The sequence below is a fragment of the Ambystoma mexicanum genome, chromosome 8 (genome assembly GCF_040938575.1).
Source record: "Ambystoma mexicanum isolate Mex_15411 chromosome 8, UKY_AmexF1_1, whole genome shotgun sequence".
NCBI lineage: Eukaryota > Metazoa > Chordata > Amphibia > Caudata > Ambystomatidae > Ambystoma > Ambystoma mexicanum.
This window is the reverse complement of record NC_090929.1, coordinates 554,447,181-554,519,269: the sequence shown is the minus strand read 5'-3', so window position 1 is coordinate 554,519,269 and position 72,089 is coordinate 554,447,181.

The following is a 72,089-nucleotide window of genomic DNA, read 5'->3' as shown; positions in this document are numbered from 1 at the left end:
AAGTTGGATGTATTAGATTGGCTCGCTATGCTTGAATATAATCATGGGCTCCAATATATAACAGTTGATCCCCTGGTTATTCTCTAGGCCCCCCCGTTGCATCTGATGTGGTAATGGAGTCGGGAGAGGTGGATAGGATGGACTATGAATGTGTAAAGCTAGCTCTGATAGCTAGATTTGGGAAGACTCCTTCTCAATACCTTAAGAGGTTTAGGACCCTCAAAAAGCATGATAGTACCCCTCGGGAAACTTCAGTGAATGAATGTTTGAAGAATTTAGAGGGATGGATTAAGGGTTATAGAGTTCACACTTATGAAGGAATGAGAAATCTTGTTATGATGGAGTCTTTCTATGATGCCTGCTCTCATGAGCTCAGACAGCACTTGACTGATTCAAAGGAATTAGATTCTAAGACACTAGCTAAGGCTGCTGACTTGTGGGTTGCCAACAGGGCTACTCACAAGGATTCAGGGGTAACTCAGAAAAAGGATGAGGGAAAGCAGCCAAAGAAAGACAACAAAGAGATTTCAAATAATTTCAATTCCAAAGAGGGCCACAAACAAAATTCCAAGGCTAAGCCACAAGGGAAACCTAATCAGGCTAGTGTACCTTGTGGTCCCAGACCTGAAGGAGGTCAGAACAAGCCACCATTCATAAAGACATTTGGAAAATGTTATGTTTGTGGCTCAACTGATCATGTGAAAGGGGATCCCAGATGTAAGAGTAAAGCTTCAAACAAAGATTTAGTTGGTAGCTGTGGCTGAGCAGTCAGACTTATCTCAAGAGGGAGATGAGCAGTATTCAGGGTTTACACAATAGGTATCACAGTACTATGGAACAAGGAAACACTGACCAAAGATTTGTATCAAAAAGAGAATATTTATTCTATACACATCTAGTTCAACACATAAATCACAGTTGATAAAGTAAGTCAAGTTTAGTCAAGGAAAAGTATATACAACTCCCTATTCAATTGCAGACAAGTTTGCGGTAGAGTGAAAACTGAGCAAAACGGCACAGTGAAAACCAACTACCGAAAGGGAGGGAAAGCACAAGTTAAACCGAAATATCTTCAGACATCCCCTAGCAACACTTCCCTGAAGTTTTGTGAACAAGTAATGCACAGAGACCCTTTAGCAGAAAGATAAGTGAATGAAAACTGAGCAAACTATCACTCCACAAGTTAAAACAGTAGGAAGGAAGAGGGGTTTAGAAGATTTAGGTGCATCAACACATTTCTCATTGAAAACCAATCTAGTGAGAGCAGATCTAACAAATCAGCCAGAGTCAATAGGCCTGAGCCAGAGTCAGTGGTATAGGACCAAGAGCTTAGGAGCAAAAATGTTCTTGTAGCTGCAATCAAGTATTTAGTAGAAAAATATTGAAGAGGTGGATGCGAGGTGAAAGACAATGTTAAGAGAGAGGGCGGCCAACCCAACAAGTAGATAAAGGATTTAAAACACCTTTAGGGCTACCACGGGAAAAACGAAGCCTGGCAGAACAATGTACCTTAAACGTGAAGAAGTGGCTCCTGCGGTGGCGGTTGTTCCTAGTAGTTCCTGCAGTTCGAGTGGTCCAGAAGAGGAAGAGAGGCTCTCGTCGTGTAGGAAGGTTCGAGTCACTGCACTACCCACAGATGAAACCAGTCGTGGTGCTGCCCAACGAAGTTTAAGAGGTAAGCTCCCTTTAATCGCGGTCCGGGTCGATAGCTGCCTGGCTATCCAGTCTCCAAGTGTGGGGCACAGTCAATTCGACCAAGGCAGGTCCGGAGAAGCGATGGGTGAACTGGTTGTTCCCACCAGCTCAAGGGAAGAAGGCTCTTTCGATGAACATTGCCTCTCGTCGTGTGGAAGAGAAGTGGTGAGACGATCCGGCAGGGCTTCACCGGTGGTGTAGATGCTGAAGATGTCTGTGGCTTCTCTCCCCTTCGATTCCGTAGTTGCAGTGGCGACATCCTGCTCTTCCAGTCCTCAGGACCCTGCTTCTATGCAGAAAAAGACCCATTCATAACAGCCTAGCTGTCACTCACACAGTGGAGTGGTCTTCTTGGCGGGAGACCCTCCAGCCTATCAGGTTAGAGTGCGACCTGAGTTGCTGTGGCAAATCTGTCCAGGGGTTCTACTCCCCCTCCCAAACAACAGACCCACTCCAGACTCCAAGGCGCGGAAAGGAGGGCTTCTTGGCAGAAGCCCGCCAAAAGAGCGAACAAAGGATCCCCGACCTGGATTAGGAGTATGGAGTAAGACTTGAGAAAGAAATTATATTAAAGTTCTGGCAAATAAAGTTAATAATAAAATAAACCGGCGGTATGTTAGTGGCTGTCAGTAAAAGTATTAGCCTCGAACAATGGGAAAATCCCATGGGAACATTTTCGTGGTTGAATATTTTTGCTAGTAACCACTGCCACCAGCCAGAAACTTTAGAGAGCAGGACTTTAAGGTACCCCCTCGAAAATGAACCTAAGGGAAAAACTATTAACCCTTTCCAGTACCTCCATAGTAAGATGGGTTGTACTGGTTAAGTTCGTAAAATTTGACTAGTAAAGTCAATGGAGACTTTACATGCTCTGGGAGACAGCGGTCAGTCCCAGGGTATGGAGTCTATGTTTGGGGGTCGCTACGACACCCCTGTGTCACTGCACGGAGGGTGCTGTGTAACACATGTGCATAAAGATGGTTCCTATGGGTGAGAGAAAATCCCATAGGCATTAAACACAAAAAATAGCCTAGAACACACATAGCAAAAATGCCTAAGAGTGGGAAAAAGAGTCTCACTCTTAGCAGGTAAAAAGAAACAAACCCTTCAAATCCAGCAAAGCTGCTGGGGGACTCTATAGGTAAGGGAAATTAGCCATAAAATAAGAATTCTCCCTAACAAGGTGGTAGAGGAGGAACGGGAGCCATGCCCCTAGATAGCACCAGTGGAGGACGTGGTGTGCAGCCCATGAGAATCCACTTTTGCTACAGTCCATCTGGGGCATGAATCAGTATGTGTCCAACTCCAATGATACCAGTAGCTCTGGTGGTGAACTGGATGTCCATTCCTCTATGCTGTCGGAGGTGAGTGCATCAAATGATGGTGCTGATACAGCCTGTGCATCTGCAAGGGGTCACGTCCCCTCACAGTGCCAGTCAGTGTTGCCATGTCCGTCTGTGGTGGTTACGGCTGCTAGGCCACACTCCACTCTATTGGATTCTGGTCCTGGGAGGGATGACGAAGGGAGGGATACAGACCTGCAGCCACAGACAGCAGCTTCACATCAAGGACCATGCTTCCTTGGGTCCAACAGACATGGGGCACGCACACCTGGTGGATGTGTCGCGGTTGGGGAGACAGGATGGGAGCGATCCATGTATAGTGTTGCACAGCAACAGGGTGCTTCCTATGAGATGTTGGCTCAGGGCATGGATAGGGTGGCCAAATCCATGTTCTCCATACAAACACAGGTAGAGCAACAGCTGCAGGCATTGTGGTCCACATGCCACTCAAACAGCTGCACATGCAAGTCAGCAACAGGAGCCAACGGTCCAAACTGAGGTCTCTGCAGGCATCCCTGCTTGCAGAGGGTCGGGCCCACAGGGAAGCCCTGAAGCAAGAGTTTCTGGCCCTCAGAGCTTCAATGGAAGTGCTAGAGGCAGCCCGCAGTACACAGTATGAACAGCAGATGCAACTAGTGACTCATACCATCTTGGAGGAACTCGGTGCATCCCGTGAGTTTATGCATGGGGACCTCTGAGGCTTCATGTTGCAGATGCATTCATCTGGGTCCCGCCTGGCTGCTGCCATGGAGAACCAGGCCAGGGCCATATGTAGGCAACCTCCCTTACCACTACCACCTTTGCATTTTACACAGGAAGATGGTGACAGCAGCGACAGCCCTCCCAATCCATGATAGACGTGCAGTCCATGTACCCATGGAGGGGATAGTTTTTTTCAACATTCACACATGTGGGTGTTTTGACGTGCACCCTGCACCTCCACCTTCCTGGATGGACCCCACCCCCCCTGCTCTAAGATGGACATTTTGTTTCCACCCCCTGGCCAAATGTTGGCATGTCATATTTTGTTTTGCCCTTTCCTGGTTGTGGTCTTTGTTATTTTATGCAATGATTGCCCTTGCGGTATGCCATTAACTCCTCATGGACCATATATGTACAGTGGTGTATGTGCAGGCATTCCTAGTGAAGTCATCTAGCATTTTTGAATGGGGGTGCACCGAATGGCATGTGCAGGTAATCATAGCTTTGTTTTTCCATGGCACGTGTGTGCTGTGTCAATTATACTGCACAATGGGTGTTTTAATGTGTTCGCCCACGTTGTTCCAGTAATCCTTGATGTGGCGATGACTGCACAATTTGAAGTCCACACTCCTCATGACCTGCACCAGACAATGTTGTTCCTTTAACAAATTAGTAAACACATTTACTGGTGAAGGTCATCTGGGATTTACAAACATTCAGACACAGTTATTTGGTAAGCATTTGCACTGTCTTGCATGTTGGGCATGCTTCATTGTTGGTCATCTTTGCTGCATGTGGCGGTTCTCTTATATGTCCTTTGCACAGCGCTGTGGTAATTTGATTGGAGCTCATGTCACTGTGTCAGCTACCTATGTGGATACCTCAATGGGCGCACTGACTGTGCTGTGCAGCATGTCATTGTATATCGGTAAACCAGGCCATGTACTTCTTGATCTGTCATTTCCTTGTTATTCATTCTGTGTGCCACTCTCTCTCTCCCTCTCTCTGGTTTGGTACGCTGTACTCCTGTACATGTCAATGTCAATGGCCATTCACCCTGTGTCACCCTGTATTGTATGCATATTCTGTTTCTGGTATCAACTGTGATCATGTATGTGCATGTATTTGTGCTGTCTCTGCATTGCATTCCATGTAAGTAGAGCGTCTCCTGATGGTGTGCATTGTATGCAAGGCCGGTGAGTTCCACGGACAGGTGAGTCCCTGACATTTGCTGACACTTCGGTGGTGTCTGCATGGGAACGGGGCACTGTGTGTGTTCACTCTGGCTTTACTAACCTTTACCTCTGTCAATATTGCTTCAGGGTTGTTATACACACCAATGGGTGATGCCAATGATGGTTATGGTCTTGTTGATCTGATGGATTGTTGGGGACACTGTTTACTGATTGTGATAACTGTGCTTTCTGACTCTGTGTCCACCTATCATGCTTGGTTGTGAGTGTGTAGCATGGTCAACTGTTTGTCCTCCTTTGCTCCAGTGTGTTTCCCCCACCCCGCTCGCCCCCCCTTGATGGCTGTGTGTGTGCTCCGCCACCGCCTTGCCCCCATGATGGCTGTGTGTGTGTCCCTCACCACTCTTGCCCCCTGTGATGGCTGTGTGTGTGCCCCTCACCCCCTTCCCCCTGTGATGGTTATTTGCACCTCCACACTCCTCTGGCCTCCCTTGATGGTGTGTTTTCAACCCCTTTTCTCCCCCTATCTGTTCTCTAGCACTTTGCAATTCATACCTGCCTCCTGACTTGAATGACATTTGCCTGTCCGTGTCCCCCCTCCTTTGTTCTTCTCCTACCCCTCCCCTCCTGCACTACTCTGAAATTTCGTCTGGACTAGTACATTGGTCGCTTGTTTTGTCCTCCTCCTCCTCCCTCACCCCTTATCCCTCCATCCCTCCCCTCTTCTGTTAATTTCTGGAACTACCTCAGTTGCCGCCAGGCATAGTAATTGTAGCCGCCTGTCTTTCTCATCCACCTGCCCCCCATTTGTTCCCACAGCACTACATCAATTGTCGTCAGGCAGAGTATTGTAACCACTTATTTTGTCCCATTTGTCCTCCCACCCCCCTCCCCACCTCCCTTATGGTTCCTTGCACCTGCATTATCTGAAATGTTGCCAGGCTGATTATGATAGTTATTTTTCACATTCTGAAATGTTTCAAGGACTTGTAAGAATGCAAGATTCTCCCATGTTCCCTCCCTCCTTGAATGTGCTTTGAAACACGTTGTGTATAGGTGTTATGCACTTAAACAATCAATAAAATTCAATTCTCTCCCTCTTCCTTGCTAAGAAATCCCCCTGCTCTCTCCCTCTCTACATTCCCTTTTATCCTGGCTGCTTGTTGACCGGCATGCTTGATGTGCTTCAAGGTCTCACTCGCCCCTGTCAACCCCAGCAATTTGGGGCAGTTGCCTGCATGACGTGGACTAGTATCATCATCACTGCACTTGGGGAATGACAAGAGAGAGTTGCATCTCTCTGTACTTACCCAATCATCCACTGACTAGATGCACTTGAACCACCCCTGAACTTGTTACCACCCTCGAATACCACACCCATCTGAACATCTGTGCACTTGTTCCTTCTGATTGCACCATGCATGTATGGTGTCTGTTCCACCCTGTCCTCGGTCCCTGCATGTTGGCATATTGATGCACTTGTGAAAATATGATGAATAACTGTCTGACAGATTCACTGTTACACGCACTGTTGATAGTGTAGTATTGTTTAGTTTGGAATTACTGTTCCTGTCCAGAATATTGTGGATCTCTATGAGCGGGTGTTATTTTTGTACTTGTTCCATGCATTGTTGAGCGCATTGAGATACCTGTATTATGTATTGGCCATTTATCTGTCTCCTTTGACATTACATACCATAGCACAGACTGGTGATTATTTAACATGAAATATGGGGCGGTTTATGTGACACACAGGTGATTGGATGTCTAGTTTGGCATGGTGGTAGTGGCATAGTCCCTCTTCTATCTGTAAACACAAAATGAAATTAGTTTTAGTTCTAAGGGATGCACACAATGTTGCACTTCCAAGGACACATTCTCAGGCTGGTTTGGTGGGCACAGATTATTGGCCCTTTGTTATCACTGAATGGCACCTGGAATGTGCTAGGGCTGTGTGCACTCCACAGGGGTTGGATTTTAGGTGAAAAATGTAGCCACAAGCTGTGTACGGCCAGCCTCGCCACTTGCCCTTTGACCTGCCATGCGGAAGCGGCATGCATGTGGTTGTGGGTGTGGGGGCACCACCATGTCCACTGGTACGCCACACCATATTGCAACATTGGGCAGACAACATGCTGCCACAATTAACCTGTACACTAGTGGTGGTGCATATAGCAACTTATCACCAGAGTGGTCAAGGGAGCTAAAACATGACTTGAGCACTCTGAATGTGCGCTCCACTATGCCCCGAGTTGCAATAAAGTCTGTGTTTTATCTTACCTGGGGTGGTGTGGCAGGGTTCCATATTGGTGTCATCATGTAGGTGCTCAGAGGGTAGGCACTGTCCCCTGTACAGGCAAAAGGTTTGTCATTGGTGTGTATTTGAGCATGTGTGACATGCATGCATGTGCACAGGCATTTATACTCACAAATGAGTCATGTGTTGCCATGCCTCCCAGCTTCCAGGACACAGTGTAGGTGTGACTTTCCGAATATGAAACTGTCATGGGTAGACCCAGGATAGTTTGCATACACAGAAGTAATGATACCCTTGTCATCACATACAACCTACACGTTGATAGCATGCCAGTGCTTATGATTGCGATATATGTTCTCTGTCGCCCTAGGTGGACGTAGAGCCACATGGGTGCAATCGATGGCACCAAGCACTCTAGGGAAATGTGCCACCCCATAAGCATCCTGGATCATGGCCTGCCTTTCTGCAGGTGCTGTAGGCATGTAGATGTACCTGCGGACTGAGGAGCGTGCAATCATTATTGCCACCACCTGGTGTAGGCAGTATGACTGTGTGGGCTTTGAAATGCCCCAAACTATGGCAGTTGTCCACTGAAATGACCCAGTGGCCATAAAATGCAGAACATTGAGAACCTTTTCCAAGGGGCCTCGGCGCTTGGGAACACAGGGTGGGTAATGTAAAGTCATCCTCCCACTCCGTGACCAGGTCTAATTTGATTTGAGGTGGGAACCTATACCTGCCATAGACCTGGTCATCAGCCATCCCAAAAAGGCTGCTCCCAGGTAGAAAAATCTGGGCCCTGGCCATCCTCCTCCTCCTGCGGTGTTCCACGATCACCACCCCCTTTTTAGGTGACTGCGAAGAACCCAATGCTCTGTTGCAACGAGTCTCGCTCAAGACGTTTGTGGTGTCACAGTGACGTGTTGGACCAGTGCAGATTCCTTGCAAGTCCCTGGTACAGAAACTAGCATTTGCGCGCGATTTCGCGTGCAAGCCCCCTATATTCCGCGCAAATCATTCCATGTATTAGGCACAATATGTCTGGAGTAAATAAACTATTTAGGGGCGGGGGGAGGCATGCTGCTCATGATCTCTTTACACCAGCTGCAGCACTTGATGTGTGCAATGCTGATGACAGAACAGCACAAATCCAATTGGTTATCACACAGTCCATCTTGAGCCCCTTAGATTATTCTGTGGTGCATGCAGTACAAGTACATGCAGAGGAATTGGAGCAGTTTGATTTTGCACCTAGAGGAGGTTGCACTTTCAATTCCATCCACTATAGCATTCCAGGTCCCTATCTCCTCAACTCCAATCCTCTGACCAAAAGTCAGACAAAAATGAAGATGTTTGAGTAGACATGAATGATGATGCTGGTCTTGATAAAAATTACAATCCATCCAGACAGAGACATGCACTGTGTATGGAAAGAAGTGACACTAGAATGAATAGAAGGAGGACAATGTCAATGCAGGCACATAGACAGAAGTAACAGAAACACGCCCCAACCTGTGTGCAGTCTCTTTAAAAAGCAGGCTTCCTTTCAGAGGACAGGCAGGTGCCATCTAAAAGAAGACCACCACCACTCCCAAAATCACCCCCACAAGCACTGCGTTTAGAAGACCCCACCCTGCATGTTAGCACACAATGAAAATCAAACGAAAATCCAAAGTGTGGCTTTATTCTACTTCACAAACAAAAAAGTTCAAACAAATCTGGCAACTTGCACAATATGCCATAAACGGGTGTGCCGACAAAAAAGGTAGGGTTCAACTTGGGCAGCACGTCTTTGTGGAACCATTTAATACAGCACCATATACAGATATGGGAAGAGCTTCAATGACCTGAAGTGCTACCTTCACCATACCTAACTACAAGCAGCAGAACAGCACCAGACTGCATGCGTACCCCTGAAAATACCACAACTGTTGCTTTACTTGGGAGTGGAACACCAAGCAAGACCCATAGCTCCCCAGCAATGCATACCAGCAGCACCACATTGCATAAAGCCAATGCTGTGGAAGCATTTCGGTGTGGCCAAAAATATCACAGGTCACTTGATCGACGGTGCCTGCTAAATGCAAGTATTGCGATTATATTGGTAATAGATATCTTGACCTACTCTTTCATTGAGAAATCTGGATTCCAACCATTTTGGTTAATAACAGATAACTGCTAGGAAATTCCCAGCCGTCGTTTATTCTCACACAAGGCAGTGCCCAAATTGTACACTTGTACAGCCACGGTGGGACAGATATTACATCATTTCAATTGCCCAAGAATATATTTTACTATCAACACGTGACCAGTAGTCATTGACTGCATGGCAATCTCTGCACACTGGGTCGCCTTTTCATTATGAAGCTGGGTTCCGTAATAATGCTAGGGAGCAACAGAAGCCAGTCTGACACCAGACAACACTTTTCATGCAAAGATTTCATGGCAGAAGCCACAGGGGCGTTGATATATGGGTAAAGGTAGAGGAGGTCACAGCAAAGTGGCTAAGTCCTCGAAATCTGCAGTTGGGCTTTGTCGTGGCAGACATTGCAGCAGACATTATACCGAATGCCATTGCTGCCTTAAGTGTTGGCAATGCTGTGCACATCCCATGCTTAACACATGTACTACATCTGATCATAGCAAACTTTGGGAACAGATTTCACTGAGTAAAGGAAATGGAAGCAATGGCACAGAGGATCAGCGCCCATTTCAGTCAGGCTAACCATGAAAAAAGAACGCCCTCTGCAATTAGAAGTGCATTAAAAGTTGCTATAACACAATCTAAAGACGTCAGGGCCCACTCATTGCTGCTCCACTTTGTACATGTTGGAGAGACTGCAGCAGCAGAGAAATGCCGTAACAGACTATTAAAATACACACATCAAAGCACTAGATGGGGATTTCTTAACAACAAACCAGTGGCAGTTGCTGTCCAATGTATACTCTGTGCTTTGACCTTTTGGGAAGGTGTGACAATGCATCAATCTGTGAGGTTCTCCCTCTGGTATACCTCCTTGAACTAAATCTCTCCATCATGGTGAAGGCAGTAATTGCTGGTGACGAAGAGGCAACACAACTGGTAAGGGAATGACTTGCAACCGTGTGTGGTGATCCACGGGTTATCAGAACAATATATTGAAGCTAGCTTCATTTTTAGACCAATGCTTCAAGGTGAAAGTAGCTGCATTTAGTCACCTGTATCAGGGGAGGAGGATTTTTAACAACTATCGGAAGGATGAGGCACTTTGAACTTATGCAAGGTTGCATTGCTGCAGCGTCTGCAACAGCAATTGAAAGAAGAACACAGATACCAAGAAGAGCTGGAAGCACCCCTAAGTTTGTTAAGTACATCCAGCACCAGGAATGTCCAGTTTACTGCACCAATGTCCACAACATCACTTATGCCAGAAATGCACTTCATAACCAGTGCAGGTAAAGTTCATGGGGAGGAAACACTCTGCAATACCCTTCTCAGAGTCTTTGGCATCTTGAAAACTGATAACACATCGGGATTATCCAGCAGATGTTTGCCAGTAAAAACAGCAAAACAAAGGCAGCAACAACAACACCCCAGAGCAGCTGGTAAATGGACACAGGCAAAGAAAATTAGGACAGGCTCACAAAATCCACCCAAATCCACCCTATGCACACAGGAAGAGTTCAAACGGGCCACAGCTTCCCCAGAAACACATCCCAACACAATCATGCTACCAGTCATTGCTGAAAACATGGAGCTGGAGTTGCTGCATGCCAATCTATAGCTGCAGGGACTGGAGTACCAGCAGAGGCAACAGGAGGCCAGGTAGACAAAGAGAAGGAGGAGGATGATGAGGATGCAGGTGGCAAGGCGGAGGTATGCAGTAATGCCTCGCACAAGAACCACACTCTGGGCCCTCATGGGCAGGCAGATACTTACCGTGGATGCCTAAACAGGGAGACCATATTTGACCTGCTGACCCACATCCCAGAGCACATTGTGAGGAGAATCAGCATCAGGTCATCCAAACCACTGCCGGTAAAGTTGATGTCGGTCCTGCACTTCCTTGCCAGTGGCACATTCCAAACTCTGTGAGCCAGCAGCCCGGCATTTCAGAGTGCTGGTGCAGGTGCTGGAGCCTCCCCTGCACCATTTGAACCCCACCACCCAGCCACAGTTCAACACCACCAAAACCAACTCTATTCAATTGTGGGCATGCCCTATGTGGTGGTAGCATTGGACTGCATGCATGTTGAGCTGGTGACCCCCCACACCTCAAATGAGGCATACAGGAACCAGTGGTCGAAGTGAGCAGGAGCGGTTGGGAGCGGTGCTCCTCTACTTTTTTAAATTAAGTTTTACTGCTCCTATACTTTCATTTTATAAAGAAACCATTCCGGAACGATTTCGTTTTAAAATAACAGAGTAGGAAGAAGTTGAAACTTGCACTTTCATTGCACTGCACTCAGCATTCTCATAAACAGCAGGAGCATGTGTTTGGGGGTTTGGATTGTGTGTGGGAGGCAGTGTGGTGATGAGGTTTGTGTTGACCGGGGCAGGCTAGCAGGGAACATAGCTCCACTACTTATTTTCGTACACTTTGACCACTGACAGAGACCAGAAGCAGTTCCATTCACCTGTGACATTGACCTTACCACCATGCACTGCTGTGCCCGATTTCCAGGATCAACCTACAATGCGATGGTCCTGAAGAACAGCAAGCTGCCAGCCTGCATGGAGCATCACAGAGGTCAAAGGACCTGGAAGGTTGGTTAGTACTTTCAAAATACCATCTACTTTGCAGCATGAATGACCGGCAAAGGGAGGCAGCAACAATGTCACAAATGCATGTCCGTAAAGCACCCTGTGCATGCAGGACCCACCAGCGCACCCCTCAATTGACAGGCCACAACAAAGGAGTGACACATGACTGGACATGTAGCAGTCATTGACCAGGCCATTTCAAACCCAACAGGACAGGACATTGACGTGTAATGCACTGCAGGTACCAGAATGCAACAGCCCCCCATGCTATGACAGTGAATTGCAGACATGGTCATCTACGGTCATCAAATGTATGTCCTGGGCACCCGAAGAGCCCATAGGCAAGCCTGAAGATGACATGCAGCAACAACAAAGACCAAGGAAGAAGAGAAATCACAGGGAACAATACAGTCCAGTGATACACAATTAGCCGTGCCTATACAAGTCCACGTCCATAACTGGAACAGGCATCCCAGACCCACACATACTTTGCTTTAGCCCTACAGCTCGGGCTAAGGCAAGTCCAGGGCCCACAAAGAACTATGTTTCCCATGGCATTTCAGTTAGATGAGGCACCCAAACACACCCCCATACATAGGATGAGAGACTTTCAAACAATTACTGAGGGACACTACCCTGCCATCAGACCTGTCATACACTCCGTCCACAAACAACATCATGAATGCCACACAGACCATCTCACCATGCAAGCCAGACTCCCGTCAGAAACCATGCATGATGGCCATGCACAGGCACAGACCAGCCCCCATGGCATGTCAGCCTCACAGTAACAAACCAAATTGCAATGGGTGTTGGCTGTGAACTCTCAGTGGTGGAGGAAAGTACCCACCTCTTTAGCTTGAATGTGTTCTTCCCCATTCCCCAATAGCTGTCCCAGTCCATACCAGTGTAGTGCTCACTACCTGGGTGTGTGGTGATTTCATAGTGCTGATGTCACACGGCTCTAAGTTGGAATGAGATTGCCTGCTTGAGTATCTACATTCCAGTAGGAAAGTTGTTTTAAGAGAGTGAAAGTGGACATAGCCTGGTTGTGGTGCCAGCTACCATATGTACAATCTGCCTACTTGAGATGTAACTTTTCCAATAAAGTGGACTTACCTTGTGTTCATCGTTCAACCCGCAACACACAGCAAACATTATCAGAGCATACACCCAGCTCCTTCTCCCTGAGTCTACCTCCTGTGCCTCTGTCTCCGTCTCTCTCTCTCTCTCTCTCTCTCTCTCTCTCTCTTTCTTTCTTTCTTTCTTTCTTTCTTTCTTTCTTTCTTTCTTTCTTTCTTTCTTTCTTTCTTTCTTTCTTTCTTTCCTTCTTTCTTTCTTTCTTTCATTCTTTCTCCTCAACCAAAGGCAACAACAGGAAACAGACAGTAGGATGTTTATAATTCAGTATCACATTATTTTACTATGTTGAACAGACGTGACACACTTTAAATTAATGGATTCCTATATTAAAAAAGAAAGATCAAGCTGGATTGAATCAATATGTCCATTCGAAAAAGCTGTAATCCATTTTAAGCAATACAGACCTATTTGTGTAAAGTGGATTCTGATGATTCAAACTGCACAAAAGTCAAATCTGTTTTAAGTCTACCCACAGTGTACCGTTAAGGCTCAAGCCGATTTGAAACTCTTCAAACCAATTTAAGCATTTGGAGTTGGCTCATGATTTGAACTGTGGCTTCACCCAATATGAAAATCCATGGTTTATGATGAGAGACAGTTCAAATAACTGAAAATCTCATGAACCAGTTTATAAATCCTTTGACCAGGCTTAATTTTGAGTTCTTGCAACATAACATGTTCACATACACTTATCCCTCCAAGGATGTCCTATTCTACTAGCCCAAGTTCAAAATAGATGGCCAGCATACGATAAGCAAGTAAACACAAGAGGGTGCCCTGCACTTTCTGTTGCAGGAATTACTCACGAGTCTGACCTCTCCATGGCCTCTTCTTCTTCTCAGCATCTTCTTATCTCAGGGCTCTCCACAGCCTCTTCTTCATACACCAAATTCTCTTACGACTCTTCAATTGATATTGATATTGATATTTTATTTCTATTGCGCTCGTACACAAGTGTTTAAGAGCGCGACAAGACATGGGAGGGGAACAGGGGAGAAAAAAACAACAATCATACTAGGCCCAGTGACATTGAGAACCTGCAAGTGCACGGGAGAGGGGGAGGGAAAAGTGCATGGAAAGGGGGAGAAGTTGAAAGTGCAGAGCAAAAGAGAAACAGAAACATAATAATACATAAATAAATAATAAAGGCAACAAACAGTGGTAGTGCAGCCAGCAAGTGGCAAGTGCTAGGTTTAAGGCAGCAGACAGGGTAGGTCTGATAAGTGCAGGAAGAAAAACGGGGGGCTGTATGGGTCCAGATACAGACCTCAGTGCAAGGGGTGGCCCGGAGACAATGTGGGAGGGTGGCATGGTGAGCAGGTACCTGGACCCGGAGGACAGAGGGTGGCCAGGTGCATGGTGCCAAGAGCTAACAGATCAGCAGGGGAGAGGTGGAGCGAAGGCAGAAGCAAAGAGGAAAGTCTTGAGGTGCCTCCGGAACTGGAGATGGTTCTCCTCAAATCAATGCCTCTGGTTCTCAAAACGCAATTCCCTTACTTCTCCTAGGCCTCATATTTACAGCATTTATATCCTCCTGTTCCATTAGCTGGGATTAATAGTCCTTCCACATTGATCAGGGTTCTTTTTGAGAAGACTATATTTTGTTTCTCAAGCCAGGGATTCTTCTCCTTAAGCTTTCCCTGGACGTGCTTGGTCCTCAGGGATTCCTTCCTTCTCCTTCTTCAGTCATCTGGTGTAGAACCTTGCTGATGGAGAGGTCTCTATCATTCGTCAGGCAGAGCTACTTTTGTACAATACATAATTTCGGGTAGCAATCTCTGTGTGCACACAGGTAGCACTGACTAGCACCTCCCCAAGCCTTTGCTGTTCAGCCTCTTTTTTTAGGGAGCTGTTTTACATCGCCCTTTGGTAAGGTATATGCAAACTTCTAAACTAATGGTGAAATGGCAAATCTAACCGAAAGGGAAATGTGTCCTCGTTAAGGGTATTAGTTTACTATAGTTCTAATGGTGCACCAGGCATTTTGTAGATTAGTATTTAATTTAGTTGAATCATATTATGCCCTTCTAGGTTGACATGTGTTTCGGCTCCATGGCCTTTGTCAAAACAGGGCCTTTCTTTCAGTTTATAATAGCTTAATCTGCTACTGATCTCAATAATTATTGTTATTCTTGGGAAAATCCCTCCGTTCTGCTTGGATAGCAGGTCGCTGCTTTCAATTTCCTTGCATCGGCATTCGTATTTGTAAGGGTAGGTGCAATGGCAAAACAGTAACAACTGGAAAGAAGATGGAAAGCTGATTCAGACCAGTTTAGTAGACAGCAAAAACCAAAGAAAACAACCAACACTGTTATGATGAAAAAATATACACTGTATTAAAGTCACATATATGCACTCGATTTTTGGAGAAAGAAAATAGGTCAAAATAAGTACTTTGGGTACACATACATGGAACCAATGTATATATAAAAAACAAATGTGATTAGTTAAGACCCAATCCACCCCTACCACTTTCATGAGAGATCACTATCTGGTCATTGAAACTGCACAGGCAACCATAGACAAAGTAACACATTGCATTCACATAGCCATTATCAGGAGCTAAATATGCGACACAAACAGTAATAACATGGTTGATAAAATGCACACTATACATCAAATACATATAAAGTTAAGGTGATCAGATGTTATGTAGCAAACCCTCTGTAATTCAGTGAATGTGGTAAGTGATGACCCTCTAAACCCAGCGTCCTCCATCACTATCCCCCATGATGTAATTTTGTATGTCATTGTGAATTCCTTCTGTTATGATATGTATGTGATGGTGGGATTTGCAAAGGCTCGACACTGAGTTAAGAAGATCACCACTTCCCACATCTAGTGAATTTCAAGTGTTTTGTTGCGTTACATCTGATCACCTTCACTCTCTTGTAACTAAACTTTTATCATTGAATTTAAAGGGTTTTTGCTATATTATATAGTCTCTTCAGGGCCCGCTAGTCATAGCTTTCATGTACATTTTGCACCAATAGTTTTTTTTGTGGCAAACTAGCTAAAGCTATTGTCTGTGACCACTCTAGATGTTGCGCCAATAATTTTCTCCAAGGCCCACTAGCCATGATTTGAACTCTCTCTTAACTAAAGTTTGGTCACCCAATTACAAGGGTTTTCTTATACTGTAGTTTCTTCAGCGCCAAAAAGTGGCCATGGCCTCGGCCCTGGCCAGTGTAAACATTGCAGCAATAATTTTCTTCCGGGCCCTCTAGTCTTGGCCTTCGGCTATGACCATAGCCACTGTACATGGTACACCAATATTTTCTTTTTCAAAGACCCATTTCCCCCTTCCTAGTACATGTGACAACTGCAGGTTTAAAAAACTCATTATTCCTACAATACATTCCTAGAAATCAATAATGATTATGCAGATTCCCTCAGTACTCTCAAGATAACGTTAGAACATTAAAAACTCTTCCCCAACCTCACAGGCCCTCACTATGGAGCCCCTCCTCTTTTCTTGGGCCACACACTCATCCCAATTGCCTTTTTCCTCCCTGATCTTTTCCGATTACCTCCTATCACTCTTTCGTTATTGTGACTACGTTTCTTTTCCAAACGCGTCTAACAGCATTGCTGCATCAATCTCAGGAGATTTCCCTGGTATTCCCCAGATAAACTAAAAATGTTTTACTGTAACTGACTCCCTAGACTGCCCTTTACTCCCAAATTTACATTGGGTCTTCTTTCCCCCACCCCACCCGCATCATTTTTCATGCTCCAAATAGCGTTTTGAGCACTTTTCAATTCTGGCTAATCCTGGTATTATCACCGGAACCACTTGCATTGAGCAAAAAGAAATGGCGGTTTTTATTTTTTAAAAGACTCTCAGCCTCTCTGCTACAAAGCACAATGGGAGATATATAAATGTTTTTGGAGAGTAGAGCACACTCCTTCTCCCTCAAATATTTAAAAAATACTGGAGAGATTTAACCCAAACGAAATTTACTGTGATGCCTTGTGGCCAAGTTGTTTCTTATTTGGTCTTAATCTCTCTCACAGTTTTCCTGCTATGTCTGTTAAAAAAACTCACCTTTTCTCTATGGGAAAATGAATGGAAGCAGGCCAAAGTCAATGATTTTTTGTTTTAATAATGTTTATCTTTTGACACATTTTTCCCAAAATGCTCAGTTTGTGCGGTTTCACAACAAACATTTTTCCTTAACTTCATCCACACCCATCCAATGAGTCAAACGTCAATAGCAATAGAATATTGGGAACAGTCTATGTGCAAAATCTTCAAGTTAACAATAGGGAGAATCACAGACATGACATTCCCTAACTTGTGAATACCTCATAGTCTTGAAGATTTTAGACCGAAATAACATAACTTGTGTATACTGAACTGCATGATAATTTAAGTGAACGATTTCAACCACACACACAATAAAAACGGTGTTTATTAGTAGTGATACAAAGTGTTCCTTTGGACTGGTTTATTTTGATACAAACACATAATACATTCAAGTAGGTGTTAAACCAATCATACCAAGACAGTGGGCCTCATTACGAGTACGGCGGTAACCGCGGCGGTAAAACCGCCTGGTTACCGCCGGACTCGTATTACCATTCCGCCTCCGTGATTCCCGGAATTACCGGGGCATTACAACCCCGGTTTTCCGGGAATCTCGGAGGCGGAATGGTGTAAATCCCCATTCCCATTGAGTCCTATGGGACTCAATGGGAATTGGGATCATGGAAACACCGGCAGCATCTCGTAATGCTGCCGGTGTTTCCTCGTCCGACTGCATGCGGGAGGTGTTAAACCCGCCAGGTCAGACCTGGCGGGAAAATCACCTCCCGCCGGCAGGGGTCGGGATCAGGCGGTCCGGAAACAACGGTGGCGGCGGGTTTACCGCCACCGTTATTTCCGGACCGCCAGGGTCGTAATGAGGCCCAATGTTTAGTCTGCCAGAGATTCAAAAACATTTCCAACGCTAGGTTCCCTGGTTCCGAGAATCTGGTTTTCTGCTGCCTTTAGTTTAATTTACTTCAGTCAGATTACTCAGAGCTATCGAGAGTAATCATGCATCAGCATTTGACCTGGTGGCCTGTGGATTGCCAACTGTTGGGAGATTATATACACGATGAAAAGAAAAACAGCAGGCTATTCTTACAATGTACTGTAAATGGAAAACTGAGACTAACAATTTATTCTGACAAGTATAATCTGCATCCTTGTAATGGACACCCGGATCCCATTTGCACACACTTGTTGTAAAGTCTGCCTTTGTTTAAGGAGAAGTAACATTTTATTGCACGTCCTCTTTGTCAAATGCATACCTCGTTTGATAATAGCTGTATTTACAGCAGATGAATATGTAAAAAAGCCATAAATAGCTGAACAGCAAACATGCCATGAGAATTGCGTGCCCTGTTTTTCTTGGGAAAGAGCTCATGCACAAAAGGCACTGATGGTTTCTGTTAAGCAATTGTCGAAGGCAGAGTGCTGTTTTTTCAGCTGCAAAGTTTTTTGCCTAACTGTGATTTTAATCTTTCATGGTGATTATTTATCATGGACAGTATGCGTCACCAACAGTAGCAATATTCGAATAATATGTTAGTTTACCCATGTTGGTGTCTGTCTTTGTTGCCTGTCATTGCCTAAACCCAATAGCCAGTGCTGTTTGCTGTGTTTTGTGTTTTCTATGTGATATTCTAATGTTTTTGCATATGTTGAAAAAAAATTGATCAATAACTTGATTTCTAACATATTTTGGTATATGAGCAGATATTGATTGAAAACTGCTTGTGTGAGTTGTGTGTTTCACTAGTGAATGTGTATGAGGGAGGGGTAGCCTGTTTCCCTGTTGTAGCTTTAAGTGTGTTCTTACCAGCTCGAAAGAGGCACCGCTATCAAAAAAAGTGGGAAGTACACATAGTGATATCTATGTCTGGTAATTTGCTCCATGGCAGGGGGGCAATGGCAGAGAATGATTTGCCTCTGTGGTGTTTGCACCAAAACTTCAGAGGTATTACTTTAGTTGTATTTGATGCCTGAATGTATCTGAATGGGGTGGCAAGTTTAAGGAATGATTGAAGGCATGAGGAGCTGGAAGAGTGGATGATCGCGTGTGATATGTTTATTTGTTTTAGTTCTGTTTTAGTTTTGATGCGTAATCAGTAGAGTATTGTAAGAGCTGCAGTGATATGATTGTAAGGCTTGAGTTTAACAAGTATCTTGCAGTTTTAGTTTGGATAATTCAGAGCAATTTTAGGTCTTATGAAGACAGATCCTTATAGAGAGAATTGCAGTATTATAATTTGGAGATATAACATTTTTGGAGATAAAGCATGGTAAATTGTCATAGCAACTCAGTGTGAGTTAGAGAACAATGGGAAGATGCATTTAACAAGTTTAAGTTGAAAGCTGTAACCCATTGTGCCAGTGCAAGTCTGTGTCAAAAATAACTCCTAGAGTCTTGGCTGAGGTCACGGGATCTCACCCAGAGTTGTTGATTGTAAGACGTTTCAAGGAAGGTATCAGGTGTGGTCCCCACTAGCACAATTTCCTTTTAGTGGATCTAATCTTAAAACTATTTTGACACATCAACTCAGCAATCATTTCCAGAAAGATTACAAATGTGTGGATGAGTGCAGTGTTATCATTGGTGATCTTAATTTGTAATTGTGTGCATGATGCTGTCCTCTGCTTGGCCCTTAGGCTGTTTAAGGGTAACTCAGTGGGTAGGACTCCACCACCTGTTACATTATGCTGGGATCCTGCAAGGGTATGGAGAGGGTACTTGTTCTAGCACATAGCACTGAAGACCTAGGGAAGGGATCTCGACACATGGCTCATGCTGCCTCTACTGGCTCCTTTAGAAAAAAAACTCAGAATATTGTGTTGAATTCTGTGGACATCTTGCTGCTGGACCCAGCAGGTTTGCCTATTTAGATAGCTCTCCAAAGATTACCTGAGTGGACTCCATCAGATTTGCTACAACTGTGGAGAAAGGGCAGTGGACTGCAAAGCCAGTGCATGTCTTGCCAACTCTGCTCATGCGTGCTCGGTTTAGAGGCCAAACAAGTCAAACCCCCACTTGATGGAAAGCAGAGTAAGACTTTGTGGCTCATTTAAAAAATGAGTCACTCATCGCCAAACACAGTAAATGATCCCTAAAGTACCAAATGTAGAATTGTTTGTTTGTTTGTTTGTTTATTCACTTGATTACACGCACCAAACCCTAAGGTAATAGGGCGCAACAATATGCAAATGCAAGGCTTGCATAGTTATACAATATAAAGAAGCATACACATATAATGGAAGTTAAAGAGTTACAGACACAATTCAGGTACAGGATAGGTGCCTATATATTTACAATAATATATAACAACAGTCAAATGAGCACTCGCCTTAGAACAGTTCGAACATTTAATATAGACTAAAGGTGAAGGAAGGTCACCTGAAAATACTCAAATAGCTGGTAAATGATCTCGAAGGTGGTTCTCTGGAATTCTCACACTTCTGAGCATTTTTTCAAAGGGATTGGGATCAGACTCTTTGGTGGAGTTCCCTTAATCAATGAATCGCTTACATGATCCCACTACTAAGGAGTCCCATGTGATAAAAGATATTTACACACCTTCTCTGATATCATGTCAATGTTTAAGAGGGGTTGCTTCTATGTAACGGTTTAGAGGCATTTTTTGCATTTTTTTACCATTCAATTCTGTTGCAATTTGCCTCTGGATACTTCCATATGATATAGTACATTAAGAGTTCTATCTCCAATCTCTTGAAAGGCAAATGTTTTTACTTTGCTTTTATCTCTGTGTTTTGTTGTATAATAATATACAGCCTATTAGCAATTACATTAAAGATATCTCAGCATGTGAATGGATTGCAGGCAGTATTGTGAATCATATTAAAGATTTTAGACGTATATTGTATAAACTGCGTTTTAAACTGTATTAAAGAAACCAGGGGCCAGCCATATTAAAGAAACCTTGCGCCAGCACAAGTGCAACTTTTCCCAGTATTATCACTAGGAAGAGGTTTGCCCCAGAGCAAAAGCCCATTCTTGCCCAGCACCCAACCCCCCCCAGACAACGCTCAGAGTACACACAAACCAACCCACCTGAAGAACAGAAAGCACAAAAAAAGCACCAAAGCCTACCAACACAAGAAGTAACTCCAGTACTTCCACCACAAGACACCGCAGCAAATCACTCACCTGGCACCTCCGCACAGAGCACCAAAATGCCCCGGACCAGGAAGGGACACTGAGAAAGGACAGAAGACAAGGCCCCATAGGTCACAGACGCACAAACCCAATTTACCACCATAGCAACTACTGAAAATGGAGGAAACACAATGCCAAAAACCGAAACAACCAAAACAATCCTCCAAAGGGAAACATCCTTATATCTCACACCTTACCTCGCAACAACCCCTGAACCAGGATACCCCAATGAAACCGAGACATCAAGACACACAAAGGACATCCTGAAACAACCAGGAAAAAGACGTGAACACCCAAGAAGAGTGTGGATAAACTCCGACCCCATCACCCTATACATCACTAGAACAGAAGGACACCCTCAACACCACGCCACACTGGACAAAACAAGGGTGAAGATCTAACATCCAACAACCCAAACATCAACCTAACTGACCAATTCAACGAAGAAGAAGCCCCCACAGTCCTTCACCTAACTGGCATAAATAGAGACGTATCGTTATAGAACAGCCAAGCTTTCAATGTAGCTGACTGCGTGAATGAATATGTAGCCTTCGCTGATCCTCATCCGCCACCCTACAATGAAGATGCAGCCTTCGCTGATCCTCTTCCACCCCCCAATCAACTGTGATACACCACAACTAAACAACCACAAACCAAAACAAGGAAAGACTAACAAGCAAACCCACACCAAAAAAATCCATTGCAATAATGCAAGGTCAATGTCCAAACATGCCACGGAAATATACGATCTGCGCTGCGACAGAAGAATTGACATCCTGTTTGTAACAGAAACATGGCTAGACGACAACTACAAGATCACCCTCAACAACTGCCTGCCTGAACACTTCAAATGCGTCCAAGCAAATAGAAAAAGAGGGGGAGGGGGCTGGCAATCATTTACAAGGAACACCTGGATTAGAAGACCCACTAAACATCGATAAATGAGAATCCCTAATCATACGTCTAACAGTAAGCCACAAAACAAACCTGAAATTCATACTATTATATAGGCCACTAACCTACCACTAACCTATGTTGCAACCTTCGTAGACACCTTCACAGAAGCAATCACCGGGTTAGCCATCAAACACAATCACCTGATAGTCCTCGGAGATTTCAACATCTGGTTTGAAGAAGAAACCACGACCACACAAAAATTGCTAACCAGCCAACTAGTAGCAATGAACCTGCAACAACTAGTCAAAGGAGCAACCCCCTCGGCAGGGCATACACTTGATGCAATCTTTGCAAACAAACTACTCCTCACCACAGCACCCCCAATTCAAATACCCTGGAGCGACCATCTCATCATCCCCTTTGTAATCAAAATGACTGCCCCAACAAACAGTCAACCAGTCAAAACACCTAACATCATGAAATGAAATTGGAGAACCATCAAAAACTCCAACTTAACTGAACTCCTGGAGCTTAGCAAACCACACCCAACATTAATGGAAGAAGAGGACCTGGACAAAAAATTAGCCCCACTGCATTCCTGGATTACAACTACTATAGACAACATTGCCGAAGAAAAACCCTTCACTCCTTCTCATAAACTGGCAATGGCAAAATGGTTCACCCCACTGCTTAGCACCATGAAAAGGAAAAACCGAAGACAAGAACTTGACTGGAGAAAACAAAATGACGATGCGAACAAAACAAAATTCCTTCAACACAACTGCATACAAAAAGGAAATACAAAAAGTAGAGAGGAAACACCACGACAACCGAATCTTCGAAGCACCAAACACCCAAAAAGAACTCTTCAAAATCAAAAGCAAAATCAAAAACCCTCCGGGATGTAACAACACACCAACTCCATCCACAAAACTCTGCAATGACCTTGCAGACCACTTCCAAAACAAAATCACCAGCATCCAACAAAACATACAAAGCAGACCGCCTGTTCTGACCACGATCCCCACCTACACCCAGGAGCAACAACCAAACTACGAGGCTTTCCAGGAATATCAGTGGAGACATTTGTCAAACTGGTGAATGAAAGCAATAACTCACGGTCTCCTGAAGACCCCTGCCCACCAGACATATACAAATTGATTCTCAAACAAGGAACGCCCCTGGAATATCACAGGAACATCCTCAACCTTTCCATTGCAACTGGGAAAGTGCCACAAGCCTTCAAAAATGCATACATCAGGCCACTACTCAAAGACGCAGTGGGAAACGCAGAGGACCTCTCCAACTACAGACCCATCTCCAACATCTTGTACAGAGCCAAACTGCTCAAAACATATATATACAAAATCAATAGACCTATCAGCAGTATTCGACACAGTTAACCATAACACCCTCATAACGAGATTAGAAGGACTGTGAATAACAGACACCGCCTTACTATGGATCAAATCCTTTCAAACAAACAGAACGGAAACCATATGGATGAAACCCTTCACATCCAGCCTGAGAGATTCCCCCTCTGGAGTACCACAAGGATTCTCCTTCTTCCCGCTACTATTCAACATCTACCTCTATTTACTTATCAGAATCATCAAAAGCCATGGCCACACCTGCAACAACTACGCTGACGATACACAAATAATCCTCAAAATACAAGACAACCCGGAATTAAACTCAATGCTAGAAAACTGCCTCTGCGATGTATTCCACTGGATGAACTCCAACAGCCTCAACATCAACTCAGGCAAAACAGAAATAATGATTGTCACAAAAAATGTAGGAGAAAACCACCTCATCCCATGGCCAGAAGAACTCGGGACAACCCCAGAACCCTCGCCGATTGTAAAAACCTGGGGGGCCTGATGGACAAGAATCTCACACTAGAGCCACAAGTAAACGCCCTGCTCAAGAAAAGCTTCTTCCTCCTGTGAGCGGCAAAGAGGATCCTACCATTCCTATCGTTCACCAACAAAACAACCACCATCATCGCCCTGGTCATGTCTCGAGTAGACTATGCCAAAAGCCTATACTTAGGCATGCCGGAATGACTTTTAAAAAAACTACAACGCATTCAAAACGCAGCAGCCAGAATGCTTCTGAAACTACCCCAAAAAGAACACACCACACCAGCGCTGAAAACACTACATTGGCAATAAAACAACAAATTATATTCAAAACAATGTACATCACGCACAGAGCGGTACAAAATGAAGGTGCTGAGTTCCTGAGAGACAAACTGCATTACATCAACCCACAAGAATGCTCAGATCAAGCATTGACATCCGCTTGGAACCAAAACCCTACAACAAAAGAAAACTGGTAAGATCCTCCTTCTCTCACCAAGCCCCGAAAACCTGGAACGACCTTCCAAAGTACATACACAACACAAGAAACCACCTACTATTCAGGAAACTACTCAAAACCTGGCTCTTCACGACATAACTAGAAAGATCAGCCACAGGGGCACGCACACAACTAAAACATCAATGAACGGAGAGAGAGACCCAGATCCACACCAAGCAATCAATGGGAAAAACACTTGGGAAAATATCCCACGACATACTAAACGACTAACCAGGAGACAGCCGTAATACAACCAAAGACCGTACACATAGCAAGACAAAGACAGAAACACTAGGACGAATCATCAAGAGGACCATGACCCTAAACTACAGCCATTCCCAACATACCTAAGGACAACAGATAGAGAGGGAATGAAGCACTACACCACAAGCCCCAATCCAGTGGGTGAGAAACAGAATGTTTCATCATTACGCACTGTCCATCAACTACACAGCGGGAAGCACTATGCCCCATCACCCAATCTACAAATAAACAACAGCCACAACGATGCTCACCCCACAGAAACCAAAGAGCCAACAGAAAGACAGTCATGACAGGTGGAAAAGAATGATTGAGCAAACAGACTCACCAAGACAGAAGCACTAGAATGCCACACCAACACCACTCCGACCCTGAGCCTTTCAAAAGCTCAACTCACCAGGGTCACGCTAGATAACAAGAGAACAGATATTACCATCCCAGTCCCACACCCGAAGAAAATCAAATCCAAACAATAATCATTATGAAACAGCGGGGTCAGCGCAGCACCAACAAAGTGAATCTGCCCACGAGGAACCAGCATCAACCCAACCCACAGGTATACAACTCTAACAGAATCAGAACGACCTGAATCTGGACACAGTCCCACTAACCCAACCCTCAATGTTCTGCATACTTAAACCACACAAGGCCACACAACCATCACTCTCCCAGCAATCTGCACGCACTTTACCACACCGCACCAACAACACATAACCATCACCTACAGCACTCAAGGTCTCGCCCGATCCGAAACTAGCACCAACGCCCAGCACTTGGTGTATACCGAGCTGAAGCTGCCAACATCACATCACTTCTCCCACTCTCGTGCTCCCCTCCCCCCAACTAACCCTATCCTGTCCTTCCTGTTTACAGATCCGCCAGAGCGCCTGGGGACCAATTCCGTTGGTGACAGTGCGCTATATAAGTACCTTTAACATAACATAACATAACATTACATTTCTACACCATGACAAAGTTTGCTTTTAGCACTGCTTTGCTCCGGTGCAAACATGTATTGAAAAGATAGGTGTTTGCCAGTGGCAGCCTTTACCCTAGTGCTAATACCATACAAAGTTGCACTTGGACAAGTACAACATGTCTGTAATCTGGCCCATCGTGGGCAAATGGTACAAGATATAAATGAATATGTTTGGCTATCACAATACTGCTCTTGATGACATTTGGGTATTTTATTAAAACAAAAATGCACTACTTTCCTTTTTTAAATGGTTCAATTCCACCAATAATGTGTGTGTATATTTATTTATTTATGTATCAACATTTATAAAGCGCGCAGCAGCCCTAAACTATCGTGGCGCAGATACAGATAATCGTTACTGGTTACAGAAAAAAAACATACTTAGTTACATGACAGTGTGTTTGGATATACATACCTAGTTACATGGCAATACATAATACATGAAAAGTTATGTGGGGGCGGGGTGAGTCAGAAGGAGGGGTGTTGAAGAGTGTGGTTTTGAGGCATTTGCGGAAAGCTCAGAGGGAGGTCTCAGCTCTGAGTGCGTTAGGTAAGACGTTCCAAAGTTTGGGTGCTAAATGTAGAAAGCTGATCCCCCCTGCTTTAGTGCTTTTGCTGGGCGGGATGCGCAATTGGTTGGCATAGCGCATTCTCTTGGGACGAGGGGAGGTATCTCTGATGATTATTTCAGATAGGTAGGGCGGGGCAGAAAGGCTTAAGCATTTATGTATTAATGTGAGGGTCTTAAAGGTGATTCTCTCTTTTACCGGGAGCCAATAGGCGGCACATCTAGCCTGCATGATATGGTCTCTTTTGGGGATATTGAGAGCTGCTCTAAGCTTGTTGTTCTGGACTATTTGAAGACAATTTAGATTATTGGCTGAGGTGCCTGCTAGAAGAGCATTACAATAGTCTAGTTTAGCTCCAATGCTGGATCGAGCGATGGAAACACAGTTTTGGTTGGATAGGAATGGTTTTATAGCATTTATTATTTTGTTGGTGTGGGTAGAGGCGGAGGCAATGGCACTGACCTGACGTGTCATGGACAGAGTGGAAGCTAGGAAGACCCCTAGGGTTTTTACAGAGGAGGGATGATGGTATTGTCGATGGTGAAGTTGCAGTATTTTTGGTTGAGTTTGGACAGTGTTTCTTTGGGGCCTATGAGGATGATCTCTGTTTTGTCTCCATTGAGGCACAGTCCATAGGCAGCCATCCAAGCTTGGATGGTGGTGTATATTTGGAGGAGTGCTGCTGAGTCTTGGTCGTATGATCCAGTGAGAGGGAGGAATACTTGCGTATCGTCAGCATAGTTGGTGTAAGCTATGCCGAGGGAGTCCAGTTTGTCGAAGAGTGGCTTTGTAAACAGGATGTACAGGGTAGGTGCTGTGCAGGAGCCCTGTGGAACTCCATAGTGGATGGTGGCTGGAGCTGCATTTGCCTGCCTTTAAATGTGAAAACTATGTAGCACAAGCATTTAATAATTGATGTATCCAGAAGCCACTTTGTTATTGGTGGCAAAGGTTCAGGTTCAGGCCTAAATTGTTACTAGATTGGATCTGATGATTCCCTGACTCCTCACCACAACAGTCTGGCATGTGTTGTCTATTGTGGATCTGCCAGACTGAAGTTTTTAACTGACACCAGTATGTTTATAATACTGCAAAACAAAGCGGGGGGGGTCTGGGAATCTCTCTACCAGCACAAACATAGCCCAATTACCTGTTCTTGGGTGAATAACCCCTGGGAGAGACCCTACCAAGTCTTTAGCTCACTGCCCCTTTCACAGAGAAGAAATGTCCCCGCATATCAGTCTTTGTCCTGCCCAGGGGCAGTACAGCACCAAAATGCTAGGCAATTCTCCTCTGAACCAGAGTACCAACAGCAACCCCACACACGTGTTTCTGCCTTGTTGGGCATCATCAGTGAGGTGGGGCTGTGCCTCTCTAAGAACAGTGAGCAAGGGGTCCACGTCTGGATCGCCCTGCTAACTTAGGGTGAGACCCAAAGGTAATGCATGCAAAACAAAAGGGGGTATGGTAATCTCTCTACCAGCACGAACACAGCCCAATTATAATACTGCTCAAGCAGTAACAGAGGCACATCCTAAAAATGAGAAGTATACAAGGAAGACGTGAAACAACACGGAGCCATTATCTAAAGGTTATTTTCACTAAAAAAAGAGGAGGATCCAAAATGGAACACATGTTGTTGGTTCTATGCTCAGTAATTTAGAGAGCATTGCCATTAAGTATCTTTGTTCAGGAAATGTATGGTTAATTAAAGTCTTGTCAATGTCATGCTCACTCTCAGAAACACGTAGTGATGTAATCAATAACAGCATATCTTAATAACCTCTACATGATGTGGAGTATTTTTATCCACGCCACTGCGCCACACTGCACCCCTTTGCCAATGGGGAAACAAAATTGCCAAGAATGGAGGCAATAACCCCTGTGTGGACTAAATTTGCAAAATTGCGCAGAGTTCATAACCCATCAATGAGGCTGTACGCCCTGCCAAATACACCGGCAAAGTGGTGTAAAAGCAGGCATCACATCTGTCATCTGTCACTGGAAACAAGCCCACAGAATGGCTAAAATCCGAAAATGCCCCTAAATACAGTTTCCTAATCAAGGGGAACCTTCAAATTGCTGTTTTGGTGCTAAATACAGTTATTTTTCCCAGTGAATTATTGAAGGGAGGGTGTGCTGGAATAATGGATCCTCAAGGCAGTCAGAGGCATACAGGCATCGCAGCCTGACAGCTGCCAAAAGAAATTGGCGGTAAAACTTATCTTAAAAGGATCCACGATGGCCCCCGGGGTGAGGAGACGCAGTTAATCAGCGCTCCGCCCGGGCCGCCAAAAGAAAGCACATTTAATGCAGTGAGGGCCCGTTTCTCGGCCCCCCCGACAGCTGAAGGTCCCCCCCCGGCGTGGAAGAGGCGACGCCGCAGGAGAATCGAGCATGGAGCGCGGACTGTGAGGGAAAAGGACTGGCCCCTCCCCCATCGGAGCCGTTCGGGACTTCCCCGCGCACACGAGCGCAATAGAAGAAGGCGGTGCGGCGGGGGTAACCCAGCGTGGGAGCAGGATCGGGAGCTCCTCTGGACCCCCCCCCCACGGCAAAGCCCTGACAGGTGGTCCCGAGGATCAGGGACCCGCGATCGAGTCAGCGGCAGGGAGGAGGAGCGGCACGGAGGAGGGAACGGGGCGGACCGCGGAAGAGGGGAAGCAGAACACCGGCAGCATAAAAGGTGAGCCAGCCGGGGGGGGTGACCGGCGAGCCATCCGCCGGGGCAGCAAAAGTTGACCCAACACCCACCTCCATAATACTGAGGCCGCTGCGAAGGAGGAAGACAGAGGTCAGGAGAGATAGGGAGAATTGGGAATTGGAGCGCCAGTGGTGATTAAGGGGAGGCATCCCGGGAAGACGCGCGGAAGAGGGACTTCCATAGAAGAACCCCAGCAAGGAACAACACTCAGGCATCGGATCGGCTGGGGAACCCTCCCCTCGCACGGCCCGACCAGGGAACAAGGGAGTCCACTGCTGGAATCGCTTCCCCCATAGGCTGGAGGGAACGCTGTGAAGGGGAATACAAAAAAAAGGAGAGACTTATAGCCACAGGTGTGAGGACAAGTCGAGTCGACGAGGAAAGAAGAGGAATAGGGGACACCACGTCTGGTAAAACAGGATCTTCCCCCCCCCACTCACAGGAGCACGCCGGAGGAGCCGAACGGGGGGAAACACAACTGGAAGGCTACAAGAGGGTACAGAAGCCCATAGACCCTCCAATAAAACACCCTGCCATGTCAAGAGCAAAAGGGAAGGGCAACCCCTCCCAAAAGACACCCCAATCGATAAAACAAGGCGCAGATATATTACAAATGTGGACAACGGAGGGAGCATCACAATTGAAAGGGAGAACCCAGGGAGAAACCGATGGTGAGGCAGAAACACTCTCCCAGAAACAACATCCATTGACCAGGGAAGATATGCAATCCTGGTTCATGGATTTTCAAGAGAAGTTCATGTCTACAGTTCAAGAGCAATTTGCAACCATGAAGAATGAAATGAAACAAGCGGTCCAAGACATAAGACTGGATATAAACAACCTCGAAGAGAGAACAGATATGGTGAAAAAATCAGTGCAAAGTCTTGAAGAAGATACGAGCCAAATAGGCGAAGCACAAGAGCGGTTGGTGTCTCTCACTCAAAACTTGGAAATACAATGTGAGGATTTGGAGAATCGCTCCAGACGCTCGAACATTAGAATCAAGAACATGGTGGAATCAGTCCTAGATAAAGATCTGAAAGAGGCGGTAAAAGAGGTGTTTAGAGAAATATTGGGGACGCAAGATGCTGAAGATATAGGAGTCGACAGAATACATAGGGTAGGACCCAAAAGGTCTGGAGCCCCAGGGGAAAGACCACACGATGTCCTGGTGGCCCTCTCTTCTTATCCGCAGAAAGAACAGATCCTAAGAAGGGCAAGGGAAATGGAGCATATCAAAATGAATGGGCAAGACATCCAATTGTATCAAGACTTGACTATGGTCACCCTCCAAAAAAGAAGAGCAATGGCCCCACTGGTGAAAGTATTAATAGAAAAACAGATCCGCTACAAATGGACCTTCCCATTTAGGCTACTATTTACTTGGGAAGGAAAACAGAGAAGGGTGACCACACTGGAAGAAGGTCTCAGCACTCTGGGACTCCAAGAGGAAGAGGTGGAACGAAGGGAAGCCTCATACAGGAGAGATCGTACAAGAAACCTAATGGGCTGGGAATCCAGCAAGAAGAAAAAGACAAGTACAGGGAGGGAAACCCTAAGAAAAGTATCATGAGAACATAAGGAAGAACGTATAACTGGGGGACAACATGGAAACCTGATGCTGAGATTTGGTCGGGGGGTGGCGTGGGAGCGGAGCCCAATGGACAATTCACGGTTGGCGGTCCGGTCGAGACCCAACAGGGTGGTAATCGGAAAGAACAAATGGATCACTGGGGTTTAGGACTCCCCATAACATACCCCTCGAGGGTCTGGAGGGCAGGGAGCGAAGGGCGCAACGCCTTAGCATCAATAGGAACCCTTGCCCCACTCGGGGGACAGTTTGTTAGGTTTAAAGTTACAAGTTGGGGGAGGGGGGAAGTTGGTGGGAGGGGAGAGGGTCGGAGAAATCTAAGAGGCAGGAAACGCAAAGAAGAAGACAGGATGCACCGACACACTAATACAACAGAATGGGGATGATACGCATATTGACCTACAATATTACAGGCATGAATCACCCAACAAAAAGAGCGAAATTGGAGAAGCAATTCAAAAGAGGAAATGCTGATATACTGCTTCTCCAAGAAACCCATATAAGAACAAGGGATAAGCAGAAAACAAGGTTAAAAGGATACAAAATTTGGGTACAAGCAACGGCAGTGGAAAAAAAAGCGGGGGTACTGATAGCGGTAAAAGAAGGAAAGGACTATAAAATGCGGGACACAAAAGTAGATAAAGATGGAAGATACGCCTTCGCCAATGTAGAAGTGGAAGGCTGTAGCATTACACTTGCCTCAATTTACGCCCCTAATCAAGGACAGGATGGGTTTATTAAAGATATGCTATCAAAGTTGGAAGAATTTGCAAAAGGAGAAGTGATCATGGGAGGGGACTTTAATTTGGCATGGAACCCACATTTGGATAGGAGTACGGGGAATATTCAGGGTCAAGGGGCGCCATCGAAGAACCTGAGACAAAGAATGGACCACTTGGCCCTGAATGACGTTTGGAGGGAATTGAACAGAGGGGGTACACTTATTTCTCACATGTTCATAACACCATGTCTAGGATAGACTATTTATGGGTATCAGTGAGACTACTGGGAAAAATACAAGGGGTGGAAAAGGGTGCAATTGCCCTATCGGATCACGCCCCACTGTGGCTGGATGTGACATTCCCAGGGAAAAAGAACGGGCTCTGGAGGTGGAAGCTCCCGCAGGAGTTGATCCAGGATCCAGCTACAGGGGAGACAATAAGGGAAATGATAGAGGAATACTTTACACAAAATGACACCGGGGAGGTGGCAGTGAGTACAGTCTGGGATGCATTTAAAGCAGTGCTGCGGGGGAAGATGATAGCGTTGAAAATCACAAGAGATAAACAAAAGTTTCTATGGGAAAAGGAATTGGAAAAAACAATAGAAGATATTCAAGAAAAAGTACTGACACACCCCACCAGGTTTTTGAAAAAATCACTGAAACATACACAAGGGCAATCAGAGATGCTACGCACAAAGGGCGCAGAACGGAATCTACTATATCTGAAACAGAGATATTACATTAAGGCGAACAAGGCAGATAGACTTCTGGCGAGACAGCTAAGGGCTAAAAAGAAAGAAACGACGATTAAGGCCATGTGTGATGCGAAGGGGGACGTCCAAACTCGCACACACGAAATGGGGGAAGCACTGAGGCAATACTACCAAGAACTCTACTCCACTGAAAGCCCTAACATAAACGCCCAAGAAGCATACCTAAAGGCCCTACAGATACCGAAAATAACAGAAGAGGATAAACAAACATTAGAAGCCCCCATTAGGGAAGAAGAAGTCAGTAAAGCAATAAATGGACTCCCAAGTAAGAAAGCCCCAGGCCCAGATGGATTTACGGCCCCATTTTATAAAAAATACTCAGATATACTGACCCCGATACTAACCAGACTCTTGAACTCATTTAAAGATAGCGGTAATGTGACCCCCACAATGAATGAAGCAAAAGTTCTGGTGTTCCACAAATCAGGTAAAGACCCAACTAACCCTGCATCATATAGACCAATATCCCTGATTAATCTAGACGCAAAAATGTATACGAAAATTCTGGCAACTAGGCTATCCCCACTACTTCCAAACCTAATTAGTAAGGATCAATCGGGATTTATCCCTGGCAGGCAAACCCACGACAACACTAGGAGGCTCGCCCATCTAGTAGAGAAAATAGGTATCTCCCACACCCCAGCGATACTATTATCGGTAGACGCCGAGAAGGCGTTCGATCGGGTGGAGTGGTCCATGTTATTTAAAGTGCTGCAGCACATGGGATTTGGGGAACAATATATTGCGCGCATTAAAGCAAACAACAACTCCCCATCCAGCAGAATAGTCATTAATGGCGAGGTTACGGACAAGATTATAATCTCAAGAGGAACGAAACAGGGATGCCCCCTTTCACCATTGCTGTACGCCCTATTCCTGGAACCTCTTCTTATAAAAATACGAGAATCAATAAATATTAAAGGGATTGACATGGCTGGACAGGAACATAAAGTTATAGCATATGCGGATGACATGCTAATTACCTTAGAAAACCCCGAATCCACCCTTTCAGCCGCGGTGCGGGAACTAGAAACCTATGGGACCATATCCGGTCTAAAGATTAATAGGAAAAAATCAGAGATCCTAATATTGGCAGGGGACAGAGCTAATATAGAAAGGGAAGCAAAGAAACTAGACCTTACGATTGTAGAGGGGGGCATAAGGTATCTGGGAATAGTGATCCTTCAGAAAATAGAACAATTTTATGGGGAAAACTACCCGTCGCTACTCACAAACATCTGTAAGGAATTGAGCAGATGGAATCCTTTGCAGATATCATGGTGGGGTAGAATACAATCAGTAAAGATGACTATTCTCCCAAGGGTATTATACTATTTTCAGGCTCTCCCAGTGGGTGTCCCCAATTCGTTCTTCAAAATCCTAGCAAAATTAGTATTGTCTTATGTGTGGAAAGGGAAATCGCCTAGGATAGCGAGAATGGTCCTCACGGCTCCAACCAGGGAAGGGGGGATGGCGCTCCCCCATTTCAAAAAATACTTTCAGGCGGCACAGCTTGAGGGAATGGGTTGGGGAGAATCCACAGCAGATTTGGGCCAAACAGGATAGAGCAGTGGCAAGGACCCCGCTGGTAGAACTTCTCTGGAAGCAAAAGCAGCATAGGCATAAGAATTTAGGGATCAGTGAAATAATGAGGACCACATTGAAAGCATGGGATATCCAAACACGAAAAGGAATAATGACCACTACGCTGGGACCCTTTACTCCCATATGCAGAAATCCACAGTTCCCCCCGGGGATGGAACAAGGGGCCTACGATAGCTGGGAGGAGGGGGGCATAACCAAAATAGGCGAGATGTTCATAGGAAAGGAAATTAGATCACTGGAATCCTGCATTATAGATGAAAAAATCCCCAAAAGTGATAGATATAGATATGAACAGCTAAAACACTGGCTGAACTCCCCGGAAATCACCGAAGCAGCAACCAGGGATCTCACAGGGTTCGAGACATATATCATATCCAACACGGGGGAGAAAAAGTGGGTATCTATACTATATAAATTAATAAACACACAAGGAGAAGACATTAAGTGGTCATATAGAATAAAATGGGGTAGAACGCTGGGGGTAGAACCAACGGATAAGCAGTGGGAGGACCTATGGAAGCAGATCCCCAGGATGACCCGCTCGGCACAAACAAGGGAAATGTGGGTAAAAATTATGACGCAATGGCACTATACCCCAGAGAGGCTCCATTCGATGTATCCAAACTCATCTTATCAATGCTGGAGGGGGTGTGATGAAGTGGGAACATGGAGACACATTTGGTGGGACTGCAAAGGTGTTAAACCCTTTTGGGAAGAAGTGAAAAGTGAAATGGGTAAAATATTCCCGGATGTGGGGCTGCTGGGGGAGGGAGTGTGGCTCTGTGGAATCAGAGACGATACAGCAAAGCAATACAGCAAATCACAATGGAGAAGCTGTATGGGTCTACTTATAGCGGCATGGGCCACTATAGCGCAGAATTGGAAGAATACAAATACTCCACTGACCTGCACTTGGCTACGGAAAGTGTGGGCCCACATAACTATGGAGAAAATTACATACAAGATCCAAGGAACTGGAGACACATTCGGAAAGGAATGGGAAGGGATATTGCAATACCTGCAGTCAGACTTTATGGGTCAGTGGTGCCCTCATAATATTAAGGTTTCAGACATCTTCAATGCATAGGTGGAACAATGGACTTTAAGATTTCATCCGACCAGAGGGGAGGGAGGGGGGTGGGAGGAGGGAAAGGTTTAATGTTAAATGTAATTGTACCTGCTTTATTTCAGTAAAACCAATAAACACAGTTTTAAAAAAAAAACTTATCTTAAATGTATTTCTTTGTCCTGAAAAGTTGCAAAATCCACTATTTCAAGTATGTTGGTGACGGGCTAATTCTTTTAAAATGGTTAAATTCTTTATACTGTGTACTTATATTTTATATGTGAACTGAAAAGTTTTTAATGTCACAGATCCCTGTCTGAGACCAATCCACATGTGAACTCTGATCTGACAGGGCCTGCCCTGGGAAAAATGACATCTCCTGTTGACACTTCCTTGAGAACAGGAAGACTAATGGCTGTTAATGGGTCACACATAATACCAGCAAGCCACTCAAAGGATTTGCATTAGACATTCGTCTGCTGACTAATCAAAGAACAAAGGACATGCTGAGAATTGGCCTCTGCCAGGAGGAGCAGGAAGTGGGGAAGGCTCTCAGTGAACTTCAAAGGACCGGCCATCTGCTCACTTTGGGAAGCAAGAGAAAACAAAACCTGGACTGGATTTTGAATGGAAATTACTTGTTTCTGCCTAAGAACTTAATGACATTTTTTGCTTAGTCAATGCTAAACACAATTTTAAAGCCATCTGACAGCTGAAAAGTCAATTCTGTTTTTCTCTTGTGTTCGAAGGGGGAAGGTGGGACTTATATTCTGTCTTATTTGTGCTATTCCCGAATACTGCTCTCTCCTCACATCTATTTACTTGCCTATTGGGGTGTTGAAGGGGGAACCTTTAACCATAGTGCCATCTGTCCAAACGAACACAAAAGTATTCTTTTCTCTGTTGCATTTGTTTTTATGTGCTCATTCCTTGATTCATAGTGTATTAAAGATATTATTCTGTGTTCTGTCACCCCATTGGTGATTGTTGTTTACCTATTCAAATATACTGTGATAAAATTTTAAATAAAATGAAACATAAATAAATACTTACCTTTGCAAACTAGCCTCATTCTTGGTTCAGTGTGACCCGGGGGGTCTCGGGAGAAGGGTGTGATATGAGTGGTATATTGTTCAGAATATTGAATTTATAAATGAAAATTAATAGGGTTTCAGTTGCGCACTACATGCTGGGCGAGAATTGGGTGTGTGCCAGATTGAAATCACTTACAACTTGGGGGCTCGTCGCGAGATCCTGAATTAGACATACCACTCATGACAGTCTAACACAGCATGCTAGCTGACGGAGTACATACACCTTGTTGGGTCACCATACTGTGCTACACTTTGCAAGCACCCCTCAAAAGAAATACTCAAAGCAGTTGGGCCTGTTTGCAAAAGTAAAGTAACTCTGAGATAAGCCAGAAGGAAATTTATATTTCCAGAATGGCGACCTAAGTGGAAATCAATATTGCAAGGCAACACCCACTGCACAAATTGTTTGTCAGGGGTGAATGGCTAGAACAGGACAAACAGGTATGGCTGCAGGGAATAAAACAAGGAGTCACTGAAATCAACCTTAATACCTGGCAGGATAAGGGTCCATTACATCAAGCACTTAGCGAGTTGTATATGACTCCTAAAATAAAAGAGGAGCAATACAAAATTGCCAAAATCGCGGCCTACCTGTACCTCCACATAGGAGTCATAGTGGAAATGTATGCAGAACATGTAGATTTCACAAAGAGGCAAGGGGAAGCCCTACAGAAAATCCAGAGCAATCTGGACTCTGCAGAGCAAAGGCCCCAGGATAGTGAAGAAGCTGTAACAGAGGCTAGGCAGTATGCCACCAAACTCCAAGAGGATCTGGCTCTCTCACTGCAAAAGAATGCACTGCAAAAATAGTGTCAGGAAAGGCTTGACTCTTTAAAACAGAGTCAACAAAAGCTGGCACAACAGTTACATTTTAACAGAACATGCGCAGAACAGGTAGTCACTTTAAAGAGCCACCTAGAATCCTAAAGAGAGCAAAATAATAAATGAATTATCAAAGACCTAGAATCACAAGCAGAGTTTGATGAGGAGCGCCAGAAAGCTGGGGCACTTAAAAAACGGAGGGATGACCTGGCTAAGCAGAGTGCCACTCTTAGTCAGGAGAGGGACACCATAGACCAGGAAGTCAGCCATTTAAAAACAAAGTTAGAGGATAATCACCTGGCCCTTCAGGAGTTGGGTGAAATCAAAACTGATTATGGAAAGCTGTTCGAGCTCAGCAGGTGGGTGGAGGGTGCTCTGGCAAAGAATAATCAGACCAGTAAGGACCAAACTCAGGCAGGAAGCACAGCGAGACAATGAGGCTCTCTGTGAAAAGAATGAAAGGCTCCACAAACAGATAGTCATGCAAGAACAACTCATAGAGACCAGTAAGGCCTTAATAGAGGAGCAAAAAGGTCAGATATTGGCATGTCATCAGGAAATAGGGGCTGTAAAAGATGAGGTAAGATGTGAGAGAGAAACCCCTGAGCACAACCTCAGGATCCCAGGCATCAGGGACTTTAATCCCTTCAATTGCCACCCTCATATGAACCAAGGGCACAGGGATGGCAGACTTCAACACAATCAGAAGCATGGGACTGACAGGTCAGCGCCTCCCAGAAGTGGATGGACGGGCATCTATGTACAGGTTCTCAAATATTAGGGCCGGCATCTCTGATCAGGGAGACTCCAGTGAGGGGAGGATCAGAGAACTGGATCCTCAATAATATCACCTACCTAGAGATCAGTCAGTCAAATTTGGTGGGGAATCCCATGAAAATAGGCCCACTAAGAGCATCTTAAAAACCTCTTCCCAGATAGGACAGTGGGGGTGGGGGTACTCAGCCAATTCTGGGAGAAAGGGAGAGTCAGAAGACTCTTCTGAGCGCCACAGGTCTCAAGAGATAGGGCCCCACATTCTGCCCGCCATTCCCAAGCTCGCAGAATCAGGTAGCAGTGCCTCTGAGTCAGAGGATGAGTGGACCAGGGTGAACAAAACTAAAAAGGCCAACAAAATTAAGAGGGCTCTACTGAAGGATCCCCTGACGCAAATCAAGGCTATTAGGAGTGTCATCACATCCTACCATAAAAATGCCAAATATTCAGTTTGGGAGCACCTCGAGTTGTTTGAGTAAATGATGGAGACTTTCCACCTGAAGGACAGCAAAGTTGTATTCAGCATGTGCAGTGGACAATTTCACCTGAGTACTCTAGCTTATTTGCGGGGCTGGAGGATCAGAACCACATAAGATGGTCCACATATAGGGCGGCCATCTTAAAGCATTTTTCAATCCATAGAAACCCTCTAGAGGCCCACAAGGCAGCCTACAACCTGCAATGAGGGGAAGACCAGGCCCCACAAGAATTTGTCCAAGAGCTGAAAAGTGCCTTTGCGCAGACCACAAGGAGGGTGCGCACAGACAGCAGGGAGTTTGTCAATACCTTTTTTCATGCAAACCCTAAATACATTATGACACAGCTGGTGAGGGACTTTCATGACAAAAGATCACTAAACTGGGTCATTGAACAAGCGACCCGCATTTATGAAGTGCAGAAGCCAGTAGAGAATAAAAGTGCTAATAAAAACTCAAAACTAACCAACACCCCTGCTGCTGCTAAGGTGGCGGAGGTGAAGGTTGCCCCCATTTTAGATCTGGAGATGGGAGGGCCTAAAAACATTCCTGCATAGAATCCTACTAACCCAAGACCCAGAAGGCCCTCGGGCCAATCCCAAACAGGGAGTCAGGGAGGTAACCCCACAAATGGGACCCCTAACTCCCCGGACTGCATCAGCCCCTGTTACAATGGCAACAGACCCATCCTGGGCTATGTGTGGACTCCTCCAGCCCAAGGGGTGGGAGATCCAACCTGGCAGCCACTAACCAATGAAACTTCACTCCTCACTTTCCCCAGGAGGGCAGTAATCCCCCAAATGCTGGGCTGAGTTTCTTTCCCCGGTAACCACCCAACCTCAACCCTCAAACACAGCCCTTCTCTCTTTCCCCACTTTCCTGAGCCCAGACCGCCCAATCTGGGAGAGTGGACGCCAAGAGTGGAGGGGTACCAGAACTATCCCAACCAAGGGTCTTATGGAAGAAGGGACAGTTACCCTTCCAGTGATCAACCCAGGGTAGACCAGAGGACCCCGTACCAGCCAGAGCGGGTGTCCCAACTAGAGCGCCAGGTCCAGAACTTGGCACAGGTTCTGGGTCACATGTTGAGGGGCAGGAAAACCTTCCAATGAACATGGCAACTCAGAACTCCTCAAATCAAGGGTCTGTTGCTCCAGAGCAATGACGGGGAGAGAACCCTGATAACCCATCGGTTCCTAGGGAGGAGATACAGGGGCAAGGGAGGTGTAGCCTTAGAGGAAGCTTCCTTCCCCACTTCCACTTCCCCTTCCCCACTTGTGAAAAGCACCTGGAAACCCAGGAACCGGAACCAGAATCTCCTGCCTCCGAAAGTCTGCAACCTAAGGGACAGAGGGTGGGTAGGAGAAATAAAGAGCCTAAAAAGGCCTATTTTGTGGAGGAGGTGCAAATCTTCCAATTTGAAGGAGAGGGTCCTCAGATGATTCTGGGAAAAGGATCTTCTCCTTCAGGGATGGGGGAACTCCTCCCAAAGAATAATGGGTCCCAAGAGATCCTGATCAAGACTGGGTAGATGTGGGGACCGAGATAAAACCACCCATCATCAAACCCCAGAATGACCAGCAAGAAAATCACGTTGTTCAAACCAATTCCGATGACTGCCTCCAAAAAGGGGTAGGGGGGAGCAGCCCAGAACCAGAACCAAGGAAGCCCAAAACTCCCCCCATATCCAAGTGCCACCTTTTCCTTACAGGTTCCCAATATTCCAAACAAAATCCTGCCCGAATCACCCTTCTGTCAGAATCCAAAGCAAAGAAATTAACCAATCAATTGGCCAAAAATGCACATTATCTTTTCCCCCTTGAGGAAAGGGAGGGAAGATTTTATGCCCCAGTCCAAATACAGGGGCAATGTGCATTTTTGGCACGGGTGGACACTGGAGCCCAAGCCAACCTTCTGTCAAAAAGGGCCTTTGATCAGTTGAATTCGGGAAGGAGAAATACCAAATCCCTCTCACCCCTCTTCCTGGACAACTTCAGAACTTCGATGGGAAGGAAATTACTGTCGAGGGGACTGCAGATTTAGACATTAAAATGGGGCGACACAAGGTGGAGCACCCGGTCATAGTTGTGACTCCATAGGGCACACCTTGTTTACTAGGGAATGACATTCTGAGTAGATTCTCCCCCCTCATAGATTGTGTAAACAAGGTCCTCTGGACCCAGACTAACCGACCAATAAAATTAAAACACAGTGTCAACCATGTTAGTTTAAATGGCACATGCCACATGCCACATGGTTAAACAAAAACCTGACAAAATTGAATTCCATTTCCAAAACAACCAAATCTCAGATGTGACAGTAATTGCAGTAGGACAACAAAGTGGTGATGGAAAGTCCTCTCCATTTCTGAAAATCAACCTTCCTTCCAGTCTCAAGTGACATTCCACACTGGAAGGGAATACTCTGACATTCTATACAAATTCTCAATCAGAAAATCCCACTCATATAGTCCAAAATGATGAGAAACCAGCTCAAAGCTTGGCTGACATTCAGAAAATTGGAGAGCAGTTGTTCATCCCTATTCACTTAAATGAGGGGAAGGACTCTGTTCTCGCCCGAGTGTGTGTGAACAATGGTAAGAGCTTCATCAGTGAAGCCATGTTCCGCAAACTCCCAAAAGATACGACAAATGGGAAATGGACTTGGGAACACCCAATTCCAAACATCTCCTGCATAGCAGGTGTATGCTCAAAATTTCTATAGGCAACAAGAGCATAATACATAATTGTTGGGTCGTGCGAGATGTCCCTGCTGCATTTTATTTAGGCAGTGACATTCTCAATCGCTTTGCCATTAGTTTGGAAATAATAAACTTCAAAGCCTGGTCCTGATTAGCGGGTAATCCCATGGAATTTGATGACCCAGAGAAAGCATTTCGGTCAGCTCAATTGCTGCCATATGCAGTTGAAATTCAGATTGGAGAGGAAGTCACCACCCCAGAATGGACCCGACAATTCTCACTTGAAGTAAAAATTAAAAAAGGACAGAAACTGAAGAATCCTGATGCCTATGTTCACCTCAATGCCCATTTACAACAGCAAGGGTTGGGGTTAAACCCAACACCACTAGTTAACACAGAACACAACACCATTCCAAGAGAGGTGGATAACAGCGACCTAAGGATTATCACTCTGGGCGCAGGCACCATTATTGGAATGGCGGTTGATGACCAACATTTTTCCATAGATTTAGGTAACAAACTGGTAGGACCAATCCCCAATGACTGTTTTGACAGTGATAGTGACAATGACACAACACCAGACAGGATCTTCACCCGGCATGGGGGGAATTTCCTGGGGTACTCTTCCTGCCCTTATGGTAAGGAAGTTGTGACCTGTGACTTCAGGAGGGATGAGGTGAACTTTCAAATCCACCAGGACTGCCTTCTCCACCTGAAGACATCAGTCCAAGTCAGTACTTTGACCAGGGACTTCTCCACCCAGCTGGAGGAGGCCGCTGAGTTAGCCAAACCAGAAGTATTTCCGGGCTTCAGGCAGATGGTTGAAGAGAGAGTCAACCTAGCTGATGCCTTTGGGACTCTGGAGCAAAAGCAAAAATTGATACACATTTTCTTAGATTTTCAAGATCTCTTTGCGGTGGACTCATATGACTGTGGTTGCACCGACATCTACAACAATTTGCACGGACCCTGCCATGACTCCAGTGTTTGTGAAGCAATATCGCTTGCCTCTCGCATCAATGGAGTCCCTTACTGAAATAATTAAGCACCTTGAGTCCCGTGGGATAATTTGTCCAGTCCACAGCACCTTCAATAATCCGGTGCTGGGAATTTTGAAACCAAATGGCAAGTGGAGACTCTGTGCTGACCTAAAGGAGCTCAACAATAGGGTCCATACTTCCAGATGGCCTCTTCCCTAAATTGACTAAGGGCTGGCCCAGATCAAAGGGTCAAAGGTATTCACTGCAATTGACCTGACCAATGGGTACTGGACTGTTCCTGTCAGTAGGGAGGACCAATACAAGCTGGCCTTTACCTTCGGGGGCAGCAGTACACTTGGACCCGGACTCCCTTCGAATACATCAACTCCGGCAATGAATTTAACATCTTTCTGCATAAGGCCATGCCCGACTTGGGTGAAAGGGGTAACCTGGCCTATGTAGATGATGTCCTAATCAAAAGCTCAACTGTGGAGGAACACATAGGGGAGATCCGTTATGTTCTGACACAGTTGAGGGCTGCCGGAGCAAACATTTCTTTCCAAAGGGCACAGTGGTGCAGGACCCGTGTCAATTTCTTGGGGCATGAGATAACTCCTGAGGGTCTCTGTCCCCAGGAAAAGAAAGTAGAAGCACTCCAGAAAATAAAAGACCACACAACTCTGCAGGAACTAAGGAACCTCCTTGGACTGACTAATTACAGCAGAAAGTTCATTGAGGAAAACACAGTTTTCACAAGACTCCTAATCCATCTGTTGAAGGGGGAGTCAAGTGGGAGTGGGGTCCAGAACAAGGCAAGGCAGTAAGACAACTCAAAAGAAGCCTCTCACAAGCGCCTTACCTAGCTTACCCTGTCAAAAACATGGAGTTCTTCTTGGAGACAGGGTTCTCAAATACATGCTTGACTGCAGTATTATCTCAAAAACATGACAAGGTCAATAAAGTAACCTCTGTGTAGGAATAATTCAACAATTGTGAGAAGGCACTCCTGGCACTGGTGTGGGCATTGAAGAATTACCGCCCGTTTATCCAAGGGGAACACATCATAGTGGATACTCCACACCAGTCTCTGCAATATCTTCAAAGTGACAGAATCCAGGCCGGAAATGTGAGTAATTCCCGAATTACTTCCTGGATTCTGTCAATGCAAGGCTTTCCTGTGGAGGTCAGATATGGCCAAACAAGAAGAGTCCCCTCGCACAAGGTCTGGCTGAATTCCATGATTGTGCCAGAGAAAACTGTCTCTAGGACGAAAGTCTGAAAATCTAGGACAACATGGAGGCATACCTTAATTCCCCACACAAAGTCTATGAAGAAGACAAGTGTGAGGGAATGCCCACTGTCTATGTGGATGGGTGCTCATACCGTCTTGACAACGACCGGGAAAAGGAACTTGTGGCCGGTGTGGGGAATGCATGGGTGAATGATGTCCCAGAGCCCTCCGCTGGGTACAAAATCAGTCACTGCAGTAGTCAAGTGGCAGAGTTGATGGCTGTGCATCAAGCCATCCTCACTGATGTCCAACACCAAATTCACAAACTGGTCATAATCACTGATTCAGATTATGTGTGGAACGGGTTTGTGGAGCACCTGGTTAATTGGAAAACCAGAGGCATGCTATGTGCTAATAACAAACAATTAAAACACGGAAAATGAATACAAAATATTGATGATCTGGTCACCTCGAATGGGATGACCATCTACTGGAAAAAGATCAAGGTTCATTCTAAAGTAGAGGGACCAGACAAAACTGGAAATGACCTTGCTGATCATCTGGCCAAAACCAGAGCCATCCAAGGGGAAATACTTGAAATCGAGTCCCTGTTGGGGTAAATACAGGTCACTGCTATCACTATGTCCCAGACAAATGCTCACAATGAACTCTCAACTGCACAATGGAGTAAGGAGACCGCAGATGCTTATTGAATTATGACTCAGAAGGAGGATCCAATCATTGGTAAGTTTTATTAACACATTGAGGACCCTGAGAACTTTCCCCTGACGGATACCGATTGCATTGGGAAAGAGGTCCTCAGAGTGTTGATGAAATGTCCAAAAATGTTCCGAATCCAAGATGGTTTGTTGGTGAGGAGATCCATATCTGGCCATGACCGGTGGGTTGTCCCTACCTCAATCCGAAGCCTGATGCTAAGTCATGCCCATGATGCTGCCACAGCTGGACATCGGGGGTTTCATACGACATTAGAAATCTTGCGAGAGGTTGCATACTGGCCACACATAGGGCAGGACCTCGACCAATACTTGAAGGGGTATCTTATGTGTGCACAATTTCAGCCAGCATCATTCACACATCGTGCTCCCCTCCAAAAGAGGGGAATGACACTGCCATAGTCAGGTTTGCAAGTCAATTTTATCGGGCCTGTGATTCGCTCCTCTAGGACGAACAAGTTCATGTTGACCATAACATGCTTGTTCACTAAATGCGTGCAATGTCTCCCGGCCCCGAATTGCAAAGCAGAAACAGCAGCAGCCCTGATGATCAATCACATCTTCTCGTGTTTTGGACTACCCCAAAGGATTGAGTCAGACTGATGTAGCCACTTCACTAGCGAAGTGATGACAAAGATGTGGGAGATACTTGGGGTCAAAAAGAAACTACACATTGCCTACCGGGAGTCCTCTAGTGGTGGAGTTGAGAGTTACAATAAAACTATTGTGAGCGCATTAAAAAAGTTTGTGGCAGATTCTGGGCCAAGTTGGGACGTTCGATTACCCCTTGTCCTGATGGCCATCAGATCTACCCCTTCTTCTGCAACAAATAATGTCTCCATTTGAGCTGATAAAGGATGGTGCTACCCCAGCATCTGCTCTAGAGAATCCAAGAGCAGACCTTGATAAATGCCTCCACAACTCATAAGTATGTTGAGAATCTGAGGAAATACCTTCAACATGCTTTTGCCCATGCTCAGCGGAACCTTGAAAGATCTGCAGACAGTATGAAGACCCACTATGACCTGAAGACAACTAAAAAGGAATATCAAGTAGGAGACCGGATCTACTTGTACAATTTCCAAAGGAAGCAGGCCAAAGAGCGCAAATTCCTCCCGAGTTGGCGGGGTCCTTTTGAAATTGTGGACAGAATCTCGCCAGTTGCCTACAGAACCCGCATCCCCAAGCGCAGTTTGACAGAAGGGTAAGACAAGTGGGTCCACATAAACCTGCTGAAGAGTTGCCATCCCAGGCATACTTTGTGGCAAATAGTGGAGCCAACCGGAAACCCAGAAGAGGAAAATCCAGGAACATAAAAGAATTACTAAATGTTCACCGTGTATGTGCGTGGAGAATGTTAAGACCATGATTAGACATAGGCGGGGAATATTGAAGATTGTCATTCAATGTATGCATCTGCCCCACTACATCCCTCGGGGAGTAGTAGTGGGTACATTTCCATAACCATGCTATGCTCTGTTTTCTAGCACTAGAACTAAGGATCATCTAAGCACCAAGGAGGAATACTAGGGGGCCGGGAGGAAAGACCTAAGGAGCCCAGAGTGCCGCTCCATACTCCCAACCAGGACCAGCAAGGAGAGTGTGTCGCATCTGTCACTGATGGGAGAAGCAATTGGATTTTTTACATGGACCAGAAGAAAAATAATTCCACTTGCCCAACTCCCCCATGACCAGAGGTCACGATGGAGTTGGGGGGTTATATGGAGTATTTTTATCCACGCCACTGCGCCACACTGCACCCCTTTGCCAATGGGGAAAGGAAATTGCCAAGAATGGAGGCAATAACCCCTGTGCGCTCTAAGTTTGCAAAATTGCGCAGACTTCATAACCCACCAATGGCCACCGGCAAAGTGGTGTAAAAGCAGGCATCACAACTGTCATCTGTCATCTGTCACTGGAAACAAGCCCACAGAATGGTTAAAATCCAAAAATGCCCCTATATAAAGTTTCCTAATCAAGGGCAACCTTCAAAGCGCTGTTTTGGCACTAAATTCAGTTATTTTTTCCAGTGAATTATTGAAGGGAGAGTGTGCTGGAATAATGGATCCTCAAGGCAGTCAATGGGATCCAGGCATCACAGCCTGACAGCTGCCAAAAAAAATTGGCTGTGAAACTTATCTTAAATGTATTTCTTTGTCCTGAAAAGTTGCAAAATCCACTATTCCAAGTATGTTGGTGAAGGGCTAATTCTTTTAAAATGGTTACATTCTTTATACTGTGTACTTCTATTTTATATGTGAACTGAAAGGATTTTAATGTCACAGAGCCCAGTCTGAAGCCAATCCACATGTGAACTCTGTTCTGACAGGGCCTGCTCTGGGAAAAAGGACATCTCCTGTTGACACTTCCTTGAGAACAGGAAGACTAATGGCTGTTAATGGGTCACGCATAATCCCAGCAAGCCACTCAAAGGATTTGCATTAGACATTCGTCTGCTGACTAATCAAAGAACAAAGGACATGATGAGAATTGGCCTCTGCCAGGCGGAGCAGGAAGTGGGGGAGGTTCTCAGTGAACTTCAAAGGACCGGCCATCTGCTCACTTTGGGAAGCAAGATAAAACAAAACCTGGACTGGATTTTTGAATGGAAATTACTTGTTTCTGCCTAAGAACTTAATGACATTTAACATGACAGCCAAAATAAGTAGACAAGTGAAAATACAAACTTATAAGTCTGAACTCATGCTAGACAGTTGAAGAGGTGGTAGGAATTTTTACTACATAAGGAACCAAAGATACACTAAAACACTGATTGTGGCAAAACTATGAATGTTGAAAGCTTAAAATTGTATGTACGAAATCCACTGATCAGCACCCAGAGGTGTATCTAATTTGAAATAATGAATCCAAAGTATTCTGGGGAAAATGGATGAAAATCCATAAATTGACCAATACAGCTGTCACAAAGATTGAAATTGGATGTAAATGTAAACAATCAAATGTGAAAATATGTGTCTAATCTTGTGTGGGTACATAATGGAACACATGTACATTTGTGCAAAAGTATGTTTTGAGTAAAAATCCAGGTGGGAGTTCTTAAATCCTGTCATTAGATGACAGCTCTGTTTAAGCTGCAAACCAAAACAAAGTGCATGGCTGTAGCCACTTACAGATAGGGAGGTGTGTTCTGAAGTTCTGCCCATGCCATAAAATGTATAATGGATAAATATAGGAAGGGCACTACACATAAGGAACTCAACTCAGCTAAACTCAACACTACACACTGCTTCCAGAACACCCTGCTTCCAGAACCCATCCAGATGTCCACGCAACACCTTATTCCAGAAATTTTCATTTTGTAGCTGACTCCAGAATTCTTTGAGAGATCTAGACTTCATTGCAGAATCCAGACTCTAGCATTGCAAAATTATTGCTAGCCTGGCCCAATTGGAAACATCCCAAACTGGAAGGGATTTAATTTTAATTTAGCTTGGCAGGCTATAGCTAGGCTTGCCCACTGAAAACTTGTATCTGGTCATCTACTGCGTCCAGTCACCAGAAGGGGCTTTCCAAATCCAGTCTGAGTTGCAGGCCAAACTTGACCTGAACCGCGCCGCTAACCCAAATCCCTCCAGAGGTGCCTGTTTGCGGTGGACCTGCCCAATCCATGACCAGAACTTACGGTCCAATTAATACATTATTCTGTGAGTATTAATAGGAAATGTCAATTCTATGTTTCCTCTTGTGTTCGAAGGTGGAAGGGGGGACTGATATTCTGTCTTATTTTTGCTATTCCTGAATACCTGCTCTCTCCTCTCATCTATTTACTTGCCTATTGGGAGTTTAGGGGTGTTGCAGGTGGAACCTTTAACCATAGTGTCATCTGTCCAAACCAACACAAATGTAGTCTTTTCTCTGTTGCATTTGTTTTGTGTGCTCATTTCTTGATTCATAGTGTATTAACGATATTATTCTGTGTTCTGTCACCCCATTGGTGATTGTTGTTTACCTATTAAAATATACTGTGATTACATTTTAAATTCATAAAGAAATACTTACCTTTTCAAACCAGCCTGATTCCTGGTTCAGTCTGAGCGGGCGGGGGGGTCTCAAGAGAAGGGTGTGATATGAGTGGTATACCATTCAGAATATTGAACTTATAGATAAAAATTAATAAGGGTTTCAGTTGTGCACTACATGCTGGGCGAGACTTGGGTGTGTGCAAGATTTGATATGATATATGATATGATATGGTATTTGTAACGCGCCTATACACGAGTGTTTCAACACTAAATCACTTACAATGATTGGCTAAGCAGATGATTTTAAATACTACTATACTCTCCTTCCAAAGTTTTGTGGAATCACCTGAGAGCTTATGTTGGGTCAATTCAGTACCTTGTATACAGCCCATTGGTGAAGGCAGGTTTTGGTGCCCATGGGATAAGGGATCCCGAGGGGGCACATTCTTTATACATGATTGAAGGTCAGTGGTAGGTCATGTTTCTTTTTCAGCAGAGATATGTAAATATTTCCCCCAAATAACTGTAAGCAACAGAGTGTAGCAAGTAAGCAAGAACAAACATATGGGGTTTCAATGTGCTCTTGCCCATGAGAACATTTTCTTTTTAAATAATAGTTTGAAATTGAACATTTTTAAAGCAACATTTATTGAGGAAAAGTCCATACATTTTACATTTCGTTCTGTAGGGTAACACATGAAAGAAAATAATTGAGGGATGCCACACCACCAACAGTAAACAAGAATAATGTACAACATCATCGTGATACCTGTACCCACAATAATTGCCGTAACTGACACTGTAAATCACTTCCATGTTGTTGCTCACAGTTCAAGCCAGCACTGCCACTGTAAATCATAAAGTAATGATGCTTCAGTCCATATTGTATGCCAGAATGTCCATGCAAAATATGTGCTCATGCTGGCTGTGTTCAAACATGCCACTGGAAAATATGCTCATGTTGGTGCTCATATATGCCAGCACTGCCTCTGTAAAACAACAGATGCCTTAGTTTACAATGCTGTCAGCATGTCCCTATACAACATTTGTTCATGCTGGTGTGACTAAATATATGGTGGTTTTTCCACTGTAAACCACCCTTTTACAGTGCCCACATTAGGTGCCAGCATTACCACTTTAAACCACATTTTCGAAATGCTTCGGCACACAATATATAACAGGATGGCTCTGTTACACACTTGTTCATCCTGTCTGTGCCAAAATAATAGGCATTTGCCATTTTAAAACACTATCATCATGGTGCTGGCTACGTATGACCAAATACAGTAAATGTTCATAAGGACTCGTTAAACAATATCTGTCAGCATGGCACACTGCACATTTTTTTATGAGCTTAAATTCATGCTAATATTGCCACTGTAAAACACTCTCATGATGGTGCCCAAACAATATGTCAGCATTGCAACTGTACAGCACCATTATTTATTTATTTATTTATTTTTTCATTTTTATTTGCTTAGCAAGTTAACCTTTCAAAACATATAGAAAACTGCTTTTCGAAGCACCATAAAACAATTACAAAATATTTCATTTCTCAATTAGCACATAGTTCTTGTTAATACAAGTTAATTATTCAAAATCACGTATTCATGAGTAATAAATGTCTTATTAAATCATTTACAATTAGATTGACACTAAACCTAATATTACTTATTCAGACTGCCTGTAATTGGCACAGGTATAAGCCATGTTTATCATTCAAATGGTAACATCAGGAATCAGAATCTTCTCTAAAAACTGTATTCTTGCTATCCTGAAGCACTATTATGCCTGTGTTTCAAATGTATGCCTAAAGGGCCCTGTAAAAACATGGCCATACTGGTTGTGCCCACACATATGCCAGTATTGTCACTGTAAAACACTGTTGACTTGGTTAAGACAAAGAAATCCAATGCTGTCACTGTTCATGGTCCTGTGCTCCACAATGCATGTCAGCACTTGTTTGCATACAAGTGCCTACATATATGCCTACATGCTAACCTTTGAAATTCAGTGAACAAAAGTTTTATTGAAGTGACGATAAGGAAAACATTTAATGCAACAAGATCCATGAAATTCAGCAGCTGTTGGACACCACCTTAACTATGAGCCCCCTCACAATTTGAATTATTTACCTTAACTTTGTTTCAACTAAGGTTATTTTACTGACATTTAAGGGTTTTGTTATTATGAGGGTACTAGGGCTGTGTATTCTTGTTCTAAAGAAAGCCCCACTGATACATGTTGACCAATGATGTATCAAATAACAGAGCAACATAGGAATTCACAATATTGTTAACAATTTATATGAGAAAAACATGCAACAAGTAGGAAATAACAACATTAGTTACTGATATTGTCAACATTACAAGAAAACCCCTATGGGGGCTCAAATGGGAATGGGGACGTACCAGGTCCGGGTCCCGCAAAAAGGGAATTACTGGGCCCTCCAAGGTCAGAATGGCCCAGTATTCCCTATTTTTGGGACCTGCACCCAGTACCCATTTTGGGGGTAGCCACACCGGTAAGAACAGCATGGCAACCTCCAAACTCCTAATGAAGCCCATGGTCTATGTGTGAAAACAAGTTGCCTACCATACTAAGAGTAAAAATTAATATCACGCAATGGGACCATGGCCTTTTAAAAAAGTAGTGTCGAATCTCTTGTCAAATATTCAGTATTGTTTGATATGTGTGATAATGATAGGTGGGGAGACAAACAGTTCCTAGGGCTTGTTTTGCATCACAGGCAAATATTCTGTACTAAACCAATGCTCTGGCCATGAGTGGGTGCGTGAACTCCTCATAGTCTGCTAAAAAAACAATGTGCTGCACACATTGTGCGTAGAGTATGTATGTGCAGACAAAAAGGGCTCTATTAAAGGAAAGGCAGGGATACACCTTCAAAAGTATCAAAGAGAACATCTTGTGGAAATATTCGAGGTTATATAGTAGTGGTATATGTTGATGATACAAACATTGTCGGTGAGAAAAAAGAGTGATATGTGCAAATGTCACAATCAGATACAATATATTCAATTCTTCCATCAATGTAAAAACACATTACCTCGATGCCACTCTTGAATAACCTTATGAGGATCTTGCCAAAGCTGGATGTCACGTTCTATCCATATGAAGACATGTTATGCAGGATTTTGTGCCATCATTGATAGATTAGTCACCTCTTTGTCCATTGTCAGGCAACGATTTCTAAACTTGCTCCAAAATTAGAATATAAAGAGAGCTTTCAATGTAGATTCCCATATTGCAATTGCCTCCAGTCATTGATGTCGACAATGGATTACATGTCACGAGGTTCATCTTTAGCATCATTAGTTGAGATGACAATCCTAAACCAGCAGAGGTTGCAGTTGGAAACAATGGTAAAAGGTTTTAATGATGTTATCATTTAAGCGTCACCTATTTGTTATGTTTATTTCAAGAAATCGTAATCTTAGATCATTATGGATGGTGCAATAAGAAATATGTAGATGCTTTCTTTGTTACTTTATCTTTTATTTGAATTAATGAATAAGGGAAAAATATATATAATCGGTCGGGGACAGAGAAAGTTAAAGAACACATTTTCAAGATGACAGAGTGGAAGGAATGATTATTATTACCTCAAGCGAAATAAAGTGATTCATCTGTAAAATCAATGAAATTAGTGAACCGTGGTGAAGAAGATGATACAGGACACAGAAAGCTCAGTGTAATGGAGAGTAATTTGGATCACAGATAATCACCAAAGCAGCAAGGAGAGAGAAAATGTGCAATTAAAAAGCAGGTCATTATGTCAGCGCTGGCGCACCACGTCTGGTTAGCAGCATCTTTTTTATTGGATCCGAATCAAGAGATTGTCTAAATTGTCTTCAGCTCATCTGAGGTAAACAAGAGAAATTCCGGGTTGGTCATAGACTGATTTTTTTTTTGTGAAAGCAATTAAAAAAGATGTAAAAATGAGGATATGCGTATTTTTTAATGAACAAACTGTGTACCTGAGAGGGGCACATACTGCAGAACGGATGACATTCTGTTTGCATTTCCAGGTTAATGTTTTCCCTTACATTGCAAATCATCATAAGCACATGTTGTCGGCATACAATGCATTAATGTTCAGATATGCGAGATAATAGTATGGATACATTGTCTTTAGAATTCCTGCAAAAGCTTTAAAAAAAAGTTGCTAAAATAATTGGAACTGATGCAGAAACAAATCACACACAAGTAACAAATAGGGAGCTTTGAGCAAACTGAATACCCATACAAGCAAAATAGATGCGATCAGAAAACGTATTTTGACAAGCATGTACACAGATACTACACACAAACTGCCTCATCATGAGTTTGGCGGTAACCCTTAACTGCGGCGGTAACGCTATTACCTCTCCATTTAAGGGTCCGCCAAATCACAGGCTTGATGGATTTAGCCCCAGCTCTGAGCTGGGGGCAAATCCGCTGTGATTTTGCCAATTTTCGGTGCTGTTACCGCTGACAGTAATACCACCAACTGTAATAGCGCCGAACACGTGATGAGGCCAAATATTGTAAAATGTTGCTGTGACAGATTTGTTTCTGCCCTGCTGGTTCACAAGGATGAGTAGAGGCTAAAGCACCCACTCAGCCCCCACACTTCTATAAACCAAGAGCCAACACAAGGTAAAACAGGCACAGTTAATAGATATAAATCCTTCTCCCTTTCTGGTTACATGGGCCGAGGGAAGTCTATACACTCAAGAGTCATGCAAAGATGGGTCAGTAACAACCCAAACAGCCACGTTTAAAAGTGAAAAATAAAGAAATGTCCCATCAAGCTTCCATGAAAATATATACTTTAATCAAACACAGCATGTGCAATAATAACTAACTAAAAAACACAGTAAAACCGAACCTATGCAGAAGGAACACAGAATATGCAAAGATAGAACAGATGCAGCACTCTGGGTAATGAGACTAACAGGTCTCTATTGCCCAAAGATGGACCAGAGGGGCAGATATCAGTCAATAATAACATTGAAAATGTCTTGGTGTTTCAATGGCATCGAATCAGGCATCTCAGTGCTGTTTGGAAAGTTCTTCTTGGTTTGAGGATGTGGCTGTTGCGCTGGACAAACAGCTAGCTGGTGTTGAGTTGGGGTCAGCTGGACAGTAGCTGCAGTCTTGAAGTGTCTATTTGAGCTATGTACATCGAGCGGTCACCAGGTTTGGTCAGCATCCAAGGTTCAATAGTGATCGAGTTGGTACTGGGAAGCACAGGAGAGTCAATTCGATGTGGGGGCTCCATAGTTGGGTCGATCGACTTACAGGAGCAGCATTGAGTTTGCTGGTGCTGCGAATGCTGACTCGAGAAATGCCAGTCAGCAATACTACATTGGTTCGAGACAAGACAACTATGTGTTTCAGCTGGCACGTTGTGGCGGCTAACAGAGTTTGACAGCAAATGGAGATTCAGAGAAAGATGCTTTCCTGCTTGCTGCTCCTTTTCACCACTTAGCAAGCCACGCCCACCTGGTGCCTTCCTGCTTGCCGCTCTTTCCCTACTTAAGGAGCCCTCCAGCCTCTTTTCCTTTGCAGCTGGGGAGCAGGTGTAAGTGGATCTAGGTCACCTGGCCTAAGCCCCGCCCACCTGGTGCGTTCCTGGTTGCTGCTCCTTTTCACCACTTAGCAAGCCCCGCCCACCTGGTGCCTTCCTGCTTGCCACTCATTTTAACCACTTAGCAAGCCCCGCACACCTGGTGCCTTCCTGCTTGCCGTCTTTTCCCTACTTAAGGAGCCCTCCAGCCTCTTTTCCTTTGCAGCTGGGGAGCAGGTGTAAGCGGATCTAGGTCACCTGGCCTAAGCCCCGCCCACCTTCTTAGCCCTGCCACTTCCTTCCTGCTCTTAACTCTTGGATGAAGGGCATCTCTCGTCCGGGCGTCCAAAGTGAAGGGCAGTCAAAGGAAAGGGCTATTGCTGTTTGGACCTGTTCGGATCAGGAGGATTCAGGGTCCGACCCCCTGCTAAAACAGCAAGTAAGCATGCACCAACATGTGTTTACACTCTCTGTCCCAACAGGCCATCCCCACCCTCTCTGGTCCCCCGTGTTGTTCCCTTGTGCACCCCCCCGGCTTCCTGCACACAGGAGTCTGTCCTGATACATTCTGGTTTCACCATCACCGTCTTGTGGCCAATGCTGGATTTTACTTTTATGGACTTCATTCGGTGCGTCACCCTTTCTCAACTCTCATGCTGGACTTCCTTTGCATCTTCTACTCATGGTGGCCCTGAATCATGCTGTTCCATCTTCATCTTGTATCCTGGCTTGCAACATTGTGTTACTACTGACTTCTGCAATTGTGTTCGCTCTCTTCTCTTGCTTCTCCACTCTTTTTGACTGCTTACTCTCTGTTCTCTCCTCCCCTCTCCCTTTTCCTATCTCCTCCCCTCCTCCCCTTACTTTCTTCTATGCACTTACTCTATCAGAATTATCCCTGGACCTACTATGATAGTAACCTCGTCTGCCGCTCTCCTATCCCCTTACTGTTGCCACCTTCCCTCCAGCACTATCTGAAACGTTGTCAGGCCTAGTACGATAGTCACTTGTTTTGTTCATCCCCTCCCTTTCTGCACCCCTCTCCCTCACCTTTTGTTTTCCTCCGGCTCTACCAGAAATATCGTCAGGCCTAGTACGGTAGTCGCCTGTCTGTTTACATTTCCTTCCCACTCTCCCCTTCCCTTCCTTATCTATGTTTTAGCACTTGCACTATCTGAAATGTCGTCAGGCCGAATACGATAGTTAATTTCACAACCTTACTGTTCATGGCCTGTAAGAATGTCATATTTTCCCTTGTTTCCTTCCTTGCCTTGAAGCGCTTTGAAACACATTGTGTATAGGCGCTATATAAATAAACTATCATATCATATCATGAATGCCAAAGGCAGTTTCGAAAGGTCCTGGAGGGTCACACGTCATTGAACATGCTTGATTCATGGTTCACAGCAGGCCAGTATCGAAAGAACAGTGATCTTGGCTGTTTGGGTTTTCAGGAGCTGTGAGTCCCAATCCAGGGTCTCAAATGAGAAGGTTATTCCTTTTTTACTGGCTCCCAAACATGTGGGAGGCTGGCACAAACCTTCAGGGGGCCTGCAACATGGTGAGATCCCAGGCAACAGGATGACTGGGCGAGATACGATCTTGGTCCAGGAGCAGGGTTCACCCACAATGGTCACAGGGGATTGATTATGGGACAGAGCTTGCCTCTGCCTTGGAACAACTGCCATCATCACATCACTGGAGGACTTTAGAAAGGGCTGCTCTCTCAGTAGGGTCCAATGAAATCGTGTTCCATGGTTGGATTCCAGAGATGATTCGAAGAAGTGGTGGGCGGCCCCTTGCTTTAAAGGTAAATGTCCACAAGTGAGTGCACTAAAGCTAGACTGCTTTATGGGTCCAATCCCTGCTCTCGAAATGAGGGACTTTGCCCTTCTGACAACAAACCCAATGTGATTTGTGCTACTGGAAGTGGAGGGACAGCAAAGAGAGAGAGGGGGCAAAGGAGAACAATTTGGCAGAATCTTCCCCCACCTGTACAGATGTCTCCTTAGCTCCACTAACCTCCCCCCTTCCCTTCTGAATGGAATCATAGGCCTCTAGAAATGCAACAACATGGAGGGACCCTTACCCCTTTGTGGTGAATAGGTATGCCCTTTCATTCCTGTTCCCAGGTAATCATCCTGTGGAGTGGCGTTCCCTGGGGAAAATGTGTTACTTTCCCTTAGACGGGAACAAGGAGAGGCAATCCCCTAAGACGACATCCCTGACAGTGAGCAGGGGAAGCCTTGTCTGGAACACACATAGCCCGTCTACATCTGAACTGGGCCCACAGAGATGACATATGTGTGATATTCATTTTGGCTGTGATAACTATGAGAGATGATGGCCACCATTCCCTAACTCAGGAATGGCCTATTTGTACAGTTTAGTGTGCCACCAGTGCAGGATCCTCAGAGCTATGCAATTTTTTGGAGCAGGGATGCATATCTTAAATGCAATCCCTGTGCCTCAGAGATTTGGCTGTCACTACAGAATTCAAGGGGGCACCTATGACCTGAAACTGCCCTTTGCCACTATAGGGTAGGTGCTGCCATAAGATTACCAAGTCAGCAGTGCATAGGAGTACACTATGGGCCTCATTACGACCCAGGCGGTAAGTTACCGCCTGGGCCGTGACTTTACCACCATGGCGTAAACTATGTTTACGCCATGGTGGTTGGCGGACTTACCGCCCCATTCCGACCTTGGCGGGGCGGTAAGTCCCCAATCCCCATTTACCCTTCCCCATTCCCATTTTTGCCCCATAGGGCATAATGGGAGTGGGGAAGGCGTTAATTACGCCACCGTAAATTACGGTGGCGTAATTAACTCCATGGTCCCTTAGCGCCATGGATTTTAACACCTGCTAAAAGCAGGTGTTAAATCCGCCATGGCGCTAAGGGACCTCGTACTCAGGCGGTAAGGGTCGGCGCTGTTTACGCCGTCGTAAAACCCTTACCGCCTGAGTCGTAATGAGGCCCTATGTGTTTGGTATGGTGTTAGATGAAAGGGAAATTTTTGTCAGCAGATTTCCCTTTCTGAAATGAAATGACCTGCATCATTTTATTTGCTAATAAAAATAAAAAGACAAGGGCTTCTACACCCTTGCCAGACTGCATTTCCTCACAGTCCTCTGTCTGAATGTTGCGTCAGTGGGATGATTTAGGGTAGGCATGGGCACACTTTCGGCTGTAATCGCTAATCACTAGAATTTCAAGTGATTCGAACAAGTAGAACCTCGGACAAACTTTTTGAAAATGTTGTCAACTATATGGCTAAATGTGGTTATAGATCTTTTCTTTGTCAGGCAGGTTTCAGAGAGAAAGGGGGTTGTTGCTGGAGACCGGCTTAGGACCTATACGAAAGTACTATTACATAGTGCAGATAAGGTAGTTGGGTAAGAAGAGAGGATGGGAGAAGTAGAGCATGATTGGGACCCACTAAGAATTTAGATATAGAATTGGTTTTGCTTGTTCAGTGTGTGATGCATTCTGTGATTCAAAGTTGGCGAGCAATACAATTGTGTGAACAATACAAGTGCTGTTTGGCGAGAGTTTATGGAGAGGGAAAAATGAGCAGGAGTGCAGCATTGGAGACTGTGAGACACAGGGGTGATCCTTGTTTTCCTAGAGTGAAGGGGGAGAGTCACACTCATCTGATCTGCTGAGAGAAATCAGCAGAGATTCAGGAATTTGTATAACACACCAGTCAGTGTCTGTCTATTTTCAGAAATAGATAAGACATGTATCATTATGCGGCACCTGGAAGGAGGAGTCATAGAAGCCACAAATCCTTCTGGGCAGCTTGTCTGAGAGATGCAGATGGATGAGTGTGTTGAAAAGGAGTAGCAAAGATAAGAGGAGATGAGTGACACACAAGTCAGTGTCCTTCTATTGAAGTGAGTGAAGGCCACACATGTTCTAGGATGACACCTTGGTGGAGGAGCAGCAGGAACAGAGAATCCCTGACGGCATCTTGAGAGAGAAATTCGCTTTGCTTCCTTTGTTGGAAGGAAGCAGCTAAGATAAAGTAAGCTTAGCGACTTAATGGAAAACCGCTCAATGGTGCCAGTCAGAAATTCTTGCCGGCACCATTGTGCGATTTGCCATTAATTGCTAACCTGGCCCTCATCAGTATGCAGTCAAGATAGTTTTTGGTACAGCAGGGCTATTTCCTCTAACAACAGGAGAAGCCTTGCATGGCATATATAAAAATGAACAATCAATTCATAGTGAAAGACAGGGAAACAACATCTACCCATAGCTAGCCCACCAGGTCAGATGATGATGTGGTGTCTTGCCTGGTACCTGTCAGATACTGAAAAGAGAAGCAGGACCGTTTTGTGGTGCACATGGTAGGGAAACGAATAGCTGTAGTGACTGAGAGGCCCTGCTAAATTGCTCTCTCAAACATATCATTGTGCATGTTATGTGTTTAAATCCTTGAATTGTCTCATGATCGTGCTAGTTGTCAAACAATCTCATGCTCTGTCACAGGCAAGACAGCCCTTTATACCTCTTGGGTTCTCTCATATGGCAGACATTATTTAAGGAGATCAGATTCGTATAGATTTTGGAAAATGGTGAATGTCAATTACATGGGTCACAGATTTTGTGAGGGGGGTTCTCAGATAAATGCATGTTGACTGGGACTTTACCTGATCGCTGGACCCACAGTACTATTACAGCTGTTTGTAAGCGAGGTCCAGGATCAGACCCCAACAGTTATAGGATATTGGCAAATGTTGGATGCTCCAGCCAAGATGTTTGCGAGTGGATTATTAAGCACATTTTCAGAATGGATTAACACTAACAATATTCTTCCTTATAATCAGACAGGGTGTACATCGTCGTGCTGGTTACCATCATTGAGCAGGCTTGGTGGACCTATGTGCAAGCAGTGTATGCTGATTTGATTGACTTTAGTGCAGCCTTTAACATCATTCAGTGCAATTTACTATGGCTGACGCTGAATTGTTGGGGTATTCCTTAATGCCTGTTGAAGAGGATTATGGTTTTTCCTCACAATTGTACTTTGACTGTAAGACTTAACCTCAATGGTAGCCTCACTGAACAAATTGATACAGAGACTGCCTAAAATAGGTCAGGCTCCTAGCCCCCAACCTATTTAATCTGCATATGTACGATTTGTCCACTAAACTTGAACCAGTATCCAATGGCTGAGATATGGTGGACCTCACTCCTAAATATATGCACAAGCAATTAGAATGTATTTCATATTATGTTCTGAGCATTGCCTGGTCATTAATTCTAATATGACCCAGATTATGAGATTTAATTAATGTTGTAATTCAAGCAGAAATATGAATTATACATAGACGTAGTATGGCCAGCAGATCAATGTTGTCCCTACCAATAATTATATGTATGTTATGATTGACCATGATTTGAATTGGCATGGTCACCTAATGAACGCCAAGCAGAAGCACCTGCAACAGCTTCATTGTACCTTGCAGCAGTCCTGCCTTGATCCCATTACCATCAGGAAGGTAAGACCCATCATAGGGGCAGAAAATCGCAGCGCTACGTCCCCTGACTCCAGAATATTTTCTAGAAAGCTTTTTTGTCAAATAGTGCAGCGTGCATGCTGTGCACCACTGAAGAGTGCATTTTTGAGGTGAAGGGGTTCTCTTCATATCTGTCAATGTCTGTTAAAGATATCCCTGGTTCTTGGTCACTCCACTCCCCCTCCTCCTCACCTGTGGTCTCGTTGTCCAATTGTTTGCCAAACCTTTTCTTCCAGAGCGCCTTTTTTTTTGGCGTGCAGATAAGGTCTGCCCGGAAGGAAGCCAACCTGACCGTTGGATGGGTGGTCTGGGGTGGCCCCTCTTCCGGAACAAAATAATTAGGGGAAAAAGCTGAGCGGCATAAAAAACCCCTATCCGGGCAGTGGCTGAGGTGATCGCCAGAAGATGTTCCCACTCGGTGTTGCTGGCGGTGGAAGGAGTCAGACGGCACCAGTGCCTGGCTGGGATGACGTGATAGAGACCGGCGAGGAAACAATAATTGCAAGGAAACACAAACACCTGATTTTAAGACAGAAAGCACAAGGTAAAGGGAACAAGACAGAGACCCGGAGTGAGAAAGAGGGAGAGAGCCCCAGCAGAGCTACAGCAGGTAGCACAGCGAGAGCGGAGTGGAAGAAACAACACAGAAGGAGCCACGGGTGTGGCAGAGAGAGCACGGAGGGAGCACAGAAGAGGAAAGCTGAGCAAAAGTACCCAGAAAGAAGACTAACAGCATATCAACCCGAAAGCCTGACTCGAGTAGGTTGCAACACGTCGGATTCTGGGTTGATCTGACGGAAAAGGCTTCCGACAGCTGAAAGCCACAGAAAAACTAGACCATCACACAACTAACATAAGAGCGTGATGGAAGCATCAATGGCCACCGAGGCGCCACCTACTCCACACACGCCAGTCTCCGCGCCGTATGACAATCTCCCCTACCTCGAGATGCATTAGGGCTGCAACTGCATAATTTTTCATTTAAATTAAAAGCAAACTTTCTTTGTTGAAATTGGGGCCTTGGCATTTCGAAGATGGCCACCATCTTGGCCTGAGACTTTGTCTCCCACTAATTGGCTGCCTGCTCAATATTAACCAATTGCCTGAACCGGGAGGCAGGAGCTGGCCCAGTCAATCAAAGGTCTGCATCTAAGGCCCTGTCTGTTCCTGTCCGTTGCCTGGCTGGATCTGGGGCCCCACCACCACCTCTCCAAACTATCATGCACATATGGAGGCTGAGAATCCCAACCATGCCTTCCTGGTCCACCAAACTCCATGGGACAATACAGAGATTTGGATTGATGGTCCACTGCCTGTAAAACTGCCTAGATACTTGCCTGTGCTATTCCTGAGAAACAGTTTTCTTCTGAGAAGGTCAGCCTCCACAACTTATGCACATATCCTCTGCTTCCACTACCATGGCTGTACACCCTCTGCTCCTTCTTATCTGTTCCTCCGCTCACAATAATCTCTTGTAAAATCGAATTTAGCAGTGTGCACATTCAGCACTGTTTTTCTGTTTAGCCTACAAAAATCGAATTTAGCTGTTCATTGTAAAACTGTCAGGAAGAAAATAAAAAAAAGAACACCCTGGCCTCCATCCCAGGCCTACATATCGCTGACACCTATGTCAGTGCTGCTGCCACCAGAGAAACTTATACCGACATCCTCTTTGTCATCCCTTCAACCGGCCTATGGACCCTTCATATGGTCACCCTGCTCTCACTCTAGTCCTCCTCGCACATCAATGGTGGCACCTGTTGGTAGGCCCTTCTTGCCCCCCTCTCCTCCTCCAGGATCATCATTAATGTCTATCTAAATGGTACTGTACTGGTTAAGGGTCCTCAACCCTACCTCCTCCTTTTTGATAGATTACTCCCACACCTTATCAACATCTCATCTTCCTCGTCAGGGGCACCCTTGCCTCCGTCTGCTCCCATCTCCACATGAACAATGGCCCAAGTACAAGCCTTATCTCCTGTCTCCTGTCTCTCTACCTTCTCCTATTTCTATCTCTCAGGCGCTCTCGCCGCTTGCGGGGGTCCGCTGTCCCATGTACCCCCGTAATTCTCTCAAAAGTGGCAATCTGATCCATTTGCCACTCTGAACTCTCACTCTACTTTTAAGCACTCCTCTGACATCTGACACCTCCTTGAACTCTTGGACCTTGATGTTCTTGCCATCACTGAGACTTGTTTCAAGGACAGCTCTGTCACGAGTAGCCTTGATCTACACAGAGTGGATCCCTGTCTCCATCCTTCCTGTTCAGGCCAACTCCTCCTTTGACTGCCTGGTCTTCCTCTCTCCAAACCCCTTTCCTTCTCTGGCCACCTTCTATAGGCCACCTGCAGAGTCCAGCCTCTTTCACTCTGAATGGGCTGACCTGGCCACCTCTTTCATCTCCACCTCCTCACAATTCCTGCTTGGAGATCTAAACATCCATCTGGACTCCGCAGACTCTTCAGGACCGTTCTGTAAACTCTGCGACTCTCTCTCCCTATCCAATCTACCTTCTGGGCTGACTCACACTGCAGGGCACACCTTGGATGCCCTCATCACCATTGACATCCCTCTCTCCACCCCTCTCACTACAGCACTCTCCTGGACTGATCACTTTCTTCTCTCTTCCCACCTTAAGCTAGCATCTCCTCTGGCATTGGCACACCCTATGCTGCCTCCCATCTTCAAGGCCACCAGACCCATGAAAAGAGTGATAGCTACTGCCTTTGCCTCCCACTGCTCCTACCCTTGCTTCTGACCCCCTCTCAAAATGTCATCTCTCCATTTCCAACACTCTTGACATCCTTGCCCCTGTCATTTGGGTGCGTATGATGCCTCCCAAAAAGTGCAATTTCTGCTACGACTCTGACCTGGCTGCCTTCATACGCAGGTGTAGAGCAGCAGAAAGAAATGGGTGGCCTCATGTGCACCCTCTGACAAAATGGCCTGTCTCCTTCTTCAAAGGGAATATAGACTCTGAATCCGGTCCAAGAAAAGAGTCCATGTTCAAGCATGCATCTCTGCAGCATCTAACAACATGGCCGAACTTCTCAAAGTCTGCTAGAAATTGGCCAACCCTCCTGCAGCCTCATCTTCCACTGCACCCACCCAGGCCTTTTGCTTGGCATTGGCAGTGCATTTCACCAACAAAACCTTCAACATCCTTTCCTCTCTCACTCCTTCACCCACCCGTGCACCAATGTCCTCTGAGTCATCTTCAGCCTCCCACACTCTTTCCCCTCTTCATTTTCCAGCTTTTTCCCCAGTAACACTTGAGGAGGTCACTAGGAAAGTTTGGTCTATTAAAGCCTCCTCCAAACAGGTGGATCCACTTATGTGCAGGATCGCTCGCCCGTGCCGAGAAAGGTAGGCTGCCCCTGTTGAGGACAGCTGATTTTTCAAGAAAGAGGTGACCGAATCCGCCGACGACGACGAGAAACCTGCCACCTCCCTCAAGCTGGAGACCAGTAAAATATGGTCTACCAGGTCGAAGGCGGCGTATAGGTCCAACAGCATCAGCATGCTGGGGTCGCCTTGATCCATGTGTCTAAGGAGCCTAGATTTTAAATCCAACAAAGCAGACTCTGTGCCATGTTTTTCCCAAAAGCCAGACTGTCTCTTATTCAGGATGTTGCCATTTCTTAAGTGAGCCAATAGTTGGACATAAGCCACTTTATCGAGAATCTTAAGAAGAAATGGGGAGTTAGAAATAGGGCGATAGTTAAGTGGGTCATCGGGCTGGAGATCTGTTTTTTTAATAAGGGCGTCACCCAAGAGTGCTTGATGCATGTGGGAACCTCACAGTCCCTAAAAGATGCATTGACAAATTTACAAAGCATGGGTATGAGTGAGGTGGCACACGCTTTAATAGCTAGGGAAGGACAAACATCTCCCTTACAATTGGAAGGTTTGAGGTTTTGAACAATAGTTGTTAGTTCTTCTTCTGTTATAGGTTTAAAAGAGAAGAGGTCATCTTCCTTCCAACATCTAACAGGGGTAATAGTATCCTTTAAACCTTTGTTGGATAGAGAGGCTCTGGCATCAGCGATACCCTTATTAATTTTCTTAAGTTTATTATCCATGGCCTCCTGCACTAGGTTACACCAGCCAGCATCTTTAACAATGGAATCCTGCGTGATGTTCTTTCTAGATTCCAATTCTTTAAATACTTAAAAAAGTTCCTTAGGTGTGGACCGAGCCTTAGTAATGTGATCATCCAGCTAAGCTCTTTTTGCAGCAATCACTGTTTTTTTATAAGCTCTAACATGACTATTATAGGTTTCTTTGTCGGCTTCCAACTGAGATTTTTTCCATCTATAAAGTGCTTTAGTTTTGGCAATTTTAAGGTCTTGCAGATCATGAGTAAACCAGCAGTTAGGTTCCCTAGTAACACATTTTTTACTAGAGATGGGGGCTAGTGTGTTGACAGCATCTTGGAGGGTAACTTGATAGGCTACAGTGATATCTTCTATTGAGGAGTCATCTTTAACCATATGATTGAGTGTAGTAATCCATGGTTCAAGGGATTCGGGTGTCAGTTTTTTTATATTTCTACTACGAATGATATTGAAGACCGGTTTCTTATTGTCAATTATTTTATTTGAGGTCATCTCAAAGTAGGTAAAAAAGTGGTCTGACCACGGACAGGGACTCACATCTATGTTGGTAGGTGCGGTATTAAGGCCGCACAGCCAATCTAGAGAGGGTCCCTTCACATGGGTAGGCACATTGATAAATTGAGAGAAACCTAAATTAGATAAGATTTGAGCCAGGAGTTTGGCGCATAAGTCAGTGCTATCTCCTAGCCAGTAATTTAAGTCACCCATTAAAAGGACATTAGATAAAGGTTTTAAGATAGCCATTGCACATCAGAGAGCTGATTGCTAAAATCCTTCATGGGTTCCGGTTGCCGATAAATCAAAATAATATTGAGTGTATTTTCAGCATGCATTTTAATTTTAACATGGAGTAAGTCACATTTATCAATATTAGAGATATCAACTTTCCACACTGATAGGGAGTCTTTAAAAATAATGGCCACTCCACCACCAACTCCTTCTTTCCTATCCTGGCAATAAATGCTATACCCATCAGGTAGAGCCAGGGATAGGGTAGGACCTGAGGCAGGATGGTTCCAAGTCTCAGTGACAGCACAAACATCTATATTATTAGAGGCTAAATATGATGCAACTTCAAGCGCATGTCTCAGCAAGGAATGAGTATTAAGTAGTAAGCATTTTAAAGATTTTTTACTTATGATGCTGCTTTCTCAATTTCCCCCAGAGAATCACTGTCTCCAGAGCTCTGGTTCACTCCAGACTTGACTACTGTAACAGTCTCTTACTCAATCTCCCTATGTCTATACTCCAAAATGTACAACTCATCCAGACCAGAGCCGCCAGACTTATCATTCGCCTCAAGCCCAGGGACTGCATCTCTCCGGCACTGAAATCCCTCCACTGGCTCCTCATGGCGGCAATGATCAAGTGCAACACCCTCTGCATAGTTTACAATGCTTTTTGGGGCTGGGGCCCACAGTACCTACAACACGCTCTTCCCAAATACACTATGCTATTATTACTGTATATCATTTGGAATCTTCAAGGCCTTTTGAATAATTGTATCCCATGTTCCCCTCCCGTCTTGGAGTTCTTTGAAGCACACGTTTTGTGCATAAGTGCTTTATACTTAAACAATACCAATACCAATCCTAACTGCAGTCAGAGTAGTTGCTGATGATCTTTCAAAATGATACAACTATGATATATGGTGAATAAATATGGGTGCCTGATAAAATGTTGGAACTGATTACATTAGTTGATGCTTCTATAAAGAATATGTTTTGGCTTTCTAGAAGTGTGCTGGTGAAATGTGTGCATGTTAAATTGAGTTATTCTGGGGTCTTCCTTTCAATCATCCGAGGATAGCTGAATCTTTTTCTGAAATTGAATATGGCCATTCCTAAATGCCTTACATGCTATATTGACCAGAGCCAATTCTTGTTTTAATGGATTGAATGTGGATCAGTTGCAGAAGGATGGCCAGTACTGATGTAAGACACTATAAGTCAATATGTTCAATGAGTCTGCCAACATGGCAAAGTCGCATAAAAAAAAAGCAATAAACATGTTGTCGTAGGAGCAAAGCATGGTTGATTAAGGAATAAAAATACATAGTAGGGAAATATGCTCCCTAGATATGTTATGAGATTATTTGTACCTGAAATATAAATTAATTTGCACCACGGAAGATCTTAGGGGCATGGTCCCAAATTAATAGCCATTTTAGAACCTGTCCTCTATGTTTGGGCTAACATGTAGATATTGGGACACCTTATCTTGTAGACTGCCATGAGTTATGTAAGATTTATATTTTAAGTAACTGGAGTTGATTATTATATTTATTGTATTTGTATTTGATGTACTCATCTTTATTTAGAACATGTATTGTGTTATTATACATATATAAAACATTATACTTTTGAAGCTGCATTGTATTAAATAAATACATGCATTTTTTTATTGTAATAGCTATAATTAAATAGCTTTTCAATATAATACAATTACAGTAAAAATACAATTACAAATACAATTAATTCATGGTAAAAAAAACAAGAAAAATAAATATCTTGTTATAACATAATATTCACAGATCAAATTCCAAATTCATAGTGTAAACAAAAACAATACAATAACAAACCAATGAATAAAAAAGAAGAATTCATACATGCATTCAATTAAAAGGACATGTCTAAATGCTGAACAAAGGTTGTCAGTCTATGATTACCAGTGGTACTCGTATGTTTTTAGTTTAGTTTTGGTCAACAGGGGCATTGGAATTGTCTAAATTCAAAGTTTACAGAAAATGTACTGTCGCCCATTGTATCCGGTTTTTACCTGAACATAAAAGATATGACCAACGACGATCCTGGTCAACATGTTCCAACAATGCCATGACATTTTCAAAATGAATTTTCCTTACATTATATAGGTATGGACACTGGCATAAGAGATGTTAAAGTGATTCTATTAAATGCTGATTTCTACAAAATCTACAGAAGCTCAAAGAATTGGGTATTAGCTTCCTTCAAGCTTGTACTTGTCTGGTTGCCCATAAGTTAAATCGAGTTCTTAATAAGGCTGCTCTAAAGGCCACAGATGGTGATTTTAGCAGATAGGATACAGTCACTTTAAGAAGTTTGGCCAAAACCTATATCTGCACTGTTGATGGTATTTTAAACATTGAGTTCTTGTAGCAATCCAATCACATCTATAAATTAAGGTTTTGGCCTTATCTGGATTTCTGATTAGCATGTCAATCGATATACCAGCATCAGCCATAATTGCATACATTTTTTCCGTCCATTGTTTAGCAAATTTGGTACATAAAGAAAACATGTATTTTGCAATCACATACAGCATATTCTTTGATTCAAACACAATGAGACATTTTCAAAAAAGTGCACAAAGGCGCCACAGATAGAGGGCATGAAGCAAACTTATCCCGAGCTCGTATCGTATCCATGAACCCGGTACACATTGCGGCAAAGCAAAACTGCTGGCCAGAACCTGGCTTCCAATATTCCCAAATTTGGTATTTGCTAGATTGGTAACGTTTCAATACCATATAGAATTGTTGGTATCACTTTGAGCTTCCAATATAGGATTGCAGGTTTGATTGTTAACTTACCATAGCGAAATAGTATAATTTTTGCCTGAGATATTGCCGTCGTAAGTTTCTCTTTCTTGCTCTCTATCTGCCTCTTTGGACTAGGCCAACCTTCAATGATCATTCCAAAGTAGGTATAATCACTAACGTTCTCAAGCTTGGTTTGATTGATGGACCACAGGTACCTATCGTGATTGTTTTTATATGCTGAGTATTTCACTATTTGTTTTTTTTTTTTTGTTGGTATTAATTGTTAGCTGATTCAGCTCTAGATATGACTGGAATTTCATAAGCAAATTTTGCAAACCTCTGGGGGTTTTAGAGATAAGCACAATATCATCTGCATATTTTAGGTTTGTAATCGGCTTGCCGTTTAACATTGGCGAGTCAGATAATGTGTGTAAGAAGATGTATTGTAGATCATCTATAAAGTAATTGAAAATTGCTGAGGCTAACAAACAGCCTTGCTTAAGGCCCCATGCTGTCTTAATTGGGGCCAATAGGAGTCCTTCCAAGGTAAGACGGATGCGGGTGGAAGTATCCAAATGGAATGCGTGAATGATGTCTTGTAACATAGGTGGACAACCATCTCTGTAATTTAGCCATTAGTAGCACGCAGGAGATTGAATCGAACGCCGCGTTTACGTCCACAAAGGCAAGAAAGAGTGATTGTTTGATTGTGTGGCAATGTGATTTTATTGCATTGAGTGAAAGGAGATTGACATTTGTACCTAATCCTGCAACAAACCCAGTCTGTTGGGGATCTCTCAATCTGACCAACTTTGTCCACACATTAAACTCACGCAAGACCAATTTGGCAAACAACTTGCCTGCTGCGTCCAATAACGCGATTCGCCGGTAATTCTTCGGTATAGTTCGATCTCCTTTTTTATATATGGGAACTATGATGGAAGTTTTCCATGTATCCGGTAATCTCCGTCTTACCATAATTTGCTTAAATATTTTTGTAAGGGTTTTTGCCCAATATTGGGGATCTTCTTTGAGCATGGCATTATGGAGACCATCATGACCCGCTGTTCTAGATGAGCACAGATTCTTGATCAAAGCTTCAATGGTCTCTGGAGAGCACTCTATTAGCCGTTTCGATGTAGTTTTGTTTATGTATTCACCAGGCTTAAATGCCCGGTCTTCATATAAGGCTGTATAATGATCTACCCATTGCTGTTCCTTTACTGCACTTGCCTGTACATTAGCTTGGTTCCAATCAGCTTAATGGTTTAAAAGCCCCCACATTTCTGCTGAATTTTTTGAGGCTATTGCCGCCAGCATGTGCTCACAATCTTTTTAATAACTCAAAGACTGTCACCTTGTATCCAGTTAAAGTACTTACATTTGGCCTGAGACATGTTAATAACATTAGAAGCTGTTACCATTTTCTCTCCCTGCGGTATGCCACTTTTCAGTGTTTAACTTCCACGTCAAATGCATGAGAATGATGTTTGTCACCCTGCCCAGGTGTAATGGTATTTTTAAAAAGAGCGAGAAATTCTGTGTACTGAATCAGAGCGGGGGAGTTGCTGTGTCGGTTGACCTGTCTGAAAAATTCAACAATTTACCTTGAGTCCACTTCAATCTTGTTTTAGCCATGTTAACAGCGACCTGTTGAGGCATCCACTTACATGAAGGTTTCATCCCTGCCCATTGTATGTGTAAGGCCAGCAACTGATGATCACTTTGCGTTTGCGGTAATACTTCAAAAGTGCAAATGTTGTGAAACAACTTTTGGTCAACATATATATAATCAAGTGTGCTTTTACAGCTTCTCGATGCCACTGCTCCGTTCAGCATAATAACATTTCTATTCCTCATAAGGTTCACCCAGATTGACATCTCCCTTGCCTTCCTCTTTGGGGTTATATTTATGCAATCTAGATTTAAATCTACGACTATGAGTGTATCAGTAACTTCAGCCGTAAATGCAATTAGGTCCAAGAGTCTTGTCAATCCTTTATAAAAAGCTGAGTCTGTCAAGCCCACAGGGTTACAATATATTTTGATAAGTGCAATTATATGTTGTGAGCATTTAATTATTACCAGTTGAATGTATGCATCAACCTGGTCCCATGCTTCAATAGATAGGCCCTAGCTCAGCTTAACAGCCACCAACAAACCCAATGACGGACGACCCCTCAAGCCGGCTCTTGCAGGTATTAAAGCCACATCATAGTTATCCCATATTGGAACTTCGGTATACCAAGTTTCTTGGAACGCAATTACATCAAATTTGTGTGGGAAACTTTTAATGGATTCTTTCAGGTGGGAATGTCCTCGAGTGTTCCAGCTCACCACTCTGAAAAACAGTGAATCATGGTGTGTTGATGGTTACCTAGCAGTGGACCATGCCACCTCTGAACACCTCTCATTCGGCGTACTCATATAGATGTTATCTTGCATTGGAATTACTGCTTTCGCTCTCAGTGCCAAACACTCAGGGTCCTGAGCAACTAAAAAACCCATCCCAAATAATTTCATTTTTACTTTCCAAATAGCATTGAGTACTACACCAGAAAGAATCCACAATCTTACAACAGAGTTCATAGTATTAGAAAGATATTCCACTTGAGTAATGTCTCCAGATCCAATATCTTCTAGTTCAACCAAATCACTGAACACATTGAGGATACTTTGACGATTAAGGTTATATGAGTTATACGGCCCCTCTCAACATTTCAAAATTAGTGAGTGGCAATCAGATTGTAAATTTATCGAGTGATGAGACAACCCACGTCTCATTTCCATTTGACTGACCTGTGGATCCTGTCTTGTGGGTACATTGGCCACAAATGTTGGTAAAGCAGGGGCACTCAACACCTCCCTTTCCTTTGGCCTCTGAGAGATGTTATCTTGAATGTTTGTACTTTTAGGAAGATACTCATTCACCGATCTGGCCCAGGTCACAGATTTGCCTTGTACACCTGGGTCTTGCTGCACACGTTCGTCATTCACACCGTGCAAACGTTCAGCCAGATAGAGATGAACCACTTTCCTTAATTCGGCTAGCATCACCGGTCTTTCAAGATCTCTTTCGACGGATATCGAGGCCTCCTCAACTACTAAGGTCTTTACTGAGGCGCTTTGGGGTTAAGGGCACGGTGCACTGCTGGAACCTGTGCTACTGACTTACTGTGTTCCAGTTCCTGCACCAGGTCATTTAGGGGAGAGTGTATAGGCAGTGGATTGTTGACAACATTGCCTACATTTGACTCTTGTTCTCCTAAATTGCTAGCCTGGGCACATAAAGACACACCGGCGTTTGTAGTGCTCCCAGTTTTTGATTTAGACATTGTCAAAGTCCTGAAAAGGGAATTTAGTGATGATTTGGGATATCTTGGCTGGGGTATATTTTTTGATTTTCTTATTGCACTTTTCAAGACTTTCTTAGTCTTATCTCCCTTCTTTTGGGCCAAACGACTATTGGGTCCGGAGCAGTCATTGTTTACTTGTTTTTCCAGACCAGTACCCTCATCTGTACCTTTAGACGGGGAGTCTAAAACACTTGTCCATGATGAGTTTATTGGCTGGGCATTCAAAGCATTGGGCAACATCATTGCAGATCCAATTACATTTGCAATCACAAGCACTGCTGGTAAATACCCAACCGCATTGTCGAGTATCACTGGGATATTGTCAGTGTCTGTCTGGAGGCACAATTACTACGCTACTGTGAATATTATTCACCCCCCTCCCATCATTTTCAAGAGAGCTCTGTTTAGCGTGAGATGGCGAGTTGTCTTTATTTTGCAACCAAGCAGCTATGTGGTCTACTTGGGCTGCTTGTTTAGTCATTTTTAGATCAATAGTTTCAAACAACTTGAATAGAGTCAGTAAGAGTCATTGAGAACTGTGTGTCTGAATTTTCTCCTCTCGGTAATGGCATTGGACGTCGAGGGGTGGGTTGCTCACAGGACACAGAATGCACTTGAAATGAGGAATTATTTAGACTTACACTTCCTAGATTCTTATTTGAACTCTGAATAGAGATGGGCGATTCAAATTGGCTTGCATAGATCGATACCTCTGGGTTCTCCCCCTCATGTATCGGAGCGACCAAGGACTGCAAGGTTGAAGGCTGATGTCCCCATCTATTCCTTAGCGTAGGACAGGAAGAGGCCAATATAGTATCATCGGATAGGACTTGCGTCACTCCTACCACACTGCCCGGTATACCTGATTCATTCCGCACACCCATATTTCTCTGCAGATCCGGCAAACATAAGAAGGTTTTGTGCGTCGATAGGCCATGTGGTTGGAACGTTAGGATCAACTCGTTCCACTAACACATCGTGGAACGGGTGAAAGATTAAGAGTAATCGCTTTATGGGACACATGAACTAGCCCATCAATGCTGTTAAACTTATTGACAATGTTTGGCATGTCTGATTTTAAGGAATAAAGTCTGCCACAAGGATTCATGTTCTTAGCCACTTCTGTGACTAATCTGCTTTACTCGATTTAAAACAGACTTTGAAGTTTATGCAAACGAAGTAACGTGAATTAACGTAAATTGACCTTAATAAGATTAATGTGATTTGAAGGTAAACAATTGTTCACTCACATAAAGTATATGTCGGCCACCCTCACACTCACCCACACAGCCAAACAGCTCAACAGCTCACTTAGGAACTCACTTGGATGAGCGCACAGGATTCGCAGCACCCTGTGTATAAATACCTTTCCTGGAGGGTTAGGGGCGGAGTCTCGCATGCACACACAAGAGCCTAGAAAAGGAAGGGCAAAAGGAACAAGGTAAGAGGGCGTAGCACGCAAAGACCATGACTCATAGCCACTTGCACTAACCCAGCCCAGCCTACAGTAATAGCCTAGCCCACTAGTCCCAGCCCACTGCTATCAGCCCAGCCCAGCCCACTGCAGAAAGCAATTCACAAAACAAAAACAAAAAAACAATTACTCTGGTATACGTAGGCTGGCAGCAAAGCCCATGCACAGTGTTTCACTTCCTAAGTGAAGTCCGACCTTCCTCTTGCGCATCAGTCCTTGTAGGTCCTTGTAGGAAGAATAGAAATGCCAAAAAAGCACAACCAAGTCTCTCGTCGCTGCAGCTCCTCAACAGCTCACTTAGGAAATCACTTGGATGCGCGTGCAGGATGCGCAGCACCTGGTGTAAAAATACTTTTCCTGGAGGGTTGGGGTGGAGACTTGCATGCACACGCAAGGGGTTCTGGTACATGTCGGCTGGCAGCAAAGTCCATGCACAGCGTTTCGCTTCCTAAGTGAAGTCCGACCTTCCTCTTGCGCATAGGTCCTTGTAGGTGCTTGTAGGAAGAATAGAAACGCCAAAAAAAGCACAACCAAGTCTCTCATCACTGCAGCTCCTCATCAGCTCACTTAGGAAGTCACTTGCATAAATAATGATTGGTTCTGTCATAGAGCACAACCAACCCTCTCAGATTCGCCCATTGAATGCAGCCACTCTAAAGGTTCCTGGGTTCCTCTAAAGGGGCATTGCAACTCCTTAACATTCTCAGGTTCTCTAAAAGGGTATGGCCACCCAAAAACATTATTGGGTTCTACAACAGGGTGCAACCTCCTACCAACCTGTTGAGGTATTCTCACAAGGTGCAGCTACACCTCAAGCTTTTTGAGTTCTTCTACAGAGTTATATCGCCCCTTTCTTGGGTTCCCCCAAAGAAATCCTCTAAAGTTCTCTGGTTTTCTTACAGGCCACAGGTAC